Source organism: Symsagittifera roscoffensis, chromosome 7, assembly GCF_963678635.1.
Source record: "Symsagittifera roscoffensis chromosome 7, txSymRosc1.1, whole genome shotgun sequence".
Taxonomy (NCBI): domain Eukaryota; kingdom Metazoa; phylum Xenacoelomorpha; order Acoela; family Convolutidae; genus Symsagittifera; species Symsagittifera roscoffensis.
This window is the reverse complement of record NC_087068.1, coordinates 17,554,256-17,626,344: the sequence shown is the minus strand read 5'-3', so window position 1 is coordinate 17,626,344 and position 72,089 is coordinate 17,554,256. Positions and strand designations below refer to the sequence as shown.

The 72,089-nt window shown below is 39.2% G+C and overlaps 3 protein-coding genes across 3 annotated transcripts; 2 read left to right on the top strand and 1 right to left on the bottom strand.

The window, feature by feature from the left end:
• The first annotated feature begins 25,790 nt into the window (after positions 1-25,790).
• LOC134851536 (uncharacterized) lies at positions 25,791-30,786 on the top strand. The gene is made up of 2 exons (XM_063867666.1): positions 25,791-30,011; positions 30,244-30,786. Exons 1-2 carry the CDS (start codon positions 27,116-27,118, stop codon positions 30,765-30,767), a joined length of 3,420 nt encoding a protein of 1,139 aa, XP_063723736.1. The 5' UTR covers positions 25,791-27,115; the 3' UTR covers positions 30,768-30,786.
• Positions 30,787-41,170: 10,384 nt separating this feature from the next.
• On the top strand, positions 41,171-62,073 carry LOC134851024 (advillin-like). Its single transcript, XM_063866904.1, has 7 exons — positions 41,171-41,855; positions 49,116-49,259; positions 57,123-57,298; positions 57,687-57,864; positions 58,319-58,462; positions 59,502-59,667; positions 60,082-62,073. The coding sequence occupies exons 1-7, from the start codon at positions 41,769-41,771 to the stop codon at positions 61,680-61,682; spliced, it is 2,496 nt and encodes an 831-aa protein (XP_063722974.1). The 5' UTR covers positions 41,171-41,768; the 3' UTR covers positions 61,683-62,073.
• Positions 62,074-69,901: 7,828 nt separating this feature from the next.
• LOC134851597 (dol-P-Man:Man(7)GlcNAc(2)-PP-Dol alpha-1,6-mannosyltransferase-like) lies at positions 69,902-71,846 on the bottom strand. The gene has a single exon (XM_063867742.1). It carries the CDS (start codon positions 71,842-71,844, stop codon positions 70,363-70,365), a length of 1,482 nt encoding a protein of 493 aa, XP_063723812.1. The 5' UTR covers positions 71,845-71,846; the 3' UTR covers positions 69,902-70,362.
• Positions 71,847-72,089: the final 243 nt, after the last annotated feature.

Below are 72,089 nucleotides of genomic sequence, written 5' to 3'. Positions count from 1 at the left end.
TCAAGAGTCCTCAAGACTTTCCGCACCTCATATCCAGGGGGCTGCGAACCTCTACTCTTTTTCGCTTGCGTCGTCCACGAATTTACCTTCCTCTCGCTGATGTGGAAGTAGACTGCCGCCGTGTAGCCGATGAACAGGGGATCCCAGCCATCCGTGAAATGCCTCTGCGTTTCCTCCGTCATCATCTTCGCCATTATGGAGGGAACCACCAAGGGACTATTCATTCCCAAGGTCATCCTCCTGACTGTCGGGAACTCAGGCATGGTGGCTGGTAGGATTTCTTTCTCCATTATGGCCTCCAGCTCCCTCTTGACTAGTGCAAAGCACTCCTTCCAGGCGGGGATTCTCAAGACTTCTCGTCCGTTGGCCGTCAATGGGTTTAGGTTCCAAAACTTTGGATACATTTCAATGGGGCCCTCTCGCTTGCCTCCCATTCTACATTGCATTTGTCCCCTGAAGTTGCACACCATCATCTCGGCATCTTTCACTTTTCCGAAGAGTACCGTGTTGCTCATACGCGCCCTGAGCACCTCCTGCTGACACCAATTCAGCGCTGTACCATCCAGTACGCTGATGAGACTCAAGTGCGTCACCGAGTGACGATACGTTATCACCAGGGGATCTGGAAACGCGTACGTCACTGCTGGACCATAGATGCAGGTCACCACCTCTAGACCCCGGATTATCCCCATTGGGTCCGACCTCATTGCCAGGCACAGGTCCGTCAACAGAGGCATCCCTCTGTTCGCCTTCTCCCATTCTTCTCTCGAGGTTGGGTTCTCATCTTCACCCGTCATGTATCGATTCTGCATCATGAGGTATTGCACCAGCAGTGTCTTCAACCCTGCGGCACACTTGTAGGAGCTGGTTTCAGTGCTCGTGTGGACTCTCCCCATAGACAGAGGTTCTCCATATTCCATTAACCGATGAAACGACACCAATTCCCCATGGGTCAAGAGTATTAGTGCCAGATACCCATCAACTCGAAGTGTCTCCACTCCTCGACTAAACATGTATGCTGGGCCCATGTTGAACAAGTATCTGGGGTAAACCAAATACAGAGCCAAGAGCAGGCTGATGGACATGCCCAGTATCTCCTGTACGAAGGCTCCGAAGATAGTCGCCGTGGTGCCGAACACTCCTGCCAAGAATTCTCTCTCCCAGCAAGGACTCAAGAACTTGAGAATCTCGTAATCTCTCCTAGTCTTCAATTCGCCGTTGGCGTGCTCTCTCCAAAATCCTCCAATCGTCACTTCATTGGCGGCCGAGACAAATCTAACCACCGTCATGTCTCTCGTTTCCGCTAGCTCCAGTTGCTTCTCTAGAAAACTCCAGATTTGTTTCACGAGGAGTGGTGCTTCCTCCCTCGTTTTATTCGTGACGTTCTCCAGCCTTGGTGTCAGGAATGGCCACCAGCCATTCTCTTGAGTCAAGCGATATTTCATCGATTCTAACTGTTTCTCCGTCTCGACCACATTTCTTCTCTCGTTGCTGGGACCTCTAGTCCTGCTGGTGGAATTTGCGACTTTCACATCCATACTCCGGAACCACAGGCTGGCCGTCAACTGGTTTATCGCCGGGTGGTCGTCCCCGATGACTGGGCTGAACTTGAGTTGTCTAGCAAAGTTCGATATCTCTAGCAAGAGTACCTCATCCAATACAATCAGGACGTCGGCCAGTCCGTAAAAGCCCCTCAGTGCATGAGATATGTCAGCCCATGCCGCCGGCAATTCTGATTTGTAAAGCCTCAAGTTCAATGGCTCCAGCTCTCGATTGGGGGCTGCCATCAGAATCCGCCATTCACTCCCTTCTGCTATCAGGATCAAGACCGCGTACACGAATTGTAGGGCGGGTGGCATACTTGCGTATCCCGGGGATGTGGTAAACACCACCTTCGTCTTGGACCCAAATCTCGAGGCTACGTTCTCTTGTACCTCATTCATCGCCGCAAATAACGCCTGAATAGCCTCCCATATCTTCTTTGATGTCGGAATTTCATCCCCCTTTAGTTGCTCAAGAAGTCCCATCGCGTGCAGGTGATCATTCATCCCTGCAAACAATAGCAGTTCAGGTTCACAGGGCATCTCCGACTTTATTGCTACCACTAGAGTCAACATCTGATTCAATTCGGCTCCTGGCAAGGAGTATACCAGAGTCTCCGGCCAGAACAACTTGGGAGACGTTCCTTCGAAGTCCGATCCCGCCACAATGACTACTCTTGCCGCAGCTGGATCTGTTCTATCGTAAACTGCCAGAGTTTTGGCCAGTTGGGTGCCACCACAGGGCTTCCCGTACCTGGGATCTTCCGCCAATTTCGAGCCTTCGTAAGCGGCGTCTGGCAATCCCGTTCCTCCCGGATTGAGTAGCTTGTCTACCACCTTCAACTGTGCCGGGGTTGCCAACCTGATTCTGGCGATGCTGGTTCGGTGCTTGGGAGGTTCTGCTATAAGTCCCGGACTCCCCAGCAGCTTGAGAGGTCTGTAATTAATGGGTCCCATGATCGTTTTTGTGGGAATTCCCGTCAGGTCTGTGGTCTCCATCAACTTCGCCCTCGAGAAGTGCGCCTCATGAGCCTTCAACCAGTCTATGCAATGATGTCTATTCAAATCCTCGTGCGACACTCGTTCGATCCCCAGGGTTTCCGCCAACTCTCGTCTGCATTCCAAGGTCTCCAGATCCAGTTCCTTCACCTTCTCAGGATATCTCAAGCGGGTAGTCTCCCTAGACTTCTTTTCTCTCCTGCCATCTGCCACCACCACGGAGGACATCGCCGAGGCCGGAGGTGTTGATGACTCTACCTCCTCCGACTCCATTGGTGTGGCACTCTGCAATCGGGTCTGATTGCTCCTCGAGCTATCTCTAGTATCAACTCTCGCTCCCAAGCGACCAGCCAAGGCCCTCGAGGCAAGGAATGGTGGGTTGGGAGGTGGTCCTAAAGTGAATTGGGCTGTCTCCAGCAGGTCCGCCTCTAGCGTGTTAATGTGTTCCTGGAAGACGTCGTTCAGCCACTCCGCTCCCCTTGGCCTATCGAAATGGATTCCATCTTTTGAGGTGTCTTCAGGGAATCCCTTTTTCTCCATACGTTCTGCTATGTCCAACAGCCTGAGAGGAAGCACACTCTTCCGGTGTATGTCTCGGATCATCTTGTTCAGGCCCCGCACCTTCTGGTTCATCTCTAGGGCGTGCTGATCAAACATCATGTTGTAGGGGACCGTGCATACCGTCAGCAGGATGGGGTCCATCTGGATCCTCAGTTCCTCAAGAAGGCAGTTCATCTTGTCGCACAGCCTCGCTACTTTCCTCGCTTCTCCCCTTGACACGTCGTTGGTCCCAACCATCAGGGTCACTGTGTAAACTTTGGTCATCCCTAGCATGTCCAGGGTTGCCAACATCTGTGGCGTGGCAGCTCCAGCGAAACTCAAGACTCCTGTTTGCCAATGGGACCGTATCTGGGTCAACACCCGCACCAGGCTATCCCCTATAATTAGGTGAACCGCACCCTCTGGCACACGAGGTGGCGCTAGATACTCCACCCAGGCTGCGTCATGGAAGCAGTCCCTCCTGGTTCCCTGTTCCGCACTCCAGTCCAGCCGATTGTGCCTGTGGTAGTTCCCTTCTGTATTCTTCTTATAGCTCGCGATCACGACGTTTCTGACCGGCTGTTCCCTCCAAGTTGGGGGAAGCTCTGGCCTTGTCGATCTTTCACGACTCTGCTGCTGCAATTTCTCGCCCAGCTCCTTCAGGCGCGATGAGGCGCCACTCACCTGGCTGCCACTCGAGGTCGAGGTTGGGGTATATCCGGGTAATACCACATCCATCAGAGGGCGTACAGGTTGGGTCTCTAGGTTGCGCAAGGAAGGCGTCACGTCATTCGGTATCCAGACCTCCAAGCCTTCACTCATGTGTTCCCTGGCCTCGCGGTCAAGGTTGAACCGTCCTCTAGCCCTGGGAGCTTCATCCACCTCCATGCGCGACTCCGGCCTCGAGCTTGTCACCACTCGTTCGTTAGACCTGGCTCCCTTTTGTGCGTCAAGCTCGCGTTGTCGCTGTTCTATCCTTTCCAACTCCGACTTTAGTTGATCACGATTCACGACGTTCTCCCGCACCCTTAGCTCCTGCTGATGTTCAGCCTTCAGCATCTCAAGTAATTTCAACGTCTGATCTCGCTCGTCGACTGCCTGGTCTCTCTCCAGCTGAAGCTTCTCCCTATCCAACTTCGCCTGATCCCGATCGAGATTCGCCTTATTCCTTTCCTTCAGCGCCTTCTCAAGCTCTCTCTTTAGGACTCCCAGCTCCGGATATGCCTCGGTCGTCTGTTGCGCTCGCGACATCGATGGCACCTTACTCGAGCTCTGGCCCGTGGATCTTGCTGTTGGCCTCGTCGGTAGCGGGAACTCTCCTGCGCCGTGTTCGGTGTTGTTACTCAGGCCAGGATTTCTTGCCAAGTCAAAGCCCCTTACTCCTCCATCCGCATTCCAAGACAACCATCTGGTCTGTGCCCTATTTGATATGCCCTCGGTGGTGTAGCCGACTATCAAGACGGCCTCCGTCGCAGACTCCCTGCACTCACCCTGGTCCTCCAACTGGAGGATCGCATTCAGCATCACCGCCATTCTTTCGTCTATCTGGGTGTGGTCCAGGTCCCTCAAGCGTCTGTACAGCTCGTCAAGAGTGGGCTTCTGCAGAGCCGCGGGCACGGAGTTCCAGAATCGGTCTGCCATTCTTTATAACTTCGGGATGTGTGGAGATAGATGTTAACCAGCTCAAGAATTACCTTACCAACTTAAGAATTACCTTACCAACTCAAGAATTACCTTGCCAACTCAAGAATTACCTAGGAATTTTCTCTTGCAAGCACTTGCTGTAGATCCGGATTATCGCGTGTCTAATCACGATTCTCTTCTTCTGTTTCTCGCTTGAGTGTAGTTGGATATTCAACTTTGTTTTTCAAACTTGATCTGAAAACATAAAGCTCATTAAAACTTAGTATGTCACGTTCCTGACCTAGAGACCCCCCTTTTACCCATATGATTAAAATCCTATCATTCACATATCACTTAAAACAATTCAATTGGATTTCCCTTAAGAACATGCAGATTCATTTTATGTTTTAGCACCATCAATTCTTTCTTTTAAAATTCAATTGTCATGCCAATCACATCTTAAGATCCCCTTACCTGCGCCGCACCCCAGTACCTAACTCAAGACTCCTCCCTCACACCCGACTCGATACCTCCATGTACCCGACTCAGGCGATGCTCAAGTAGTACTTCTTGTGAAGATGCACCATTATCTCGGTTTCTGCAAAGACCACATGTAGGATAGCATACAATTCCCTCGAGCTCAGTTTGCCCCTGTTTGGGTCGTACACCGGCATCGAGACCTCCACTATTCCTCTTTCAATCATGAAGTCACGTAGTCTTGTCAGTGCCAATATCACGTGTTCGGGATCAATTGTGTTTCTGTCGTTGACTCTCGTTACTAGGAAGCAGAGGTATTTGCCCGGGACTTGTGCCACTGACGGTGGAAGCGCTGCTATGCCTCCCAGTCCTGGCCTCTGTCTGAACAGAAACTCTACGTTCTGGTACTCTCTTTTGAAGTCAGCCTCCAATCTTGATTTGAAACTCATGTCCGCCGTGATGCAGATCGTGCTGGTCCTGTTTGACAGGATGAAGTCGCTATCCGTTATCATGATGTTCTCTGAGTATTCATTGGGTATTTCGAATTTCGTTTTGAAATTCCTTCCTATGGTAGGCTCTGGTTCTTCTTCCTCCAGTTCCAATCCGCTTGTTTCCCTCACTTCCTTGAGCTTCTTTATCATCAAATTTTCGGTGTGGGTAAGTCCTACCCCCACTCCCCGGACAAAAATATTTATCGACGTCCCCGTCGATGTAGTCGGGTCTGAATTGTCCTTGGGGATGTCCAGTGGCCTGTCTGTTGCTGTCCATCCGAAAAGAGGGTCCTCTGTCTTCATGTAATTTGCTGCTGATACATCGATTTGCTGAATGCTTTGTCCTTCGCGGCTCTCGTCTTTGACATCACGCATCCACTCTAGAATCCTCAAGTTCGAGTTCTCCCTCCTTTCTATTTCACTCTGCTCGAGATCCGTCTCCAATTCTGGCGTCGAGTAATCATCCTGCGGATAATGTCCACCATCGTCAATCACTTGCCATTCCTCTTCGGCCTCCAGTTCGCCTGCGCTTAGTAGTTCATCGCCCAACTTGTCTGGCTGTATCTTATCGATCAAGAAGTCATCCCCGTACCTATTGTACCTCATACCTGTTCGTTTACGATTGCCCGTTCTGGTTTCCGGTGGTGTTGGTCGATCCGGTTCCATCCACTTCGGTACCTCGTTTTGCTCGGGATCGTTCCAGTCTTCTTCTACAAATGAACCTGCATCCGACTCCACTTCTATCTTTTCGTTGTCGTCCAAACTCAAGTTCTCATTACCATCATTTTTCTCTCTAGTGCCTTTCTCATTCACTTCGCACGCTGGTTCCACCACCAGGTACTCAAGACCTTCCATGTCTTTTGGCAGGCACCAGTCCTCCGGAGACGGAATGTGAGGCTTCAGATTTTCGTAATGTGCTGCTCGCCCTGTACTCAAGCGATAGAACCTTCCTTGTTGATGTACTTCCGTAATCATGAACGGTCCTCTCCATTTCTTGAGTAGTTTCTTTGTTCCCTTGGGCGGTATGACATTTTGGAAAACCCACACGTATTGTCCCACTTCGTATGGCTTTGCTCTTAGTATCTTTTCGTCATATTTCTTGCGTTGCCTCATTTGCGCTTGCGCCGTGTTTCTCCGACATAGCTCGTTTAGCTCTTGTTGTCTTTTGATCGCTTCCTTCACGTATGCTTGAGGTGACGTCCTCTTCCCCTCGTACTCCGGGTAGAAGAATGTTAGAGGCATTGCCCTTTCCCTGCCTGTCAACATCATGAAAGGACTGATACCCGTCGTTGAGTGCTGAGTACTATTATAGGCTCCTACTACTTGTGGCAGGTATTTGTCCCAGTCCGTCATGTATCTCGAGCAGTACACCCTGAGCATGTTGACCAGTGTCCTGTTCTGTCTCTCTACCAACCCATTGGTCTGTGGATGATAGGTCGTCGAGTGTGCTTGAGCAATGTGTGATCTCTTCATCAATTCTTTTGTCAAGTCCCCCACAAAAGCCTTGCCGTTGTCTGACTGGAAAGTCATTGGACAACCATATCGCGATATCCAATGCGTTATCAGGTGATCACATGTCTCCTCTGCTGAGGCTGTCTGGCACGGAACCGCTTCCGCCAACTTGGTGAAGTGATCTATTATAACTAGTATTTGGTTATAACCCGACTCCGTCATGCAGATTTTCTGATGGTCTATCTGCACCACTTCATTGAATTCCGAACTCTCGACAGACTTGAGGGGAAACTTCATCTTCCTTGGGTCTTTTACTTGAAGGCATGCTAGGCAGGCATTCACCCACCTCTCGCAAGCTTTTCTCATTCCCGGCCAGTCAAACCTGTGAAGTATCCTTTGTTGTACTTTATCTATCCCCTGATGGCCCATCTGGTCGTGCGATCTGAAAAGCACTTCCGTTTGGTACAGTTGTGGTAGTATGATGAGGTTGTGTTTGTGTAATATTTTTTCCTCATCTCTTCTCTTGCACGCTACCACCCCTTCAGCTGTGTGATAAAGTAAATCTCTCTTTTCTTTGTAGAACTGGCTCAAGATCTTGTAGCTGTCTTCCTCAAGTTCCCCCTTCTCCTTGACTCCCGAATGGATCCATTTGGAGAGGTTACTTGTCATTTTGTCATTCCTCTGGGCCCTTATTAGGTCAGACAGCCTGTATCTCGCCTTAACGTGCTCCTTTAGCGCCATGATCTGTCCATTCATCTCACCAGGGTTGTGGATGTCATCGCTCAGTTTCACACATATCATCCTTTTCACGATTTTCATGTCGTCTTCTGGTACCAGATTCGTTCTGACGTTTGAGTTGCACGATAGTTCCCTTAGTGGTTTTCTTGAAACTGCTATTTTCTCGAGCTCTTCACCACCTCGTACCTCTTGTGTTTCCAGATTGTACGTCCCTGAAGATGGATCCGTCTGTAATTCCCTGTCGTGCTGTCTTATCTTCTCTTCCGCCAGTATCATGCATAGACTGTCTTGGTCTTCGCTGCTCTCATCCGAGTCTTCATCCCATTCTTCACGCTCCCCGGACAATTTCCCTTCTCCGGTTTCGTCTTCTTCCATGAATCTGGACCACTCCCCGGACTCTTGATCTAGTCCCAGGTGTTCAACTTCTTCTCTGAATGTTACTTTCTTATCCCTGACTTTTGTCTGCTCCAGAATTTTGTCGGGGATTTTTTCAACTAGTGATCGCACAACTTCCTTGCTATCAGTGATGCTTCCTTTTGAGACGTCAGTATTGTTCACTGTTTCTTCTCTCCGAAGTATGGTTAGTTCCGGTGCCTCCTGACCTTTCCCTTGGATCACGGGCTTGTCATCTGATAGTTTCTCAAGCAACCTCATTAAGTCTTCATCTATTCGGACCGTTCCCTCCTCTACCTGGATGAGATCATAACCTTTTGCCTTGAGTGTTTCCCTCACGATCTTGGACTTGAGCATTATTCCTACCGGAATCCCTCTGCTTCTCTTCAAGATGGTCTTTTCAAGAGGCTCTTTCGGCAATTCGGGATGATCTTCAATCGGTTTGCCTGATTTGTCCAGCCATCTCGTGAGTGGAAGACTGTCGTACGTTTCTTTGTCCATAAAGGAGAAGCCGTCTTTGATCTCAGGTCTGTCCGCCTCTCTTTGTTCTTGCCTCTCGTAGAACTCCGTCTTCTTACTCAAGCTGTCAGCATTTTGATGTTTATCTCGTGTTCTGTGCTCAATTATCATGTTGTATCCATCCAAGCGAACTATCCACCTCCCAATATAGCTCTGGTCCATTGAGTACGTTTTCAGCCAGCTTAGTGCTCGGTTGTCGACTCGCAGCTTGAAGGGCTCACTGCCTAGGTATGCTCTGTATTTTTCGACAAAGGTGACCACCGCGAACATCTCTGCTTTCGGTGCTCCGTACTTCATTTCTGTGTCACTTAGGACCTTGCTCCCGTATGCTATTGGTCTCAAGACTGTCTTCCCATTCCATTCTTGTTCTTGATGGAGAATCCCAGAAATGGCGACTACTGACGCGTCCGTGTCTAGCACGTACATCCCCTTCTCTGTCGGCATACCCAGTACTGGTGCCTCACATAGCTCTTTCTTTATTCTCTGGAATGACTCTTCTGCCGCGTTGTTCCACGTGAACTTCTTGCCCTTATGTCTCATTAGTTGTTGCATCGGGTATACCTTGTCCGCATAGCCCTTGATGAATTCTCTATAATAGTTGGCGAAACCCAGGAAGCTCATCAGCTGGTGCTCCGTCTTCGGTGATTTCCAGGTTAGGACTGCTTCCACGGCGTCTGGATCAGGTCTGATGCCGTGCTTATCTACCATCCTTCCCAAGTATTTAATCGAGTCCTTGAGTATCTCGCACTTTGATGGTTTACACTTCAGCCCCGATCTTTTCATGCACGCGAACACCTCGTCAAGCCTCTCGATGTGGTCTTCTAGTGTCGGCGTTGCTATTACCACGTCGTCCACGTAGCACATTACCAGGTTGCCGTACTTCTTCGTCACGCCTATCAACGCGTGTGCCATCAGCCGCTGAAACGTGGCTGTTGCATTGCAGAGTCCAAACGGCATCCGTTTCCATTGAAACAGACCCAACTCGCAGGCGAACCCTGTTTTGTCCCTGTCTTGCTTCCTTAATGGTACCTGCCAAAAGGCCGAGCCTAAATCAAGAGTCGTAAAAAATTTCGCATCACCTAACTTCGAGAGGCTCTCATCAATTCTAGGTATGGGATAGGCATCCTTCACCGTGACGGAGTTCAGGTATCGAAAGTCACAACAAAACCTTAACTGGTCGCCTTTCTTTTTGGCCATCACTACTCCACACGCCCACGGTGACTTGGATGGTTCTATCATGTCATACTCTAGTAACGTTTCGATTTCTTTTCTACACGCGTCCGATTTGTGTGGGGTCATGCGCCTCGCCCCCTCCCTGTGTGGTACCGCGTTTTCCTCAAGTTCAATTTCATGTTCAACAAAATTACAACACCCGATATCCGCCTTATGCCTTGAAAAGACCTCCTCGTTTCGCTCTAGTACGTCCTTGATAGCTTCGAGCTGTTCATCTTTCAGTTTGCCCCTTAAATGTTCAATCTCCGGCAGAACCGGTTTATCAATTTGCATTTCATCTAGTGTGGGTCGCTCTGGAAAGTTCGAACAGCTCGAAAGCCCATCGTCCGTTTCTGACTTAAGTGATTTGATAAGACCTGAAGAATCTTTTATTCTCTGCAATCGTCTCAAGATACAAATTTTGTCCCTGTGGTTGGGACAATCAACAACTTCATTTTGTTTTGAGTTTTCAATTGTTTCATATCGAGTTTTAACCGGTAAAGCATATCCCAGCTTCCTCCCTCTCTGTATCGTGATCGGTATATCAAGGGTATTCAACAAGACACTGACGCAGAGGCCGCTCTTCGTTATCGAAAATGATCTTCCTAAAACAGCAGCGCTTTGACTATTGGGATTCGGAACTATACACACTTGCTTGTTGTCACTTAGTTCATTATAATTTTTCATCCTCAAGCTTACGATTGCCGCTTCATTAGCTTTTAACCTCACTCTCCTACTCAAGAATACCGGTGCTTTGTTTTCATTCGCCATTATTAAATTTACCGGTTTGATTGCGTACCTCCTATCCGGGTTCCGTATCCTGAACATTGCATTATTTAGATCAATCGTTACGTCGAAATTCCTGATGAAGTCTCTGCCCAAAATGAATTGGTCAGATTCATCTAGGTTTTCTACCACGATGAAGCTCATCCACAGGTTACGTTCCCCCAAATTGAGGGCTATTATCGGCGTCCTGCCCAGCACCCGTAGGGCCCCTTTGTTTGCAGCTGACAGCCGTATTCTCGAGTCTATCAAGTCACCTTTGTCAAAGCCCATCTTTTCCCATGTTTCGATTGGTATGACGCTCAAGACTGCTCCCGTGTCAAGTAATCCACGCAACTGAGTCTTTTTGCCATTTATGTCTAGCACGTGCCCTGTCACGTCTGCTTCCGTCCCGATGTGCATTGCATCTTCTTCAAGCATGGCACAGTGTCCGATCGATCTTACTTTCAATTCTTCTTTCCCTACATAGATTTGTCCAATTAGGTCTTCGTCGCATGTTATCATCGTCTTGGTATAGATGTTGATTCCATCTATATTTAGCATGACCTCGTGTGGACCATAAGCTTCAGTGTACCTATTATCAACACGTACCGATTTGCTGCCCCCTCTCGTGAGTAGTGCCCTGAGCGCTCTAGAAGTCGTTTGTGGACTTATTCCACTCAAGTAGTCTGCATACACGTCAATGTGCATTATCGTCTGGTCGCTCGGCTCGCTCAAGTTTCTGGTTACCTCGTGTCCGCCCACTGTGATTATCGACATTATTCTTGCTCCGATTTTCGATATTCCAAAAGGTTTACCTGTCACCATTTTCACGGTGTTACAATTCCCGGTCTTCATTGAGCCCGTTCTAGCCTCTGGTATTGAGTTCGATCCGGTTAATGCTCCGTTAAAATTCTGTCTTTCGATCTCCAACTTTAGTCGTTGCTCTATTTCTTTCGCAGCCAGATCTTGTTTCACTTTGGCAATTGCTTCCGTCGCCGCTCTCTCATAATTTATCTCTAGAGAGCTTCCGGCCGCGGACTCTAACGCACCGCTAACATGTGTCACAGCTTTCACTGTCTTCGTCGGCAATTCGGTGTTTGGTGCCCCCAAGTTCCTAGATTCAAACTCGTTTTGCCTGTTCCGCTGATTCTGCACCGCCGCTAATGCCAACTTATGTTTGGGGTGATTCTGGTCCTTGACCGCTTCCCAGAACAAGGGACAATCCATTCTGAAGTGCCCCTCCTGGTTACAGAAGAAGCATCTGGCGCCTATCTTGATGATTAAGCCGTTATAGTACTCGTGTTCCTCCATCTGGCTCATATCCTCTTCATCCGGTGCATAACCTAGGCTCTTCATGCCTTGTTTGTACGTTGTGCAGTCAGCCACATGATGATCCGCTGACCCGCAGTTCGCGCATGATCTGCGCTTGTCCATATCATCTCTAGGTTTGTACCATGATGACCTCTGGGGTTGGCTTCCCCCTTGCGTGTTCCTGTTTTCGGAATATGAGTACTTCTTAGGTTTCATCAGCATGTATTCTCTTGATTTCTGTCTCATTTCTTCTGGGGTGGGTGCGCTGTCCTTCGACAATGTGTAGTGTGTTGCTAACATTGTCCTTAAGTCATCACTTTTCACCCCATCGATGAACTTCGAGGCAATGCTAAAGTTCCGTCTATTTGTCGACTCCTCTGGGTCACTCCTCCTTCTCAAGCTCTCGAGGTCATCTAGGAACCGATCTATTGACTCGTCGTCCCTCTGCCTTCTCTTTTCAAATCGCATCATCGCTTGGTGACCCTTCATGCCTGACCCGAATCGATTCAGCAATATCTCGAAGATCTTGTCCGCGGTGTCGCGTTCTTCCTCCTTCTTTGCGACCACGCATTTTAATGCCGTTCCTTCCAAGTTGCTCAGTATGGCTGTACATGCTTGTCTTTCGTCACTCAAGTTGTCTTGTTCTAGATGTAATCTCATCACTTCCACCCAAGTGTCAATGCATCCATCGGAGTCGTCCTTGAATTCTTTTGGCTTCTTGAATGTCTTTCTTGATTTTCCCTCTCTCCTGTCGCTCGAGTCAGTGTTCCTCGTGGCGAAGGCCTCTAGAGTCCTGTTCATCATCTCCCAAGTGCTGGCCCATGTCATAGCATCCGGTCCTGTGTTGCTGTTAGCTGTTGAATCTCCCGGAGCAGTCGTTGTATTCGACGTTCCATTCTTCATTATTGTTTTCGCAGCTGTTGGTGCTATGCTTATCGCATCCCTGGTTAAGGGCAACGGTGTCGATTGCCGTTTGTTCCTTTGTGGTTCTACAAAGTCAACTCTGGTGCTTTGCGTACGATCCGCTGCCGGTCTTTCTTGTGGAGTAGAACCTCTCAAGATTGCATCCAACTTCGCCTGTATTGCACACGAACTCTCGGCTTGACTCTTGCTCATTGTGTCCATTCTCCTTTCCAGGCTCCCTAATTGGCTGTTGACATCATCATATCGGTTCTTCAACTGTTGCATGTCTGTTTTGATGTTCTTTTCTCGTTCTTCATTGGTGGCTTCTACCTTATCTGACATTTCCTTGAGTCTCTCCTCTGTTGCCTTAGCTAGGTTAAAATAACTGTCTAGATACTCGTGCTTGTTGTATCTTATCTCCTTTTTTATCACCTCTCTGTCTTCTTCACTGTTCTTAAGTCTTTTGTCGATCTGATTTAATTTCGCCAACAAGTCGCCCAGCTCAATGGTAGTCTCTTCATGGTCAGCCGTGAGTTTCTCTTCGGCCGTAGCCTCTGCTTTAGCTTGTTCCTCATTCTGGCCGGTTTCTGTCGTTTTCGTGCTCACTGTACCAAATGTTCGTGCTCTTTCTGCTTTTGGTTCTTCAGTCACGTTTTCTTTCGTTTTTATTCCGAACATTATTCCCAATTTTTCCGTAAAAGATGTCCTCTTTACTTGAGAGTCTTCTTTCACCGTTTCTTCGGTGTTGCCTATTGCATCTTCCGCGTCATCTATCGGTGAGAACTCTATGGGTTTCTGGTTCGGTTCCTCTGCATTGGGCATTGGAGTTGACTCTGTCGCCATCTTCCTTGTTTCATCCACACTTTGATCGGGTGTCTCTAGATCAATCTCGATGGTGGGTTCTACTCGCTCCCCTTCCGTGTCCTCTTTCGCCCTGTTCTCCGCTGTACTCCTTGTGCTGACCATGTTAACTGAAAAGTTCGTCTTCGTTATCTTTGGGCCCGTTGATGTCGTTCCGCGCAGCGATGAATTATATTTCGTGTTTGATCCACTTGACCTTTTTTCGAGCACCGGTACCCTACTCCGCCTCATTATTTCTATTTACAACTGCTTTTATTTACAATTTTATTATATACACGATTCTATTCTAAGGGTAAAAAAAAAAAAAATATTTTTTGTGGTAACAAATTCTGTACAACGTGTTAAAAACCTTATCCAATTCTCTTTCTAAAACCTCCGAAAAATTTTCCTTAATTTGGTCTTAACCCTGCCTATTTCGATTTGTCTTATTCTGTCTTAAAACGCACTTGTTGTAATTTGACTTCAATTTCTATACCGTCCCAAGACTATTCGTCACTATCACAGTACTCTCCGTTAGTGTCCTAAGACCCTTGTACCAAGACCACTGTTCCAAGACTAGTGTCCCAAGACTACTGTCCCAAGACCAGTGTCCCAAGGCTAGTGTCCCAAGACTAGTGTCCCAAGACTACTGTCCCAAGGCTAGTGTCCCAAGGCTAGTGTCCCAAGACTACTGTCCCAAGGGTAGTGTCCCAAGACCAGTGTCCCAAGACTACTGTCCCAAGACTAGTGTCCCAAGGCTAGTGTCCCAAGACTACTGTCCCAAGACTAGTGTCCCAAGGGTAGTGTCCCAAGACCAGTGTCCCAAGGCTGGTATCCCAAGACTAGTGTCCCAAGACTAGTGTCCCAAGGGTAGTGTCCCAAGACCAGTGTCCCAAGGCTGGTGTCCCAAGACTAGTGTCCCAAGACTAGTGTCCCAAGACCACTGTCCCAAGACTGTCCCAAGACCACTGTCCCAAGACCCTGTCCCAAGACCACTGTCCCAAGACCACTGTCCCAAGACCCTGTCCCAAGACCCTGTCCCAAGACCCTGTCCCAAGACCCTGTCCCAAGACCCTGTCCCAAGACCACTGTCCCAAGACCACTGTCCCAAGACCCTGTCCCAAGACCACCGTCCCAAGACCCTGTCCCAAGACCCTGTCCCAAGACCACTGTCCCAAGACCACTGTCCCAAGACCCTGTCCCAAGACCACTGTCCCAAGACCACTGTCCCAAGACCCTGTCCCAAGACCACTGTCCCAAGACCCTGTCCCAAGACCACTGTCCCAAGACCCTGTCCCAAGACCACTATCCCAAGACTGCTCTGTCCCAAGACTTCTTCGGTCTTGTCCCAATACTCGTCACGGAGTGTCTTCCTCGTTGTAGGGTCTTCTTGAACCACCGTACCTTGTACCACCACTCAAGCTCTAGTAAAATTTTCCCAAAAACCCTCTCTTAAAAGCCAAATGCTGACCCCCCTCTTCTTTTTGGTTGTTTCTATTTCAATGTAGGTGCGCAGGTATCTTGTGATCACCTGTTCGTATAAAACCAAACACAAATCCTCAATAAAATGCAACAAAAAATTTTAAGTAAGAAAAATAATAAAAACAGAAAAATGAGCCCACCTAAAATTTAAAGGTGACCAATGTCTACCTTTCGTCTAAAAAAAATTGTCTGGTACCTAATTGCCACGCGTTTTCCTCCCCCCACTAGTGATCTTATGGGGTATCACAAAAGCTGTCTATATCCGGTCCCCCCTACCAAACCAACCAGCGTACCAGCCTTAACTCGAGTTGGATTTTGGATCTCCACCTAATATTACCAACGCGTGTTAATTTCTAATGTAACTAAGTCAACGATGTCGACTAATTAGTTACTCTAATTTCCCCCTTTTTGCAATTTACAACCGCCAACCTCTAGCCTAACCAGTCCCCCTTCTAACCTCCCCCCTTTCTAGCCCCCCTTCTTAAGCCTAAAAATTACTTTAAGCGCCGGGTGCTAAACCTCTCAAGAGAAAACCGTAGACCTGTTTCCAGGCCTGCTCAAGTAAAAACGTTCCTCAAAACTGGGGGATTTCGCTTATCCAATTTTACACTTATCTCCTATAATGTAATGTGGATTCTAACGATACCCGTTCTGCCCAACTTGAGAACTCGAGAATTGCCAAATCCTTCTTGGCTGCTTTCCCACTCGACTGGTCACCTGTTCCAGTCCAGTCTCCTATTGGTTCAGCCAAGTGTCCCTGAACCACTTTCCCACTCGGCTGGTCACCTCTTCCAGTCAAGTCTCCTATTGGTTCAGCTCAAGTGTCCCTGAACCACTTTCCCACTCGGCTGGTCACCTCTTCCAGTCAAGTCTCCTATTGGTCCAGCTAAGTTCCAAGCTATCTGAAAACCCTTGACAACGCCCCACTTCGGGCACTTTATTCAGTTTACTGGTTTAAATTGCTAGGTTGATCGAAACGATCGAACTTGTAAAACAGTATGGGTATACTATTTAATTAATATGAAGGTTTGATCCAACTAATCTGGTGTCAAAGTCACTGTCTTTTTTCGTTTTATGGTTTTTGTTCCTTTTTCTATTCTTTTTTGGTTTTTGTTTTGCTTTTTGTCTTTTTGCTCGTGTTTTTGTCCCCCTAGTTGCCCCCCTTTACTCGGTTAGCTAAGCCTCGTTCGGAGAGCGTACCAGGAAATTTTCTCGAGTTTTCTTAAAAAGCTATCACGGTACAACCGGAAGGTTTGCACGTTCCTGTCGAACCGTACCGCCGGTACTCTAGAATGGGCATTCAGCCCGAAGCTGTCTCAAGTGGGTTCGACTCCGTAGTCTTGATGTCGTAAACACCCAGGAGCGCCATAAAAACACTATGTAACATTCGTCTACTACAGTCACACATGAGGCTTAAGAAAAATAGGCCCTATAACTATTGGCTCGGGAGTCAGGGACACTATCTCTTGTGTTTTTCCACCTCAAATCAGTCGGAGCCAATTCATTTCGCTTGTGACATGAGACTACGACCCGCTACTGCTTAAGGCTACTACCAAAATATCCCCCCACTCTAGAATTAAGAACGTCCCCATACTTAGGTCTCAAAATACCCAAAATACATGAACGCCGTTAAAAACCGGGTTGGAACAATCCGTTAAGTTGCTTTTTTATTAGACAGTGGAACTTTGATCCATTTCAGATGGATCAACCTAAAACTCGCCTTACCTCAACATAACAATCGTAAAACACACTCTAGAAATTTAAATTAAGGACTCACATGTTGATGCGCTCAAGCACAGGAAGTAATTAAATGGGTGAGCAACTCTAGAATTAACTAAGGTAACTAGATAAGTTCAATGTTTATCAGTTTGAATGGTAAGGGTAAGTTTGAACTCAAGAACGAAGTTTTATGTGGACCATTGGGACACTCAAGCTGTCCACCTTTCCGTCGAAGGTTCACTCTGGTCCAGTTCGAATAATTACTCTCTCGGGAATACTCTGTCTTCTATTTCAGATAGGACAGCTCTACTCTTGTTCACTATGATGGAAATTGCGAATAGCAATTTCCCACTCGTTTTTATCTGACGACTTTCCCGCAATTGCTCTAAAATTGTTCTCTCTCTTTTTTTGATTTTCAGTTCTCGCGAGAAAATCGTGCATGACATGTTCCATTCGAAATTTTAAAAATTTAAATTTCACTCCAAAATCAAGTGTTTTCTGCTCTTCTCAAGGTCAAACTTCCAAATATGACCGACTGGCACAAATTTAACTCTTGTCAAAAAGAAGTGTGATTTATCGGGGGCGGCCTTCAGATTTTCGTTCTGAAGTATTTGGTGATATTTTTCTAAAACATTGAACATCTCGTTTTTTGTTTGTGATTGCATAAAAACATCGTCTAAATAGGTGATTGCGTTTTTCTTGAGTATTAGTGGTCTAAAAATTTTGCTCATAAAAGCTGAAAATGCTGCTGGTCCTATGGATATTCCATAGAATAAGCGGTTGAATTCATATTGTTGGTTTCCGATAACAAATTGTGTTAAACGTCGTGATTGTTCATCTAGTGGCATTTGATTGTATGCACTATTCATATCGGCGGTTGTAAAGTATTTGCCGTTTATTTTTGTTAAAATAACTTGTATTGGTTCAATGGGCCAATTACATTTTGATTCATCTATAAGTGAATTGAGGTATCTAGCATCGAGAACGATTTTTAATGATTCTCCTTTAGCTAGAATGATAACGGGGTTGATGAATGTGTTCCCTTTTGGTTGTTCTTCTTTATTAACTGGTGATATAATGTTGTATTGTTCTAAAATATCGAGTAATCTGTTCACTTTATCATGTAAGTGAATTGGTACTTTACTTGCTCTCTGTTTTTTGAAAACTGCGTCTGGTTTTAACGGGAGATGTAGTGATGAACTGATTTTTCCAACATCGAATTTTGATGTTGCATAGACTGATGAATATTCAATTAGCTGTTTGGCTAATTTTTCGAATTCGTCTTGTGTTATTTGTGAATGTTGGAAATTAAACATTGTTAAAAATTTCTGTTGGTCCTCTGTGTAGTTACTTATGTTGAATGTAGGTTTGAAATATGGAGTTTTTGTGAAATAATCCGTATTTCTGTTTTCGTTACTTATTATATTATTTATAGATAATTCTTCATTAAGAATTGTAGATTGGCAAATATCTAGTAATTGGAGTATATTATTTACGCGATAGGCTTTTTCGTGTATTGGTGATATTGTAGCGTTGGTTTCACAACATCCTAAAAGTCCTAAAGGTAATGTTACTTGGTAAGGTGTGTTATTATAGACATGTAAGGAAATGATATCGGAATTCGAATTTTTCAAATATTTTATGGATGAGATTGTGATTTTGAAAAATTTGTGAATAGGTTTGAATTCAAATTCTGACATATAAAATTTTTGTTTGTTTTGTTCTTTATCATATTGGTGAACTTGTTTGATTGAAAAATTATAGATATTTCCTGATAGTGGTTTTAGGTGTTTTCTTTGTTGGTTAAATATCGGGTAGAATTTTGAAAAGAATGGTGGTTGTTTATTTAATCTTTGGAAAAATGTTAAGGATGTTTCTTTTGTTTTTGTATATTTATCTTTGATTAATATTTTACTATTTAGTATGTTAATTGTTGGTATATACTTCGAAATAAATGGTATTCCAATGATATTATATTTAATGTCAGTGATATGGAATATTTGTTTAAATGGCTTATTTAAAATTTTGCTTTGCTCCATTGTTCTGGTGGGGAGGAGAAATAATTGGATTTTTCCGTAGTTTATCAATGTTGATCCTTGTGCTGTTGCTAACTTACTGGAGGTTTCAAGAGGTGTTAGCTTTGGGTGTAAAGTTTTTATTTCATTCCATGTGGGGATGTTTATTATGTTTGATTCTGCTCCTGAATCAATTAAAAAATCTATTTCAAGGTCTGGTGGTTGAAATTCTTTATTTCTTGGGCTTTCTAAGAGAAATGGTATTGTCCAAATTTTTTCTTTGGGTTGTTCTTTTTGTATATTTTGATAAATGTGGTTTGTATTCAAGCATTTTGTTTTGATATTTTTATTGGTTCGATTTGTAGTGTTAATCTCATTTGTTTTTTGCGTCGTTGGTGTGGAATTTATGGGTGTAGTGTAATAATTTTGAAGAAATTCTGATTGATTTTCATATATGTGTGATGAAAAAGGTTGTTCATATATGACAGATTCATAGTCATTTTCGACTTTTATCATATTGATAGAAAGAGTGTTTTCAGTATCACTTTCTGAATCTGATGATGTACAGTTTATTTGATTGAGTTGTAACGTATCAGTTACTGTGTCATCAATACCTGGAGGGTCTGATGTTGTTTCTGGATTAGATTGTACTTGATTGATTTGTCTTTGATGTTTAGGTGTACTACTTCTGTGGCGATTATTAGAATTATTATAGTTATTATTATTCCGGTGTGGTGATTGGGAATAATTTCTATAACGATTATTATAACTTGAGTGTCGATTTTGTGAATTATTTCGCGATCTGTTTTGGTAATTATTGTTTGGTCTGTTATAGTTCGATCTATTATATGAGTTATTCCTTGATTGATTGTTCGGGTAATTCTGGTTTCGGTTGTTTGAATAACTTCTATTTCGATTATAGGAGTAGTTTCTATTCCTATCGTATGATGAATTTCGTGATTGGTTGTTTGGATAGTAGTTATTTCTTGATTGGGAATTAGATCTAGAAACAAATCGTTGTGTATTTGAATTTGATCTGAAGTAGTTATTTCGACTATTTGGTCTATTGTAGTGATTTTGTGATGAATTATGCGTGTTTCTTCGTTCTGGTGATCTTCCTCTATAACTTGAGTTATATGGTGATTGATTTCTTGTATAATTTGTATTGTTCGGAAGTGGTTTTCCTGAACTGTTGTTGCTGTAGACTGTTTTGTTCGGTAGATTTTGATCTTTTTTCATGTATTGATAGAATGATTTATTTGGTTCTTTATATTTTTGAGGTTTATTTTGATTGTCTTGCTGTTTTTGTCTACATTCGGAAATACTATGTCCGTATCGTCGGCAATAATTACACCATTTTTTGAAAGATGGTTTGCCTTTAAAGTTTGGGTTCTTTTCGTAAATATTGAGTATTTCAGTGATTTTTTCAACGAGGTCTGTCTCTGATTCCTGTATGTTATTAATATTAGTGGGAGTCGTTTCAATTCTGTTAACGTATTGTAATTTCAGATTTTCCGTTTCTTCTAGTTTCATCGTGATTTCTGCTTGTTCTAATTTGTCTACTAGTTTTCGAAAATCTAAATCGGGTTCTCGAATTGAAGAAGGATGGGATGCTCTCTTTTTTATTGCTATTTTCCTTAATTGTGGTGTTAAGGTCATCATTAAGATTTCTGTCATCTTTGTGTTTTTATAGTCGTGTGTATTTAATGAATATGCTTTTCGAACTAGTGTTTCGATTCGTACTGCTATTTGCTTGATGGTTTCGTTTGGTAATCTGCGAATTTCATTACATAAAACTCTTTGTTGTTGTTTGTTTCTTTCGGAGTCAAACATTTTTGAAAATTCCTGTGTAAACCTTTTCCAGTTTGATTTTATTTCTAGAGGTAGTACTGAAAACCATTTTTGGGCTGCGCCATCTAAGGTTGTTTGTATTAACGCTGTGCGTCGATGTATCCAATTTTGATGTAGTGGCGTATTAATTGGTTCAGGTCCAATATTTAAAATCAGGTTTGCTGTTACTGCATTTAAATAATCTTCTACAGAGTATTCAGGGTCTGTTCCTGTGAAAACCATTAAAGGTTTGTTTGATGTTATTGATGATCCACCCATAAGGTATGGATTCATTGTCATTTGTAATGATTCTGCTGCATTTGGCATTTGAGAAAAATTTGAAAGTTGGTTTCTTGTTATTTCATGTTGTTGGAGATAATATGGGAGTGGTATTTCATTTTGCATTTGTGATGGTTGATACGAGTGTGCAGTCATTGGATTTTGTTGTTGAATTGGTTGAAAAGATTGTGTATTAATTAGATTTTGTTGTTGAATTGGTTGTTGATGTTGTGCATCTATTGGTTGTGGAGAAAAATTTCTATGATTTGTACGTGTTTTCTGTATTCCTTGTCTACGATATTCTTGAGTATTTGGTGCAAATATATCTGGTTGTAAGAAATCATCATCTGAGGATAAATAATCCATTTGATAAGATGTCTGTTTTTTATTTTTATTTTGTTGAAAAAATGGGTAATTTTCACTGTGATCCTGTGGAGGATTTGTTTGGAAATTTATTGATTTAGGTTGGGTCATTGGGTTATCCCAATTTCGAGATCTTGTAGGTTAAAATTTCTTTGTGGTTGGTTATATGTTTTTGATGGATGTGTATAATTATAATTATGGTCTGCAAAGTTGTTTCTAGTGAATGTTTTGCGTGTTTTTGATGGTATTGTCATGGGTCTGTATGTTTGGTAATCCATATGTGAATATTTAGGAGCAACCGAAGGTTTAACGGTTGATTGTAAGGTTACCTGTGTTTGTGAAGGATTTGTATTTCTTGGTGTTGTTAAATTTGGGCGTATTGGTGAAATACTTTGTTGTGTAGTTGTTGTGTGTACAATTTCTTCATTTATGAAGTGTGATGGTGTCTGGATATCTTGTTGAGTAAGATTCCTAGTTCCATTGAGGTTTTCATTGTGTATAACTGTAGAGTTTAAACTGTTATTTTGTGTATCGGGCAAAAATGTATTATAGTTTAATGGTGTTGCATCAATGGTGAATGGTATTACTTTTACATAATCTCTTATGTAAGATATCGTACTTATTGCTTGACTTGAGATTGTTTGTGGGAAGCTTATAAATGCGGGATGAGACCATTCGGGGTCCCAAACATAATCTGATTGTTCTGTGATAGCGGTATCATCGTTCGAGTTTTGGGGTCTAAAATTTTTTCTTGCTTGTGCAATTAAATCAATATTGTGTGTGAAATAATCTATTATGAACCATGCCAAAATTTTTTGTAGATCGTGTTTTGTATGTTGTGAAACGTCGTCTTTCGTGAAATTTTCTTTAATGATGTTTAAATAACTAGAGAGTAGTGTGATTTCATGTCGTACTTTCAAATGTTTAGATGTTTCTGTCGGTGAGACATTTGTTATTGGGATTTCGTTTTCTAATATCGAAATATAACTATATATTATTGCGAAAACTTCATTGGTGAATATGGAGTTTGCTCTTTGTGAGTTATGATATTGGATGCTTTTTATATATTCTGAAAAAACTTTTGAAAATTCTAAATCAAGATCGTCTGTTTGAATTGTATATTTTCTATTATTATGGTTTGGTGAGGTGAATTCTATGGAGTAGATTCCATACTGTTGTGTTATGTTGCATATATCTTTTAAGTAGTGGTCTATGATTTGTCTTTTGATTTTTACATCTGGGAACTCTGTTTTACATGGACTGATTCCGGGTTCAAATAAATTTAATAGTAATTTTTTGCAAAATATATGCTGTCCTCTATCAGTGGTTGCATCTACTATAAAAGGAAAGATTTCATCATCATCTGGACTTTCTTCACCTGGGGTGTGCGTTGAGCTCATTTTTTCGTTCGATGACTGTTAATATGTAATTATTAATGTGTCGAATTGGTTGATTCCAATTGTATAAATGTACTGGTTTGTGTTTATACTGCTTTTTTATTCTTCTTTTTCCTCTTTTTGATGAATTTGAAGTTGTTTCTGAGTCAGAAAAATATAATTGATCGTGAAGTGGGCAATTTTTATCTATTGATTCTTTTAGTTTGTAAAGTTCGTCTAAACTGTTGGTTTCTGATTCTGAAAATGCGTTTCGATTTTTTGAAAATCTTTTTCGTGTTATTTGTCTTTGTTTCGTTATTATTTTTCTTTTTAGTGTTTGTCTTTTTGTTCGAATGTATCCAACTGTTTGTGTATGAGGTGTGATTACAAGGTCGTATTTTTTGTTATCTATTTCACAATTGTGTAAAACGATTGTTTGTTTATTTCCTAGGTTTTTAAATGACGTAAGGTTTAGGATGACGGATGCAAAAGGTTGTTAAATGGTTTCTATTTTCTTAAACTGTTAGTTCTTACGATTTTTTGGTTAGCTTAACCTGGGTCTATTTGTTCAGGGTTGGAGAGAAAAGTATATCGATTCCGAAGAATGATTTTTTACTTTCTCGTGGCTAGTATAAGTTAAGGTGTTAACTTACTTAATCTTACTTAGGGGTAGTGATTGTGTTCAAGGGTTGGAGAATAGTAAATCGATCCACAGGGTTCAGGTATAATTAGAACGCGAGTAGTTCGTTAGATACTATTTTAAACTTACTAAGTCTAAGATTTATCCTGGGTCTGGTAAGAGGGGGGGTCAAGTGAAGGATGAATAACCGAAGTTCTTCACTGTTTATCCTAATTTGAATGATTAGTTTTGTTTAAAAATTTCTATTAGTCTTAGGTCTTTAGAAAGGGTTGGGTAGTGAATCGACGTTTGAGGTCGTTAGACACTAATTAAGTGGGTGGGGGAGAACAAAGTTGTTCTGTTTGATCCAAGGATAAGCCTTGATGATCAAATTTGAAATTTAATTAAGTAGAAAATGATTTAAGATCCAAGGATAAGCCTTGATGATCTGGTTTTAAAATTAAGTGAATTTAAGTTTTAATAAAATTTTAAATGTGTGTAAAGGAAAGATTTAGTGTTTTGATGATATTAGTGGGTTTATGATTGCTGTTATGTTTTAGATGATGGAGCTGGAACAACAGGATGATTTATGATTACTAACCATTTATTGTCATGCTACTAATTTTTATTTTTTATTTTTCAATAAATATTTTTCAAACATGTTTTGTATATTACTGCAGAGTTTTAGGAAAACGATCTTAGATCTTTTTATCAATCGTTATTGTATATTAATAATTTTGTTTAGCGCCTGAAATGATTTTGAAGATTAACTTCAAGGTTTTATGTTTGCAAATGAAAATCTAAATTCATTGCCAGTAGTATTCTAAATATAAAAGTTTGTTCTGGTTTTTGCCTAACTATCATATAGCTATATGGCAAGTTTCTACTTTGTCGTATGTCGTCTCTGGTTCGAGGTCTTCTTCCAATTCCGGGTAGTTCTGTTATGGTTCGGAATATTGGCTCTGATCTATTGAGTCGTAGAGACATTTCGATTAAATTATTGTCGTATAACATTTTGTAAATGTTTTTGTCTAATTTCTAATCTATTTTGGTTAATTCTAAGCTATTAAGGTCTTGTTCGAGACTTATGGTCGCACCAGATGAGTTAGGACCGAGTTGGTTAACTCATAGAGTAATTTCGGATAGGGTACACCGTCTGCTCGTCACGCTATCTTATTTTCGGCCGGATAGATTCGTGCAACTTCTTAGTCTAATACCGATCCTAATCTTACTCTTATACTATCTAGTCTCAGGTTGTTTAACTAGTCTCTGCTAGGCTCAATAGATCTAGGGTATACTGGTTTATTGCGGCTGCTGAAGTGCTCGGGAGAGTCCAACTAATTTCTAAGTTAAATTCAAATCTCTCTGGTGCTGAAATTACAAGTAACTTCAGCACTTACAAATAAGTGGGTTGTTAGTTAGATGGATCATGATTGGTTAATATTAAATACTTTACATTGGTAAAATATCTAAATTATCCAATCATAAAATGTAGTCTAGATCAGGTTCCACTGAAGACTACATGGTCGGAAAATTCTGTGCTACTCGCAGACCAATTAGTAAAAAAAATTTTTATTTGTCTATCTAAACACTAATAAAACTTTGAATTTTTACGAAATAACCGTTGAAGAGGGCTTACAGCTGCAAATTTTCAATTAGAGAATTTATCATTGAAACTGTGTAAGGCACAACAATGTTAAAAATCTGTTCTTTTGAAGCGGTTATTTCGTCACTCGGAAATTGATTACTTTATGTTTAAGATAAAAAAAAGATATGAAAGCTGAAATATCTTAATTATCTCACTTCAAATGTACTTAGCAATTCAAAAAACAAACCAGACCGGTAAAAATGACTCGGTAACAAAGGTTACCCCGCCAGCGCATATAAAATTTATGTGATTTTTTTACTTTTAACCAATTGTTTCTTCCTCGGCAAACGCGACTTCTCGGAAATTGCACCTATAAAAATCTCAGCCGGAAAAATAATCGGGATCGTTTTTGCAGTGATGGGAAAATCACATTGAATTGCATTAAATCGTTTTCTAATTTTCATTTTTGGCTGTGCTCTCAGCAAAGAAAAGTTGTGAAATATTAATGGAACATTTCGAATATTTAATGAAAGCACTTAAAAGCAGTAAAAAACAGGGCAAGGCGAGAATTTGGGAGGGAGTTTAATTAATTTAAGCGACTGTATTTTTCATAGGCAGCTGTGAGAACGGACAAAACAGCCAGAAAGGTAAATGGAGTGTATTTAAGATCAATTATTAAAATATTCCCCCTTTTATGCTTTTCAAATCAGTCTTTTAAAAGTCACTTAGCAGCGTCAAAAAAGTAACTGAGTTAATAGTCAAGATTGAAAAATAAAATAAAGGAAGCGTTCTCTGCTTGACTGACAAAGGGTATGAAATTAAGTGAATTAATTTGAAATATTTCGAGTTATTACTTTAAGGTTCGTCAGTTAGATCGCAGACTAACCCTCGAATCAAGTGGGAACAACCCCCCAACCGTTTAATTTATTTCCATCACTAAATCGTAAAGGGAATCAGTTTATTTCTCAGTCCAATATTTTATTTCTGAAGAAAAAAAAACGAATTTTACTGCTTTCATATTTTACAATAGATAAAAACAATGATGATATAAAAACATCTTGAGAAATTAAACCATAAATGTCGTCACACCTGAAAAGGTGCATTCTATTTCGGGACAGGTTTTCAAATCAGTGAACATTTAACATCCTCTGATTCGCTTTCACTTGCGCAATTAACTATTATTGATATGAATGTTTTTCATTCTTGTTTGCCTTTCACTCAATTTTTTCTTTATTTCGCCAAAAATTGAAATTTTCCTGGAACCTGCTAACTCCTTACTTCTCATGAATCGCTAAACAGCTTGCAACTTTTTTAAAAAATCATAAAGCGCTTCATTTTTTCATCGAGTTACTTTCAAAATCTGAAGTTATTTCGGAAAAAGTGGTTTCCTGAGATTTATGTATAATTTTGATTGGAGTTTCTACTGCAACCTGTGCTTCTAATTGAAGTAAATGTCCTGAAGTGACGAGCGAAAGACTTCCGCTTGACAATTGCTTTGGGCTAAAACGAAATAGACAAGTCTCACCGGAATTATTAACAGTCAAATCGTCTTTTTCTTCGCTAAAGACTTAATGAGATCTGAAGAACTGCTTTTGTCAATTAAGAGACAGAACCGTAAATAACTTCCACGTGAATAAAGAAAAAATTCTTTTTTTTTGTACCCACCCGCTTTGTGAAATCTTACAAAGGAGAGAAAAATGGAAAAAATCTTGACTTTAAATTAGACTCCCCGCGCGCGTCTACTTTGGAAAAACAATGGAAAACAAAGGAAGAATAAATAATGAGGGGCACCATTATACGACAGGGAGATTATAATCCCGAGTCATTATTTCTTATTAATGAGTGATCCAAGAGTTACTAACTGTTAAATTAGTCCAATTCCGAACCCCCTGCCCTCGCTTTTTAAAGAATACCTTACGCTGCCTTTAATTCCGCTAATTTCCTCTCAGAAAATCATTCTTTTGAAATCATTTCAAATTTTACCAGCTTTTTCACCATAACTGCTGCTATGCTCTTTTATTTTCTTATTATTTTGAAATAATGAGTTTTTCTAATTCTCATAAATTCAAAAAAATGCTGAAATTTCTTATTATATTTTGTTTATTGTCGTTTAGTTTTTGCGACGTTATTTATACAGGCGATCTCTTAAACTTGAGCGCCGAAAGTATATCCCACATGACCGAAACTCAACTAGCCGAACTCGATTGGGAAACGTTATGTCAAATAGTTACATCTGAAATGGTCGGCCCAGCTATCATTGTTCACGCCGTTTCTTCAACTGTTGGGAAAACTTGGTCTACATACGATTTTGCATCATGTTTACAAGAGAAAGTCCAAGACACGTCTAAAATGTCAGTCAATTTACGAATTGCAGCTCCTGAGTTTTTAGAATCAATACCCATCAAGAAATTTTACAATTCCAATTTTTTCCACAAATACGCGGGAATTTTGACGGAAGGCTTGAACGGAAACATTGCCGAGGAAGGAAACTGGCGCGTCAAAAGTGGGCTAAGTCAGTTTTATCTTGACGTGGTACCTCACACAAAGCTAGTGCGGGACTCGAACCTATGTCATGTTGTCTTCGACGCTATTAAAAATGACTTCTCAGTGTCATTTTGGAGACTCAGTGGCAAAACTAGTTCATGGAAATTATTTGCTTGCATGTCAACAGAAACAATTGAGTCGAAGCATTTTGAAATGCTTCCAGTTTTGGATCATCGGGACCTTCAAACAAGCACATGGTCCAAATTTGGATTGGCCAAACGAGTTTTCTCCGACAACCGAATTGTGAAAGAACTCGACTTTTTTCGAAACTACAGCTACCTTTTGGATTCAACGTGGTCTAGTGACTTTCTGCTAAATGTGTTTTCTGCTAAAACTGATGTTTTGACTGTGCAACAGATTACTGCGAAGAGTGAAAACTTCATAATATTTCAAAACATAGAATCTGGTCTAGTAAAATATTCGCGAATACCAAATTTATTTCTGGCGCAGCCAAATTGGTCACTGAACTCTGAAATCAAAATAGCGCTGAGAAATACTTTCAACAAGCCTGAAGAATTTCAAAAAATGATTATCGAACTGAACCAAATTCGACTCATAAGGACAAAACAGCTTTTGATCGCTGACTTGATCTCGGAGAAGATTAAGTTTGATTCTCAGAAAGACTCTTTTTACGATTATTTAGAATTTCTAGGACCAAATGTCGACGCAATTCCATTCGAAAATATCCAAAAACTCAGCACACAAGATGCAAAGGTCATTTCATTCTTCATTCTACAAGCCCAGAATCTGAATCAAGTTCAAAAATTTATTCACGCTCAGAAAACCCAGACACTAATCGGCGATTCAAACCTGCTCAAAAATCTGTTCAATTTCGGGCCTGAATATGTCGATGTTTTCGGACTTTTCAAATTCCGTGTTTTGGATTTGATGAGCGCGTTGGCCCAGCAATACTCGCCAGAAAAAGGGTTCCAAAAAGTAGACTTTTTCTCGAAAGAACTAGCCGCTATCAATTTGACTCCAACTTCTAAACGGTTCATTCTAGATTACACGAAAAACTTTGTCATAAATACAAATACTTCCAAAACTATCAGCGGTTTCGAGAATATCATTTCAGTAAATGATATTGAAAATATAAAGCCGAATGAACTATTAAATGTTCTGGCTGTGCTGGATAAATCTAAATTACCTCCGAAAGTGGTCGAACAGTTCGCGAAAATGATAATTAATTTACAAGGAATGTCGGGAATTCAAGACATTGATCAAAAACCAAACTTGGAAAAGTTTTCAAAATCCGAATTGCGATTAATTGGTGGAGAAATTTTGAGTCAAGTTGATGTTGAAAAATGGAGCTCTGTTGAAAAGGGCAGGTGTTTATACATAGTTCAACTAATCGGCCAAAATGACAATGTTTGCAGAACCACTGACGAAAAACAAAGAAGAGCTATCGTTACCCAATTGATAAATAAATGCAATCTTTCAGAAGATGAAAAGAAACCGCACTATCTTATGAGGCTTTTGGGGAACTTGATTGCTGACTACATAGGAGCTACAGATTTTGTGGATCATAAATACATCACTGATAATATCAATTTCTTGGAAAAGTCTTGTTGGACTTATGAAAATGGAAAAATTCTGCGAAATCGAATTTTTACTGAAAATATATTCAGCAAAATAGAATGGCCGAAAGTCATTTTGAGCTTGAACACCCAATTTTATAATTTACTTGAGCAAGAGTCAGAAATAAGGAGTTTAACCGATCTTGCTAAAACTGATCCTAGACTGAGAGAATCATTAATTTATCTTTCTAGGCAAACCCCCACAAATTTACGCGAGGAAAAATTCCATAAGATCCTGGTAAGCTCATTAATTTCCGAATTATTACCATCATACGAAAGTCGTTCGACGTGCTGGAGAATTGAACAACGAAACGAACTAACGTGTCACAAACTAAGAGCATTAGGCGACTCGATCAAGTTCGTCAACCAATCAGACTTGAGAAACATGAACGAGTGCGAGCTTCGAAGGTGTCTCGAGTTTATAACGAACAACAAATTCTCGACTGAACCCCAACTTAAAGTCCTTTTAGAAAAATTCAAAAGTTTTGAATACTGGAAAAATGAATTTATCAGCAAACGACAGCAAGTTGCGCTGTTAGGAAGAAGCTTAACTTATATGGACTCCGAGGACTTTCAACGTCTGAATCTTGACTTTTCCGACCGGAACATTCTGTTCCAATTAGGTCGAATCGACAATTGGAACAAAAACAGATTAGCAGAGATTACAACCCGAGTCAAAATTGAAACTGGATTACAAGTGAATGCATTGACAGCATTGGATGTGAAAACTTTAGGAAATATCATTTGTGGCTTCAACGTCGAAGAGCTTCTCAGTTTCCGACCGGACATTATCAAGCAAACAATTCAAGATCTCGGTTAGTTTTGAGAAGGTGTTTTTGTTTCAAATCAGTTTAAATTTTTCAAAATTGTAGCTGTCTATGCTTTGAGCTTAATATGCTGATCAAAAAACCCTTGTGTTTTCAAAGAAATGGTTGCTATTCGTTAAACGGGTTCAAAACAGACCGGCAAAACAGACCTTTTCTGAGAAACTTTTTATTGAGCAAATCATCAGCAATTATGCCTTATGAAAGTTTATACTTGTTTCAGGTAAACTGAACTCCTGCTCTCAAGATCAATTCAAATCCCTGACATACCCAGCAACCCTGGAATTCGGCCCCGTCCAGTCCTGGAAACCCAGCCTCATCCTAGAATCGGGAAACTTAGCCACAGGAGGGAGCTACAAAGTCCTAAAAGATTTGAGCGCCGCCCAACTTCAATTTATTGACGTTGACATACTGAAAAAAGTGACTGAAAAGGAGGAAAATCTGGACGAGGAATTCCTCAAAAAATTAGACCACTGCAAAATGTCGAAATTGGCCGTGAAAACAGATAGCAGTGAAAATGGAAACAGTTTCAACCAACAAAGTTACGTTACTTATAATATATTTTCCCCAAATGGTACCAAAATGAGCAACGGGAATGAAAAAGATGTCTGGAAACATGATAAAAACGAAATTACAAGTCTAATGCAAACTCAGATCATTTATATCGATAGCTATGCGTCGAAACGTTCGCTTCAGTTGATTGTATTAATTGTTGTATTTGTTAGCAGGGTTTTGTACTTTATTTGACCTCCAATTTGTAAATTTTCGCAAAATAATTTGAATATTTGAATTTTATTTGTTGTAAACTTAAAAGATCGTCAACGTGAGCCCATTACAAAATCTTCTCGGTTTATATACAGCGCGATTTGAAACCCTCGTTCTCAGCAGTTCGCGTTTTGAGAAGGCAGCGCTTGTCAAAAAAGCGCAATTCTCTGATCAAAACCGTTGCATACAGCCAGAAAGTGACATTATTGACATCTACAAAACTTGAATGCCAGGAAAAAATGTAAGGCTTTGGCGCTTTTGGAGAGATTGGAAAAAGTAGTTGGTCAATTTGAACAAAGTTCGACCAAATAATGAAAGAAATGATTAAAAAATCAAATACTCAACATATCTGGAAAACCTATAAAACTCTAGGTGCGGTTTAATGCCTGTATATTTCAGGCATTAAACCGTACCTAGAGTTTTATAGGTTTTCCAGATATGCGAAAAGAGACAAAAATGGATATCTCAAAATAGTACAAAAGAAAAACCGCAACCATCCCCCCTCCTCCCTAAATTCACTACTGCCTGTATGGCTGTATATACTATCACTTTAAGTACCAGTAGAAAGTCTCGGTAAATTCTCCGCACTCAGTAAAAAGAGAAAATAATCGATTAAAATATAATTTTAATCGTATATTTAGCAAAATTGTAATTAATTATAAGCGCCAATTTTAGATGTTTAAGCGATTTATAATCCATTATAATGATAACATTTTTAGTAACATTTTAATAAATCATAAACAATTATAATTTTTCCGAAAATCTCTTATAATCTCTTATAATCCATTATAATCTATTATAATAGATTATAATCCCTTTTTCTATCGAAATATTATTTCACAGGAAAAGTCAATTATAATGGATTCTAATTTAGCTATTCTGAATGAAATTACAGTAAAATTCAGTAAGAAGTAAAAATCAAAAATCAGCAAACTAGCGGCGGATCTACGATTTTTGCGAGGGAGGCCTCCTCAACCCTATAAAGGTTGACTAGATTTTGAAAAAAAACGGGCAAAAAAAGGCATTTTGAGGCACTTTTTGCAAAAATTTGACCAAAAAATTGCTTTTTTTTTCTAGCGCGCACCCCTAAAAGTTAATATATATTAAGCGCCATTAAAAAGTTTCAGGGTCAGTAAGCCACAAATGTATTTCTCAAACTAGTGGGGGGACCTCAAATAACTGGGGGGGGGGGATGGGGAGACCTTTTGGGTCGGCAGGGGGTCGAATCCCTGAGGCGCAGGGGGGGGGGGGGGGGGTTGGTTTCCCGACGCCCCCTTCCTAACTTCCCTGGTGGCTATGAGTACAAAATTACTGTTTCTTTTAGTTCTGTACCAACTGAAAGGCACACAAAACAAAACAACACTAAAACGAAATGAAGCGATGACGTTTGCTCAATAATAAGGGATTATAATCCATTATAATGGATTATAGTTAAATAAAATTTAAGGAATAAACTTTCATACAAAAATCGATTATAATCGATCACAATGAGTTTTATTGTTTCGAAAAATAGTAACATTATATTAGATTTTTAATCAATTATAATCAGTTCTTTCTGAAATTTATGGAGACGGACAATAAAAATCCATTATAATCTATTATTTTCTCTTTTTACTGAGTGCCGGTCCTTTATTCAGCTTACTAACTGCCCACTAATTCTCACTAATTTTTTTAACCAATTTTTGCTATTCGATCAATTTTCATCTACATATCACCGATCTGACCACCAGAGGATTTAGGGGGGGGGGCGGCGGTCGCCCCTTCCTTTGGGGATTCGCCCCTGCCTACCAAAGGGTCCCCCTTTGTACTATTTTGAGATATCGATTTTTGGCTGAAACTTTTCTAAAGGCGCCAAAGTTTTTTTGGTAAAATTTTTCCAAAAAGTCCCTAAAAACACTTTTTCTTTTTTTGGCCTGTTTTTTCAAAAATTTGCCTGCCGCGCAGAAAGTTTTGTCGAGCTGGAGTTTTTAGAAAGCTCATCAAATCAATATTTGTTTGAAATTTTTTTTAAAATCTGCCCCCCTCGAGAAAATCTTAGATCCGTCCCTGGTTCTGACTAATCCGATAATGTCATGCATCGCTTTGTAACACATGCAGGGAAGGATTTAGGGAAGGGGCGGCGGGACGCCTCCCCCTCAGGGATTAGACACCTTGCCGACCCAAAGGGTCCGCCTTTGTACTATTTTGAGATATTCATTTTTTGGTGAGGGACCTTAATTTTTTCTAGGGTCGCCTTGGCGCCAAGCCAGTAACGCCGACAAAATTAAAAAAAAAAATAAAAAACGCCGACAAAATTTTCTAATTTTTTTAAAAATCCGCCCCATCCTTGAGAAGATCCTAGATCCGCCCCTGGAAACCTACTTTCAATTTTATTGAAGATGTCTATGAAATCTTGGTAGTTCTGATGGACCGATGAACTATAATCTACCGAAATAATAAGAATGAAAAAGCTCCTTATTTCTAGTTCCAACATTCAAATTATACCAAGGTGTTGGAAACCAGATTGGAGAGTATGAGCAACTTTTGCAAAAAGAGACCGCGTTAATAATAGTCTGAAAAACTATAGTCAAATATCTAGATGATAGACCGATGAACTATAATCTACCGAAATAATGTGAATGAAAAAGCTTCTTATAACTAGTTCCAACATTCAATTTATACCAATGTGTTGGAAACCAGATTAGAGAGTATGAGCAGTTTTTGCAAAAAGAGAGACTTCGTTGAGAGACTTCGTTGAGAGATTTTTACAGCGATGACAACTATATCTTAGCCGGGGTTACTTATGGTCCCGCAAAAATGGTTGTCTTTTACCAGCGTGACAGTGGCGCCTGACTTTTTATTTATATCACGCTCTTCTGAAGCTGATTTTTCTGCAATTCAAAGAATTTGTTCTTTTGCATAAAATGATGAAAGAGTTTAGAGTGATATTTAATTCAACAGTAAATATCAAAATTGTGCAGTTTGAGAATTGCCATTTCGGAATTAAAGTAGCCAGCGTGTACTAATTGTGTAATTAGCTAAGTGTGTAATTTTTCAGCTTGTCTTGTAAGCATATACTTTTTGAGTTTTTGAATTGTTGTTCTGAATGTTTTCGTAAATCTTTTCGTAAATCTTTTGACAATTCAAAATAAACAGTTCTTCGAATTTTGTAAAAAGAAACATTTCTGTAAGATTATCATCTCCCATTGAGTCTGTTGGTCTGTAGTCGAAGACAGTGATGAAAAAAGTCGCATGAAGACAATGAGCAATTTAAAAAATTTAAGTGCCCTCAATTTTGTTTTGCTCGTAAAAGTAGCCTGTTGTTGAGCGTCTGATATCTGTTTGGTAGCTCTATTCAGCGTCTGCTTCTATAAGTAGTTCAGGATCATGATCAGTGGGATAGGCAACTCAGTGTTTAATAGCATGCAAGTGCATGAAGTGCAGTAGTATATCGGGCCAAATTTGCGTTGCTAGGAATAACCTGCTAAACTTCTTAAGTGCATGGCATCCGCAATCTGAGAGTTTTATGCTTAATTAACTTCCTCAGATTTACTATTGCTGGTGTTTTGAACGGCTTACAATCTTGCTTAAATTTTGCTAGCATGCTTTTTGGATGAAACTGCTGAGCTCAAATGACAGGGTTTTTAGCTTTTTCAATTCGCATTCCTAGAAGCCACTCAGATTTTCATCGATCGTCCAATCGAAACTTGCTTTTGTATTTAGCTTTTACATTCGCCATATCTGGTTAATGAGAACCAGTAAATATAACATCATCCAACCATTAGAAACTTAAAAAGTCCTGTCTGCCTCAATCCTATAGATTGAGCAATAGTTTTTTTTGCTTCTGCCAACGTTTTGCTTAATGAAAGAAATTCAGATTTCTTGATACAATTATTTGGCTACTTAATTTAGTTTCTATAGTGAAGTGTGTAATTTAAAAACTAGCGGTTTCCCAAATTGAGAGCGTTTTTCAAAACCTTTAAGCTGCTCCAATTTTTAAGTTGGCATGAAGGCATGCCGACAAGATATCTAATGGTTTAAGCTTGAAATGTTTGTTGGCTCCTGAAGCTAGTTTTTCCAGACGGTGAGAAGCTTCAGATGAGGAAATGCAATTTTAAACTCTTGATCTGTAATTGAAACTCCTGAAAGAGTTTTTTGCTCATTTTGTATTAGTACTGGAATGTTTAAAGAGCGAGTGTTTAACTGCAATAAGTGGTACAAAAATAACTAAACTTTTTTGTTCGTGAATCCTTATAACCAGTTACAAATTGTTTTTCTACTTCACTGGTTTCTTCATTTGATGATTCTATATCTGTCTTTGTGTAGGTTTTTTTAATTTATCTGGTTTGTCCGCTTTTAAAATCGGTTCGTTAAGTGCACTTAACTCATTGCTTGAACTTGAGTCGACCTTGAAAAATTCGTCTGTTTGGCTTTGTACTAAGGCAATTTCACGTTGAGCAGGAAATAATGTGTTCATTTAGCATTCCTCATTCTCTATATGCGTCTGTTGTCTAAATAAATTGCACAATTGGCGTCGTTGGTAAGGAAAATGTATTTTTTTTGACCTTGGGTCATCTTTTGATTTCAGTTTATCGTTTGATTTTACGTATGCAGAACATGCAAAAGCTTTTAAGTATTTTGATTTGATCTTTTTTTCTAAAATTTTGAAACGTTGAAGTTATATCAATAATTTTTTTTTACTGAGTTACAACTGAGCCTGCTATCAAAATAGATCAAAACAGATTTCGAATTCCAAACAAAAATTTCAAGTTGCTCAGAATGTATTAACAGTTCGTTTTGCTGCTTTTAGAACTAAATATTTCACAACATTTTTTAGATTTCCGATAAGAAACTCATCAGTCTTTAAAATAAAGAAAAAAGATGAAAAATTAAAGCAGAAACAAAACAATTTCAGATGTTTACTTTGCGAGATTGCGACAAAATGCAGCTCAGCAAAGTTCGTTTCGATAAATACTTGAAAAAAAATCGAATGCAGTTTCTTTTTTATGACTGAGAAAACTTTTTTTTTCAGTTGTTTTTTCATTGTAAAATTTGAATCGGAAATAAGGCATCAACGCAAGTTTGTACGTATTTTTTTGAAACAAGACAGGAAAAGGTTTTTAAAGCAACAAACTAATCAACCAGTTAAATCTCGCATGAGATATGTGGTTTACGATTTTGTTTTCAAAATGATTTAATATGTTTTTAAACTAATGAGATGAAAAAAATTTGAATGCATCTTTCTTTAGTGTTCTAGTAAAACCTTTTAGTTTCAAAGTCATAAGTTATGTTATGTTATAATATGTTAGATAGTTATTTAGTAAGGCAAATATTGATATACTTCATTTTAAGCAATTATATGAAAATCTTTACAATGAACGCCACACAAAGACATTACGGCGAGCCAATTTGTTCTTGAGATAATGTCCTGGGGAAAACCTATAGTATATAGAAGGAAAAAGACTGCAAACAGAACGTGCAATTTTTAGAAGAAAAGTTGCATTAAGTTTTCGTTGTCATTCAAGAAATCCTTTTTGAAACTTTTTCAAATAAACCTGAAAAAGTTTTAATTTGAAAGATATCTACTTAGTGCAATAACGGACAATTTTTTGGATTAAAAATTTTTTGAGTTTTTTGTTTCTCATATAACATTAAACATAGCTCGCTTTATAAAAAAACAGCCTATCGATTTAACAAGTCTACTGAGTGAAAAAGGTAATTAGTTTTTATCGTATTTAACTAACGATAGAAAAGTTAGAGGTTTATTACAAAAATTTGAAGTAGGTGCGTGCCTTTAGTTTCTCCGTCCCGGTAAAAAAAACTCATGTGAAAAAATAAACCAAATTCGACAAAACCACAGCTGGAAAAAAGATTTCAAGAACATAATGTTTTATTCAATTTTTCCACTCAATTATTCCAACCATAGCAATGATTATGCTTGGAATGGTCATAAATTATGTCAACAGTCGGAGAAACCAAATAGTTGATTTCTTTCAATTATTATCCGTAGTAAAAAAAGTCTCAAAAATGGAATAATTTTGTCCCGTTGTCCTTGATAAGGGAAAAAATTTTCCACAATAGGTTTTACGAAACTAAATTCATTTTTATGGGGTGTAAAAGTGCCATAATTGACCTCGTATGTTGTAGTGGGAACAAAAATGGTTTAAAAACACAGATTTGAACAAATTAGGGGTAGGGCAACAATATGTAACAGGCGAAAATTCACAACAAGACATTGGCAAGTAGAATGCTCCGTAGATTGCTCCGTTGTACTTACATCCGGCACTAAAAGAATACTGCTCGAGAATCAGTGTTCCTCGCTTAACCTATTTTTACGAATTGTCGCTTGTTAAAAATTTTTGCCTGTAACAAATTGTTACTTGTTACGAATTGTCGCCTCAAGTAAATTAGGTAACAAAACAGCATGAAAGTTGAGTAAAAAACTTTTGAAATGTGCAGAAAATTGTTTATATATTTGATTCAATTAACAACCCCAAAATTGCCTTTTTTTTAAACTAATTTTCCTACTATTTTTATAATAAAAAGTAATTTTATTGATTATGTTGATTTTTCTAAATTTTGCAACTAGAAAATATGTGAAAACTGCGTCATGAAAATAAGTAATGTGACAACTGCAGTTTTGTTATTCACGTTGATAAGTTATCCATAAATTGATTTTCGCAGAACTCAAAAAATCCTGCAAAAAATCAATATAAACTGATATGAGTTGATTTTGATTGATTTTAAACTGATTGAAATTAACTTATTTCTTGGTATAAAAATATTGATTATTTTTCAAATACAAACGAATTGGATTTGGTTTGAAGTAAATTTAACTAGTTTCTTGGTGATATAATACAAGCAAACATATTGCCAATTGAAAATAGTTTCGATCGACGTTTCTTAAAACATCTCTCTATTATCAAATCAAAACCGATTACAAACCACTTTTTGACAGTACGAAATATGTTTTTTAACGTACATAACGTATTCTTTTTCGTTCCAGGCTCAAAGCCGCGAGATCCTTCTGTTGAGCTGAAAAGTAGAGCGGGCTTTTCGCTCGAATTTTATGTACCTCAAAAAACACTTGTAAATATTCAAGCATGGTATCATTTTACACAAAGACGAAGCGGAACTTTGCATCAATTGCAATACAACATAATCTTAAAAAAAGCTCAAGCCAAAACAAAATGAAAAATAATGAAAAAAAACTAAGTGAACCAAAAGTTTTGGATGTCTCGATGAATGGCACATAGGGCTCAGCTAAAGCTGGCTTTACCTATTTTATATATTTTGAATTTGTTCTAAGGATGCGGGACGAAATGCGTATTTTCAAAAATTGGACTTTGCTCCGCAACCTTAGTTGTTTCTCTACTAAAATAGGTGAGAAGAGTGAATTTGTTTTCAAAGACCTAACTATTCTCTTACAAAAAATGAAGGAGCAGCCGCCTCTGCATGAAAAATTAGTGCAACCGCTTTTTTTGATTGAAATTTTTATCTCAGATATGATAGGGTAGTTGACTTTCCGAAATTGGTAACTTTTATTCTGCTAATATCAAGTCGTGACCGGTTGAGTAGAGAAAATTCCCAAAATCGGGTTTCTTGATTGAACACTCAACCTGAGAATTGGCACGGTAATTTTCGAGTAGAATAAAAAAAAGTCCAGAAAAACGGTCCAATTTTCAAAACTTTCACTTGTTTGAAAGCCATAATTGTTTTCTCAAAGAGACCGGCCGGGTGTAGCAAATTTTAAATGTAAGCTTCGAACAGCCTGTTGGGTCAATTAAACACAAGATATCAGATTTGGCAAGATAGATATTGAAAAAAGTCCTAAAAACGGTCAACAAATCAGAAAATTAACATTTCTGAAATCCATAGCTATGGCAGCTTTGGCAGATAGCTATTGAGAAAAGTCCAAAAAACGGTCAACAAATCAGAAAGTTAACATTTCTGAGATCCATAGCTAATGGCAGCTTTCGCAGATTAGTTATTGAGAAAAGTCCGAAAAACGGTCAACAAATCAGAAAGTTAACATTTCTGAGATCCATAAATATGGCAGCTTTGGCAGGATAGCTATTGAGAAAAGTCCAAAAAACAGTCAATAAATTAGAAAGTTAACATTTCTGAGATCCGTAGCTTGGCAGCTTTGGCAGGATAGTTATTGAAAAGTCCAAAAACGATCAACAAATCAGAAAGTTGACATTTCTGAGATCCATAGTTAAAATAAAGTGAGCGTAGCCATTTAACCAGAAGAGATTCTTCCAATCTTTTATTTCGATTAAAACCAAAAACCTTTGTTTGGTAGGGTAGTTCTCGAGAAATGTCAAAAAAATTTAAAAAGCGTTTAAATTTAAAGACTTTTCCGAGCTTATAATTTTAAACAAAGTTTAGATTTCCGAGGACGATAGCATACTTGTATTTAAAAATTGTGAAAAGCCGCTAATGCAGGGGAGCTTCTTACTACCCGATAATTCAATGGAACCCATCAACTAAGGTTTTGGAGGTTAGTTTTTGAGAAAAAATCAAAAAGAATCAAGCAACGTTTAAAAAAAATTTAAAACTTGAATATTTCGAGGGCCTTAATTTTAAATGTTAAACACTTGGGTCATAACCGCTTAAGTAGGGGAGCTTTTTAAATCCAATCTGTTTGCTGCAATCAAAATTTGAGATTTAGTAGGTTAGTTTTTTGAGAAAACGAAAAAATCAAACATGTCGGTCAAAAATTCCGCCCATACACCTTTTCGAAGGCTGTAGACAAATTAGAAAACAAAAAGAGACCAGGAGACTATGCAGGTACACAAGAATTTAATCGGTCTTTTTAATGGATGACCCTTTTTTGAAATTCGGTTGAAGAGTTTTTGAGAAAAAAGTAAAATTTTCGCAAAAGTATTTTCTGAAGCGTCTAAAAATAAAATAAAAAGGCCAAATCCCATACACTTTCAAAATACCTGTTTTAATGAAACAAGATTTCTAGGCAAACATGCCAAGCAAGACATTTGAAATTTAAATTAGCAACTGAACAAACTTTATGAAGCGGAAACAAATCCTTGAGCAGATACCAGTTGAGCCGAAAAAAAAACTTTTGTATGAAACTTTCCAGTCACCCCTGAAACTACCCTGTTGTAACTAGTACACAGCCAGTAGTTAAATTTGAGTTTTCTCGAAATTGAGGAAGTCAGCTGAAGAGTAGGTCAGGCGAACAGCATGGTCAAGTGATTCAACTGATGTTGTTAAACTATAGTTGTTAACTCGAAAAAAATGTCTACATTCCCATTTGATAACGCTCGCTAATCGCAAGCGTAAGATTCTTTTTAATAAGACTTTTTCTAAAATTACTTTACAGTTAAGTGCTGCAGACTTTTGGTTTTCATGCTAGCTTACAGCAGATTAATCCTACGAATTAACTCATCTCGGATCACACAATCTGATTTCACTATCATTTAACATTACTTCATTCACACTGGAGTGGCTGCACTCTGTGCTACTTGCATGACAACTGGCCATACTTGTCAGAACCTGAAAATCACAGCTGTTCTAGAGGAAAATTTCCTTTTCTATCAAAAACTTAGCTAAAAGGGTCTAATTTTTTCGCAGTCCAGCTAAATGTACTCAGTTATCAAAAATACATCGCTTAGATTTCCTTCCATCAAAAAGACTTTTCCTTCTTCGAGGAAGATTTTTGAGCAAATACAGAACCAATACTTACAAATAGTAAAACCACATCGACCTTCAGATCTCACTAATTGCTTTCCGCTTTTCTCATATTTTCGATTTTATGAATCCACTAAACCGAAATTGCAGAGCCTTGTTATTTTGTTCTGAATGCCAAAAAATTTAATGACGACACATTTAATTTTTCTACTGATGTTATTTTAGCACCATCTTGTTTATGGAGCAAGGAAAATGTTAAAATAGGACTATTTTCTTACGAGGACTTAAATCACGTGATTCCAAATGGTATACGGCACGCCTTTAATCGGAATTCAAGATATTGATTCAAAACCTACCGAATGTTTTTTGCATGTTTCTTTGGTCAGAAAAATCAAATCCTTTAAAAAATCAAAATTCCTCAGTTTTCTGCAATCATATGTTCCACACTATGCTGGCAAATTCAATTAAGCATCCTTCCGCATTTTTCATCCGTTTGAAAATTTCAGGCTTTTTGCTCATCCAATGAAGTTATCTTTATCATTCAACAAATACCGCTTTCTCTTGTTGTTTTTTGGCAGAGTAAACGTTTTAGTTATCGGCTGATTTCCTTTTTAATAAGCTGTAATTTTTGACGTTAACTTTAGTTACTATTTCGACTCTTTCGCAGCATCTTTTTAAATGAGGTGAAACACTACCCCTACAAATGTATGTTTACGACTTGTACATTTTAAAAAAATGAAACTAGACTCGAAAACGCATAAAAACAAGGAAAACAGCACGCATATTGCAGTACGGCGCTATGCGTTGAAATTTTAAAATTCGTACTCATATCCGTTTTCAAAATAAGACAGTCGCTGAAATTTCTAACTAAATTTCGTCAATTTTCACCCAAGGGGTCCCGGGAAGACATTTACTGATGACTTTCACCATTTTTGATTACTAAAAATACTTGCTTACTCAAACTTTTTTCACCGCTCAAGACGAAGATTTGTTGATAGTTTTATTAACTCTGTTACCAAGGCTGTACATTGCCATTCAAATCTGTCCAATTTGTTTTTTTATGTTGGTAGTTTCTTTATCTGATTCCAAAGAAGTTCCGCTGAAAAATTTCCTCGTATGCAGTTTGATTTCAAATTCCAAACCCAAAATATCTTCGATGGATTGTTGTAATAAGATAGTTATTCTTAAGGGTTACATGAAAAAAACTTAAGTGTTGCTACTCATTCAAGTAACAAGTTATAAATTAGCACTAACTTATTCCCACGTTATACACGCATTTGACATATATTGTTTGTACTCAATTGTATTATAATTTTGTTGGTTAATAAGTTATTGAGCGAGAAGGGAGTGGCGATGGCACCTGCAGGCGGAAAACCTAAAGATGACCCCATGCTGATGTCACTAGTGAAACAACCAGGCGTTACATGCTGGAGAATTGAGGTGAGGTAAACAGACCCTCAAGGCCGCCTACTCGACTTTAATTAACGTCAGTTGGGCTATTTTTCCTGCTATGAATATAATAATAATAATAATAATAATAATAATAATAAATTGGTTTTCAAGAAGGGAAGAGACTCGATTATTATTTAGATAACTCAAAATAATTTTAAAAAATCCCATCTTGGAGGAAAACGAAACAAGCCATATAGCTGCTTGTCGAGTGGTGTCTTCATGAGCAAACAGCAGAGAATACAGTTAATTTTTACTACCAAAAAACATTAATCTAAAACTCGTTATCACAAATGTAAAGATCCCGTCTAAGATGCAAAACTGAACTTAGCTAGCTCTTTTGACAATTCAATAAGTCCTCAATTAACGTTTTGTCTAAGGCATAGAAATGATTAAGTAGTTAAAGAATGAACGAACCCTATTTTTAAGTTTTCTCTTGTTGTGGACGCATTTCGAGATGTTCTTTTTAAATTTGTTTTAAAATTTTCAGCATGAAACTCAGCTTATCATCCAAATAGAAGCCAAGATACTTTGGGGACGTTTCTACATTTGGATTGACCATTTGGGTTGATTTTGATCTATATTTTTTTGTTTTATCTTGGTTAAGAGTTAATTTGATTTCGCTTTAACACTTTCGCTTTAACACTTTCTAAATTTTTTGCTTTTGCATCTTTTTCCATATTTTGTAGAAATTAGGCTACAATCATCGGCATGAAGGGTTAATTTTGAGTTCACACAAGACTTCGCCTGATCATACATATATATTAGAGAAAAAAAGGGCCCCTAAAACTGACCCGTGGAACTCCATAGGCGACAGTTTTTGAACTAGATACCGTGTTCTCTACTACTACACATTGAAACCGATCTTTCAGATACGTTGATATCATATTTTCCGTGTTCCCCCTTAATCCATACGCTCTACTTTTTTTCATCAAAATTCAATGGTCAACAGTGTCACAAGCTTTTGAAAGGTTAAGCATTGGACAAGTCTTTGCATTTTGTTGCTTAAAAAGTTCCTTATACATTCAGTAAATTCAGTCATTGCTTCAACTGTGCCTCGTTTGCTACGAAAACCAAACTTCTGCAAAAATCAATTGTCCCTTTAAACATAACTTTTTCAAAAAAATTTGCCAGAGTTGGAATTAAAGTTATTGGTCTATAGTTGCTTAACTCTGTTTGTGGCCCAATTTTTTTCTGAACTGGATGAATTTTTCCAACTTTCAAGCAACTAGGGAAATTGCATTCAGACAGTGATTTTCTATTTAGGATTGTTATTCATTCGCAAATAACAGGATTCGTTTTTTAAAAGGAAAATTGTTTTGCTCGTGGATGCCTTGACTATCCTTGACTATTAGTCCCTTGATTATTTTGCAAATTTCTGTCACATTAATTTCTTCCAAATACATATTATTTTTATTTTCATTTTGGTGTGCTAAATTTGCAGATGGCTTTGTGCTGTTTGGATAACTTTTCTCTAAATGATGCAAAATGGAAACTAAATTCCACAGATGACGGATACTTCGTTTTAGCTTAATGTTGTTGCTTTTTATTTCCTTAATTACAATGTAAACTTTTTTCATGTTGGTTTTTGACTTTAACTGTATTCGATTTTGATCGTGTGTGGCCTTGGTTTGCAACAAACTAAATTAACATGCTAATTTAATTTTACAAGAGCTATTTTGTTTTCTGTGTATGGATTTTCTTTATAGTGGCAGTATAAACTCTAGTTTTGCTGCAAGCGTTTTTACCAGACTTCTGACACAGCTTTTTCAATTGCAACATTTTGTTTCTGAGTTTTTGGAATATATTTGTCGGAATATTCTGCTGTGCTTTCGATAAAAAGATTCCAGTTGTCATCCATGTTCAATGGCTCCAGTAATTCAGTCTCGTTAAAAAGAACCAATAATTTGCTTTCTATAAAAAAATGATCGTTTTCTGAACATTTTAAGGGTCGTTTCGATATTTAAATTGGTTCTTTATTGCTCTGATTGAAGGTATTTGTAAGAAAAGTCATTTGAATTGAGTGATTTTCCAATACATTAAGAGCATCTACAGTCGTTTCAGCATGAATAGTTGCAAAAAAAACTAAGGAAAGTCGAACTTGTTTCCGTATCTTGGGTGGTTTTAAGATCATTGACAAGTTCTAGATCAAACGTTCTGAGAGTGTTTTTCAGACTGGACACTACTTTGTTGTTTTTATTCAAGTCAATTTTAAAATCGCCGCGCAGAGTTTCGTGTTTTTGGTTACAATTTGATTGATGCTAAGAAGTACTCAGGAAGCAAATCAAGGAATTCTTCTGTATTTATTTGTGGTGCTTTGTATAGTGTTGTAAGTACGGAGGAGTTGTTTTTATCGATTTTGATTTCAATCATTTGTATTTGCAAATTATCATTTTCCAGTTCGTTAAGGAACTCCATTTCTCAACTTGTAGAAGCGAGTGTGGCCACTCCTTCTCCTATCTGCAATCTGTTAGTCATCCTCATAGGATGATATCTTTCCAACAAAAACAGACATGTTTCGACGTCGTCATTAAGCCACGTCTCTGTAAGTTCAATTACTAATGGTGACGTGTTCGTATTCAACGTACTTAGGAACTCATCAGAATTTTGATTCATTGATCTTATGTTCTGCAATAAGAGCTGTTAGATCCCTTTTTTGACAGTGGTTCTAAGTGATGTTGCTTCAAACTTTTGATTTTGCCATTTTAATGATTTTTTGAACAATTTTAATTTTTTTAATACTAAATTGTGATGTTTATTTAGATCAAAAGTCATCACAAAAATGCATTGACTGGAATAAGAACCAATAAAGGGTCGTTGAATAATAAATAAGCAGGGTCGTTGAGCAATAAAGCTTAAATTAAGAAATAAACATATGTTAAGTTTGATATTCCGGTTATTTAACTGTCAAACAGAGACATCAACGCGTTTGGCGAAGCAAAAAACTGCAACACCAACTTCTGGTACAGTAGAAACAAAATTATTTAAAATTTTCATTTGTTTTTGCATTCAGAACTTGAACAAAATATGCTACAGAAAAGAAGCATGAAACCGCTTCTCTTCACTATGATTTTTCTTAAGAAGCAAGGCATCTGAGAACAAGGCTAGGCAGAAAATCGCAAAGTGCTATTCCTAAAAATCACTTATTAACTTTTTTATGAGTCAACTTTGGAAACTCTTTTCGGTATTGCATCAGTATTTCCTGATAATCTAGATAATCTTTTCAGATATTACCAGATAATCTGTTATATTGCACTTTTTTCGAAGTGAATTAAAATTGGAGTAGCAGAAAATTGCAAGCCAGTATTCAACTCTAGTTCAATGTACTTAAAATCCTGCTCTACATCTGTAAGAATAGTCGAAGCAGAAAATTGCAACATCTTCCGGCGGCAGTTTTCATATAACCGATAAAAAAAACAAGCGACCAAATTTTACCGGACGACTTTAGCTTTCGCATGATAATTTCTAACATGAATAGCTATGAGATGCTTGAAATAGCATCCCCCAGCTCAGCTGTGTATTTTCATTATCCAAGTGTTCTGCTTAAACAGAGTAGAAACGATTTGAGGCCAGAAAAGCTCGACAAAATTTTCGATTTGTTTTTGAAAATCCGCCCCCTTGTGCAAAAAAGAATACTGTGACTCTGATTTAGCTAACATTGAAAAGAATGTTGTGAAACTGGTTTTAGCTGTAACATTAACTTGACACTGTTTGCATCAAAGGCATTTTTTTTTGCTATTGGGAATCGAAGTTAGCCAACAGCAGATGATGAAAACTATTAAACATATAGAAAAAAAGTATGCTGTAAAAGGTTATTATAACCTGTGAATTCATCAATTGCAGGTTTACTCAGTTTGAAGAAAAAACGGAAAATCTTCAAAACTTAGGAATAAAGCATGGAAGCATGAACTTTTTGAGCTAGGGTCTATTTATATTTCCGACCACTTGACAACCAGTTACTTCTACTATAGCCCTTATTATAGACACAATTCTAAGAATTTCTCAGCATTTTTTGCAAAAAAATTAAAATAAACAATTTGACATATATTTATGTGGCACATTTCATACACGTGCTAAAACATTGAATGGTTTTTAAAACCACTGTTTTGTAATTCTACAAACCGTTGGGATTTTATTTCATTATATTAGAAAAATTAATAATTTTATCCCACATTTTTATTTGCAGTCACCTGAATTTTCTTCCCAGATATGTTCCAAAGATATCAATCGAAAGCTCTACGCCATAGTCAAAAGTAACTCTGTAAATGCGTCTCAAAACAAAAAATACCTACCACTAAAATAATTTACTGTTCCAATCTCGGAAGGCATGATATTTTTTCACGAAACACTAGAAAAAAAACACAAATAAACGACAATATAGAGCTGAGCTATACATCTTATTCGAACCATTTATGTCATGATTTGGCATGCCATAAAAAATTCTGAAAAAAATTTTGTGTAGAAAAAAAGAACGATTTGAAGTCGTTGAATTTTGATTGGTTTGTTATATTGGCAAAAAATGCACATCATTGTGCTACAAATAAAACTAGAGCAACACCATACCTTAAAATTTTTGATTAGTTTTTGAAAGCTAGGTTTGCTGTTGTTTAATAAATCAATTTTTATTTTTACTTGAAACCTTTTCTGCTATTAGCGCAGCAAAGTCAAATTGTTCCCCGTTATTGATCCGACCATTAGTATTTTTTTTCTCTTTTTTTTTCCACGCAAAATCAGATGCTAAAAATAATGATCGGAATTGGTCAAAAAAGTTAAAGTTTATTTTTTTTCAGCCATTATTTGAAAGACATTAGAATTTTTTTCAAAAATATTACTCAGTATCGAGAAAACTGGTTTCAAATTTTTGATTTCAATTTCAATTTCAATCGAATTAGGCGAGCCAGCAGGCTTACAACAGCTTATTTATGCTTAATTTAAGCCATGAAAACTTAAATTCAGGCAAGCAAAATTAGTTTTTGGAAGTTTTAGAGCCCTTGTCGAGACCAAAAACTTTTGGTCTAACTTGCCTATTTTACTATGACTGTCGATATTGCCTAAATTAGAGTTTTACGCCAGATCCTTCTGTCACAAGAAAAAACTACGCTAATTTAAAAAATAAATATTTTGTAGTTTTTGTAAAAATTATGATCGGAACATTCTGTGATACATGCACAGAAACCAGCTGTCCTTATTCTTGTTTAAAAATACTTGAAATTTCGTTGACGAAATTTGGTTGAAGATTACACGACAAAAATATTAATACAGCATTCGTATTTTTCATCATTATCCCACCCAACAGCTTAGGAACTAAACTCTGACTACTGAAATCCCTTTATTGATGCCATTTTACGATATCCAAAACGGCGTCCATGATACAAAAATTTAGATGGAAGCGCGCCAAATTATTGTTATTTTTTGGCCAAAATATTTCAAAAATTGAAAATGGTAGTTTTTCATTTACTCGCTTGCGGCTCAGAAAACGTTCTCGAAATAGGGTTTTACAGTAATTTTGAAGAGACTAAGAAAATCAATTTGGTCAATTTAGAAGAAATCAACAAAAATTTCGAAATTGTTTCAATAATCCACCCCTCGAAAGAATCTCACATCCGTACTTGATTGAAAATCAGCAATGTTTTCAATCTTTATCAACGTGTTTGTTTTTTCCGTTAGAGTTGCAAGTTTTCGACATATTTAAGGCGGCTACATCTCGTGCCGAGGTCCGCAACTCATGTTGCGACCAAAGGGGCCGCCGAAATGGACTTTCTGCGACCAAAATTCCATACTTCCGCAAGAGGCTTGAGTCGCGAAAAATTGCACCATGGCTCGCGCAAAGTTGGAATATAGATGAAAATGGATCGCGCAAAGTCGCAACATGAGTAGCACAAAGTCGAAATATGGGTCACGCAAAGTCGCAACATGAGTCGCGCCAAGTCACAACATGAGTCGCGCAAAGTTGCAACATGGGTCGCGCAAAGTCAAGGCTTCCCATCAAGATGCCATAAATCAAGAAAATAACTTACACCGAGCAAAACAAATCCTGCAATTAACAATGAAAATAACGGATTTGATTTAACAAAACTCATTCAAGAACGACATGTTTAAGCGGCATTTTTACGGCCCAATTATTTGCCGCCTTTTTTAATATTTTCTAGAAAAATATGGACGTTTTTGTTACAAGGTACAGAATTGCAAATAATTAAGCGTTGAATTATTTCATTATAGGCAGGTTCGGATCTAGGGATTTGACGAGTGGGGGTAGATTTTCAAAAAACGTTTGAAAATTTTGTCGACCTTTTTTAAGTTGACTATATCAATTCCCCGAGAACTCCCAAAGCAATAAAAAGACCGCTTTGGCAAAATTTTCTGCGCCGCAGGCAATATTTTGAAAAAAAAAACAGTTCTAAAAATGCATTCTTAGACACTTTTCGGAAAATTTTGCCCAAAAATCGCGTTCTTTCGGCGCACAATTCCCACTAACATTAAGTAAAAATTGGCGCCAAAAGGCGCCAAAAATTGGAGCTTTAGAAAATATTCAGGGTGAAAATGGATATTAGAAAATATTCAGCCGAAAATGGATATTTCAAATTAGTACAAAGGGGGACCCTTTGGGTCTGCAGGGGGGCGTCCACACCCGCCACCCTAAATCCGCTGGTGATTATAGGAGTGGCAATTCGTTACTAAGTACCAAAGGGGAGGGGGCTATGAACAGCTCGTTCGCAATCCTCCCTTGAAAGTTGATATTTTTCACATCTATTTCTGGTCTCATCTCATTTTATACTAAGAGATCTTGAACCCAACGATGGTCAACCTCATGTGAGTGAAATACTTTCATCTTATCTCACCTTCAGTAAAAAAAAAAATAGGCAGAAACTGTTCCGCCTTTTCCCAGATCTGCCTAAAGAGGCTGACTATTCTAGCATTATTGCACCTCAATTTATTGTTCCTGATACGCAAAGTAATGGAAACACAACACTGAGTTATAAAAAGTTTCCAAAATTGTGTGAAACCAGAGCGTAGTGCATATGCGTATCTCAAATTGATGGGAAATGAAGCAAATTAATTAAAACAATAATTTAATAGAACTATACATTTCCATCAAATTTTCAAATTTCCTCGAAAACTTTTTTGAAATGTTTGCGACAAGAAATCTATTTTTTTAAAATGTTTTCGACAAAAAATCTAAGGATAGTACTAAAAATCAAGTGAGCCAATTTTTCAAGATATTTGTTTGAAAACCTTGAAAATCTTTTTCAGAAGATGGCGTTGGTGAGAGTGGGGGAGAAGGAGTGGGGAGTGTTCTACGAGGGGGACTCCTACATAGTGATATGCATTAAGGAGAGCAGGGGCAGACAACTCAGCTTCAACATACACTTCTGGCTGGGCAAGAACACTTCTGTGGTGAGACAGAGTAGAGCTGCCAATACTATAATTGATAAATAACGAGGCCCAAAACAAACAAGACTGCTCGTATCAGGGCGAAGCCCTGAATGTTCCGACTGCCTTTTAAGGTTTATGGAGCAGTAATAACATTAAAAAATTCACTGAAATAAAACAAAATGAAAAAAAAAACTTTCTAAAATTTGAAATTTTTTATGAAAATCATCCCCCCACACGCCATATAAAGTAGAAAAGGATAAATTTCGCTCCTTGCAACAAACCAATTATGGCAAATAAGCTTCTTTTAACCAATTTGGAACGATTTCTAAGACGTATTAACTCTCCGCTTACGCGTTAATAGCGCGAAATATATCGCGCGTTAATTGTACCAAATTGGCCAAAATGGCAATCTTTAAACCCCCGTAACTTTACGAAAAATAAAAATAAATTCCGTCAAAAATGGCTAGTTAAAAAGTCGAAATTTGTCTGAAGAAAAAAAAACCTACCCCGAGCACAAATATTCCGTTACTTTCGTATCGAAAGTCGGAACAACAAGCATGGCGCGAAAGAGCCCGAAAAACATTTTTTTAAAGATGCAAAACCTATTTCAACATGATTTTCAATTTTATATTTTAACAAGGCACTTTTCTCAACGCAAGTGCATGAATAATTTTTGAACAAAAAAATTGGCGAATGATCACTCAAACGACAAAGGTAACTTAAAAGCCGTGAATCGAATTTATCAAGGAAACTTCCAATTTATGCTTCTTAATTTTGTATTAAAGTGAAAGAACCAGAGTTTTGCAAAAAAAAAGAAATTTTCCAGAAATAGATCTGAATTTTCGAGAAAAACAGGAACTTCAAAAAACGTCAAACTTTGCATGTGGTTTTTTAAGTTGGTGTTGTAAATTATCTTAAACTGATAATCAGATCGTTTGCACTGCAACCGGCAACAATAGTTTTTATTTTTTTTGCGACCAACTCGAGTGAAAGGAAATAGAAAAAAGGATAGCCGTTTACTGCGCAAGTAGCACAGAATGTATAAGAAATTACGAAAAAAAAGTTTTTTTTTTCTAGAAATTCAGGATATTCGACAATTATTACAAAATAGGCGAATCGAAAAACAGTGTTTGAACAAAAATGAATAGAAAAAAGAAAAAAGAATAGTAAAAAATTAACAAATAATTTTTAATTTGTTTCAAATTTTTTTAGCAGAAAATTTTTGAATTTTGAAAACTATTTTTGAAAGATTTTGATTTCTAAAAGAGTGTAATCAAACTACAAAAACTAATTTTATTTCTCTCGTAATTAGACTAAATCTCAGAAATTCCGTGACGGTTTTTCGCGACACTGGGATAATTTTTTGAATTTTTTTAATGTTCGAATCCTGACTCAAGAGGCTTTAATACGATATATCACTCGACAAACTTTGATTAGTTGTGGTGCCGGATTTTCGTAGTGTGAAAAATGCAGATTCTATATCGTAAATTCACTGAATAAATACTGACTGAATTCCAGACTCAAAGGTTAAGCAACAAACTCAAATCACCAACAGACGTAACTAACATTGGCAGGTACTAATTAATTATTAGCCGCACCGAACACATGGCCAGTACCAATGGCGCTAATCAACATAATATATATAGTTAAAGGTTAGAGAGAGATAATAAATATATGACTTTCCCTCAACGATCATTTTTTAAACAGAAGTTTTTAAAAATTATCCAAGGGATAAATGTTTGAGTTTTAGACCCACAGGGGTCCACCCTCTCCCTGGGCATAAGTTTAGGTTTTAATAGCTTACTCTTTCATTTTCCTTCAATCCATCTTCCTAGTTCCATCTTCCTAATTAGGTCGTGTCCCGCTCTCTGTCTTCCTCTCCTTTGTTCTTTCGCGTTTTGAATATGCTGTCTCTCATAACCCCGCCGAATTTGGATACCGCCGTCCGCTTTCTGGTACTTTTTCTTGATCCTGCTCCATCTGAATCTTGTGATTCTTGACTAGAATATGAGACGAGACGTTGTCGACGAACTCGCTCCCCTTTCTTTTTTAGCTTGTTTTCCCGGCTGTGTTTCATTGCTCAAATGCGGGGCACTTCCCCCTTTCCGGTATTCATGGTTTGGTCTTCGGTGTCCACTCCAGTGGATGCTGGTACGCCGCTTTCGTTGGATGTTTTTGATTTTTCCGCAACGACTTCTGTATCGTTAGACGCCGCTGGTGCATTCAAACCCATGCCCCGGTCAGGTTCAACTGTTGTTGTTGTATCCTTGTTTTGCCCGGCGTATCGTGGAATCGTTAGTGGCTCGTACTCTGAATCCGAGTCTGCCTCCTCCTCATAGTCCCGATTTTGTGACATTGCTCGCGTACTAGCTTCGGTTGTACTCCGTGTACTTGTCCCCGCAGCCTGCTCTTCTTGCGCTCGTTTTAACTCTGCCCGACGTTTCAGCGCACTCATAGTTGGGGGTGGTAGTATTACTTTTTCCGAAATTTTCGGCTCATTGGGCTTGAGGACTTTCCCAGCAACTCCGCTTTTCCTAAGTACAGAGCCATTTGATAAGGTTAGAGTATGCTTAGATTCGCTAACTACTTTCTGGTTTACGGGTCTATACCTCTTATTATTGTCCTTAAGGCGTTGAAAAAAGAGCTCTGTCAGTTTGCTCGGCTGTTTTGACTCCCCCCCCACGGCTCGTTTGACACCAACCATCGACGTTCCATCCGCCGCCGAAACTAATTGCTCCTGTGCCAGTCGTCTAGGGTGGTTCATGTGTTCTACGTCATACTCAATGTCCGATCGTTCCTCCCAATCAGTCGCCATAGGTTGGGGAATCTTGTTAGCTCATGGGTCAGTAGAATCTAAATAGGCAGAGTTTTGTTTCAACACTCTGTCCCAATTAAGAATTCGCAAAGTTAGCTTCTTCGTAAGATTTTGAATGACAGTATTTGCTTCCCTGCCGTGATGAGCTTCAAACAGCGATGTTTTGAGAGTAGCATTCGGAGCAAATCTAAGAGCACTTAAAGCTCGTTCTACCATTGATTTCAAATTTTCGCTATCTTTTTCTTTGGCGTAAGTTAAAACAAAATTTTTCAGACTGCCAATGGTACGTTCGACACATCCGGTAGCACGGTGATCATTCACGGGTGAATATATTATTTCTATTCCTTCGGAATTACAAAACGATTTAACCGCTTTCGATGTGAAACTTGATCCTTGATCCATGAAAATTTTCCTAGGGACACCGTGATGAGATATGTATTGTTTAATAAACTTAAGGACCTTATCGCTTTTATTATTCCCACAGATCATTGCAGAGGGCCAGCGTGAGAATCGATCAACCGCTACCAAAACATATTTACTTGATTCATTTAGATATCTAATTGGACCCCAAAAATCTAGTTGTAGACTTTCTTTCGGCTCACGTGGTTCACAAACTTTCCCAATATCACCTTTAGCGCATAATGGTTTAAGGCTTTTACCTGCATCAGTGCATTCCTTGCACCCATCCGCAGCTGCAACCAAAATCCGGTGGAGATAGGGGAACCACACAGTCCTTGCTGCATCGAACATATTGGAGCGCCCGTGTTGAAAACAATGAATTCGGTTAACCACGGCTTTCCTGAGTGGAATGGGGATGACGTGTCGTTCGAACATCCACAGGCATTTCTCACGCACATGGAAATCATGTGTGTGCTGTCCGAGGTAGGCACCCATTGCTCTGACCTTCTTCTCCAACTCCGGGTCCTTGCTTTCCACCAGTTCTTTTATCGCACGCATCTGAGGGTCCCCTTTATAATTGGCCTCGACTAGCTTGAGGTTGAATAGTTCAGGTAGTGCACTGCTTTTCCGGACGTTTTTTAGTCTCGGGGGATCACTGACATAATTACATTACCTCCCGCTGGATATGCCGCCGGAAATAGTTCGCCTCCGAATGCCGAAGGAATGGAGATTACCGTGTTGCATCTGACGTCCCTAGTATGCATTGTCTCTGCCTCCAGCCGTGCATCTACCACCTCCACCTCGTTGCTACTGCCTTTCGTGATTTCTGGATGTTTTAATAATAATTTGTTTAGCTTCTTCAAGTTTATCGATGTCATTATTGAAGTATTTCTTTTGACAAAAGGAAGGCTGCTGTTTACAATGGAATTAATATCAGACTCACGTAATTTACACTCAGTAATAGATTTGTAGATTTTCGCGCCTTCACGGTCATTGCACTCAGCTATACGTTTCACTGGCTTCTGATTGGTTAACCGAAGGTCACGCGTTTTGACGCCCTCTTCCGACGGAGAGTTAACTCTATCATTTCCAACTTGTATATCATTAGCTGAAACAACTGATTTCCTTGATGCTTTGATAATCCCTTTATTGGTATTAATATAACCGAGTGAATTGGTAATTGACTGCAATTTAGTAACCGTGAAAGTGTTATCATAAAGACTAACTCTTGTTGCCTCCCCCACCGGATGCCTTGATAGATAGTCCGCCAGGCCAATTTTAGCCCCAGGCATATGTTCAATTACAAAATCAAAGGGAATAATTCGATCAATCCAACGAGTCAATCGACTAAACATAGTCTTATTTTTCTTATTGTTTCCATTCAATAATGATACTAAAGCCTTGTGATCTGTCACCACAGTAAATTTCCGCCCGAAAATGTAATTTCTGAAATACTCGGAACCCCAAACTACGGCCAGCATCTCTAACTCATTTGTCGAATATTTCTTTTCGGCCGCATTTAGAAACCGAGATGCAAATGATATGGGACGCCAACCCTCGGCGCCTAGTTGTTCAAGTACAGCCCCCAAACCATTATGGCTCGCGTCGCACACGATTCGTTCATCTTTATGCACATCAAAATGCTTAAGTTCGACGATATTCGCAACTTGCTTTTTGAGCGATTCGAAAGCTATTTGGCAGTCATTTGTCCATACGAACTCGTTTTTCTTACTAAGCAGTGGACGTAATGGCGCCGAAGTTTCTGCCAGCGAAGGTAAATTTTTCTGAAGGCTATATATTGACCCCATAAACGACTTCAATTGTGAGAGCGTTCTCGGGGCGGCTAATTTATCAATCGGATCTGTTTTTCGCACCATTGGTGCAATCCCTGATTTTGTAATCCGATGGCCTAACCATTTGCAAGTATTTTTCGCAAATTGACATTTTTTCAGTTTCAAAGCCATATTATCCTTATCCAATTTCAATAAAATCTTCTCTACAAGGGCAATATGTTCAATTTTGGTACCTTTTGATATTATTAAGATATCACCTATAAAAGCATGCGCACAAAGAAATTCGGACAAAATAGCATCCATGACTCGTTGAAATTCCGCCGGCATCGTTGTCAATCCATAGAATCCAGTCTTGAAACGATACGTACCGGTGGAGCGACCTCCCACCAAAAAAAAATACAATGCTTGCTAGTATTTTCATTTAAGGGAAGTTTTCCGTATGCGTACGTGAGATCCATTGTTGTAAAAAAACATCCCCCTGCTTACGTTCGCTGATTGTTTGCCCTACAATGACCATTAGTTCTTCAATATTGGGCATTTGGTATTTATTTTTGTGTACCTGCTTGTTCAGTTCTCTTGATTCCAATGCAAGTTTGACCGAACCATTCTTTTTCACTGTGATGACAATAGGTGAAACAAAATATTTATCCGAACATTCTTCCAATTTTTGAATGTGACCTTGTTCCAAAAGTTTTTCAATCTCCTTATTGACTTTTTCTTGTAATGTTATGGGCACTCGCCTACCCTTTTGTTGGATTGGAATTAAATTCTTGAAGAATTCTGCCTGCACTTTATAATTACGGATACGCCCTACCCTGCGAAAAAGATGATGAAACTGCTTACTGAAGTGTTTCTGCCAATCATCCAAGTCATCGTCCGTCTCCACAGTTCCTTCATGTGAATGTATGCTATGCACCCACTTCGCCGGCGGCGCTTGTACCAACATCAATCCCAGTGCTGGCATCAAATCCCTGCCGATAATAGACGGTCTACACCCTCCGATGACATTGATATCCGCCGAGCTGGTCCATCCATTGGAATAAAGAGTAACTTGCATTTTCCACAGAAATTTCAACGGATTATTGCCGTTGTCGCAAAATTGGTCATCTTTCGGATCCAGCGGTTTCAAATGTACATTACATGCTCCCAGTGTACGTTTCAATTCCCCAATAGTAAAGATAGATACTGGCGAACCGCTATCAATCCAGGCTTGAGTCGCCTTACCATTGATCTTTAAGGCCAGCTTTGCCCCGCTACTCTCAGTTCTTCCTCTTCCTTCCGCCGAATTGACATAACAACGTACTCCGTTGAACTATCCGAGTCCCATCCGTGTGCCGGCACCTTTGAATCAGTTACCCATCCAACGGAACTTCCGTAGTTGGACGCACTCTCCTCCGGATAATCTTGCACAAGCCCCCCATCGGTGCCGTCCTCATTTATCATGCCCACACGACCCCTATTCGCCGATCGACGTCCTCTACACGTTCGCTCGTATTGCCCGGTTTTCCGGCAAAAATTGCAGGTTGCATTTCTTGCTGGACACTTTGGAATATGATCCGGGGTAAAACCACTCTGATCACAATTATAACACTTGCGATCCGCTCCTCTGCGGCCCCTCGTGCCTCCTCTGCCGAATCCACGTCCACCTCGTTGAAACGGTCGACGATAACCTCCTCTGATTGCACTTATCGGCTCCGCTTTGATTTGTAGCGACCCCGCTGGCGCTGCTGTAAGTCCCCCACCGGATACCTTATACGATTTGGCGTATTTATCACCCCGCTCGTATGACAACGCGGTTCGGTAGACCTCATCCGGTGTCTTAGTGGAACGACATAATTCCGTTTGAGCCTCCTTATTAGACATAATAACTATAAATACATCACGCAACACGCGTCGTTCCAGCGCTCCTAACGAACATCTAGCGGCTAGTCCACTCAATACGGAGTGAAACTCTTCCAACGTTTCCCCGTCACGTTGTTTTCGAGATAGCTGGTACGTCTCGAACGTTTCGTTTCTTTCCTTCTTGGAGACACTCTCAAATTCATCCAAAACCCGAGGATATCGGGTAGTCGCCAGGTCCAAATGGGGTTTCCGGTTATGTAGTTCGTCCTGTCCGCGTTCCCCCAAACACAAATAAAGGTTAGAAATTAGTGTCTGCTCCGCTTGCAGACGACGCTTTCCATTCACCTCCTCTGGCAGATCTGCAATTTGCGCCGCGGTTAGCGTCCGATTAAAATAGAATGCCGTCGGATTGAATGAGTGTTTTGCTATTACGCCCCATGAAAAACGTGTAATCCAATTCTCCCACAGCATCGGTGCTTCCGAGCATAATGCCGTCATTCCAAGTGGATTTTTTCCTGTTCCCGCGCTTTGTCCTGCTTGCTGCGCCATGTACAAAATGCAGATTCTATATCGTAAATTCACTGAATAAATACTGACTGAATTCCAGACTCAAAGGTTAAGCAACAAACTCAAATCACCAACAGACGTAACTAACATTGGCAGGTACTAATTAATTGTTAGCCGCACCAAACACATAGCCAGTACCAATGGCGCCAATCAACATAATATATAGTTAAAGGTTAGAGAGAGATAATATATATATGACAGTAGAAAAAAAGAAAGGGTTAGAAAAAACTAAAATACCGGAATACAAAGTTGCTATCTACTTTAAGTGGTTGTAACCACAAAGCGTTCTGCGTTTTCGCCCGGCAAAAATTTTGATAGAGAGAACTTTTCATAGTATGTTCACCGTATATCATTATTATGTTTATAGTATTATGTTATTATTATATCGTTATGTTCATAGTATTATGTTATTATTATGTCATATTACGTTCATAGTAAGTACTCTTTCCCTATTTGTGACGTGTACAGGATGAGTCGACAGTGGCTGCGTACAAGACGGTGGAGATAGACGACACTCTGTTAAGTGGGGCGGCAGTGCAGTACAGAGAAGTGCAGCAGAGTGAGAGTGACATGTTCCTGTCCTACTTCTCCACCACTGGTGGCATATTCTACAGACAGGGCGGAGTGGACACTGCACTCAACAAGTCAGTATTCATAACTCAACAAGTCAGTACTCACGACTGAATCGAGTCGATAAGCATCTATGCTACACTACAGCTACAGCTAGAGAATATAGGGTTTAAGTGGGAAAAAAACAGAAAAGGCGATCAAACCTTTCCAAAAGCTGCTTTTTGGCGTAGAGGACGGACTTATAATTCGATGCTAAGTAGGAATTTTCAGCCCATAAGAACCAAGAAGTTTCAATAGCCGCCTGCTGTGCATGTAGCACAGAATGATCCGATCAAACTGATAAAAATCTTAAGCACTCATTTGGAAAAAAACGTAAAATTGAAAAAAAAAATTTTTTTAGCAAATAGAATTAACCTTTTTGCAATTTTTGTTGTCTAAAAATATTGTTATTTATCACTATAGGGTGAGTGATGAGAGCAGGGCGCGTCTTCTGCATGTGAAGGGGAAGAGGAGAGTGCGAGTGAGTGAGGTGCCCCTGAAGTGGGAGTCATTCAACTCGGGTGACTCATTCATTGCCGACATCGACAAGGACTTCTTCGTGTGGAATGGCAGGGCTTGCAACAAGATGGAACGCATCCAGGTGATATATTCACTACATGCGACATGACATGAGTTATTATTACATTATAATATATAGTTATCATAATATAAAATTATAATATAAGTAAAACTAACACCACTTGAGCATGAGGTTGTCGACTCTTTGCACTCTTACTACTCGTGCATGATTAAAATACATACACCGTTTCGGTTATTTTGATAATTTCACAACAGAAGAAAATCGAGATTCAAAAAATTAAGGTTTAATTGCCCCCACAAACCAAGCTCGTTATAAAAGAGGGAAACAACAATTGCCAGCTCAATATTTAGCAAAAAACACTAAAGGCAGGTCAAAACAGTTAATTCTTTTTTTTTGAAGACAAGTAGCGGACTTCGTTAAACAGCCGAACAGCTCGCAAGTTGTCCTTTAACCCGTGAAAAAATGTCGCAACTGATGAGCTAAGCGTTGATTTTAAATTTTATTTTTCTGCTAGGCAATGAAGACGGCGGTGATGATGCGTGACAATGAGAAGGCGGGAAGTGGGAAGATACACGTGGTGGAGGAGACGGACTACTGCCCCAAGGAGATGGAGAGAGTACTCGGAATCAGACCAGCGCAGCTCAATCCACCCATACAAGTAGAATGCTAATGTTTTCTTTTGATCAGAATTGTTGTATTAACATAACTTACTTAATACCTGATTGTTACTTATTTTTAACATTGAATCGATATCCTAGCTCACTCATGTTAGCCTTTCACGTTGGACACAGTGTGTCATTATTTATGGTACGAAGAAGTGCGCTTATGAACTGCTGCCGGGCGTCACTGTGTTAACAGGGCTTTATAGCTTTTGACCGGCCAACGAATTTCATGACCGAAATAAAAGCAATTTATTCAGTTTATTTTTCATCTGGTTTCACTCAGCTTAAGTGCAGATACGAATGCTAAAACATTTAGTGTTCCGACTATTGAAAATGAGGCTGATCTTTGTATTCGGGTGTTTTAGTTTTTTTTTTGTTTTCACGCAAAATCAACTACCACAAATAATCATCGGACAGGGTTGAGTGATATATCATATTAAAGCCTTTCAGTCGTGATTCGAATATCACAAAATTTCAAAAAAGTTTTCCCGGTGTCGATTTTTTGTCTAATTTCGAGCGAGTGAGCAGGCTTACATTAGCTTGTTTATGCTTAATTTAAGCCTTGAAAATTTAGTTTTACTCTAAAAAATTATATTTTGGAGGTTTTAGCTTCATTTTAGGAATAAAAAATTCAAATATTTGGGAAAAACTTTGAAAAATTATTTTAAAAAATTTTAATTTTTTTTTATTTTTTATTTTGTTTTTCTGGTTATTTGTCTCCAATTTGAATATTTTACATGACTGACGAAAAAGCCTAAGCTCTACTTTTTCTCTCAGATTCCAACTCCGGCTCCACCAAGCCGAAAAATCGACACTAATTGGAAAACTAATTTTGTTGTAATTTTTCAAGACTGGTCGGAACGCCGGTTATCCTTGTAAGCTTTAATAATGCTTTAGAGGCAGATAATACATAAGTTCCCTAAAAATAACCAGTCCGTTTTCTTGTGTCTGATGTTTTCAGTAATTAATTTGTCATTCTTATAATTACTTTTTAACTAATATCAATAATGACTCATTTTTGCGTTCACCCTCCAGGTGACAGCGGATGACTCATACGAAGAAGAGGAAGACAGGAAGAAGATGAAGTTGTTCCTGGTGTCCGACAACTCCGGCTCCCTCCTCCTCACTGAAGTGGGCTGCTCGCCCCTCAAACAGAAGCTGCTCAGCTCCAAAGACTGCTTCATCCTCGACACTTGTGCAGGTTAGTTCTAGGGAGATATGGCGACCAGGCTTTAGGAGGACCAGTGCATTATTCTAATGATTTGCAGACTATTTTAATGTCTGACACGTAGGTAGAATTGGAAGACGCGGCCTAAATTTCTGCTGAAAAATTATCATCCCCCTTATAATTTCAAAAACTTGTCTGGCAGGTAGGCACAAAAAATAATTGGTTCAAGGGGTTGTTGTCTAAAATTCCACCAAGAAGGTGACACCATATTATCGAACAAAGCATTTTTAATTGACTGCTTTGCTCAAATTTTCAGCGCAAATGACTTCGATTTCACCATAGCGATTGGAAAATTTATCAAAAAATGGTGCTCAATATTTGCAAAACGCTTACAACTACTGCATTAAAAAAACGTGTTCTTGAATTTGATAGTGTTTTCTTCTCCAGGTGTAATTTATGTCTGGAAGGGAAAATTTTCAAGTCAACAAGAGAAAAAAGGTGCCATGAAGAACGCCATGGCGTTCATCAAGACGAAAAAGTACCCGACCGAAACTAGAATTGTGGCCGTGGTGGACGGAGCCGAATGTACCGAGTTCAAATTCCACTTCCAAGACTGGCGTGACAAATACGGGCAAGTTGGAATGGGCAACACGTACACACGTGGATCAGTCGCGAAGATTAATAATCAGACGAAGTTCGACGCCGATAGTTTACTCGCGAAGCCCGAAGTCGCGGTCGAAACCCGAATGGTCGACGATGGTTCCGGAGAAGTCAAAGTTTGGGAAGTTCAGAGAAAAGAAATAGTCGAGGTCGAGCCTGAATTACACGGTCAAATGTTCGCAGACGATTGTTACATAGTTCAGTATACTTACAGGGCTCAAGGATCTCAAAAGTATATTTTGTACTTTTGGCTGGGTTCGCGAAGTTCTCAAGATGCCAGAGGAACTTGTGCTCTGAAAACTATCGAGCTCGACGACAAACTCAATGGCGCAGCAGTGCAAGTTAGAGTGGTCGAAGGTAAAGAACCGAACCACTTTTTGTGTTTGTTTAAGGGTAAACTGATAATCTACAGAGGCACTAAAAAAGGCGGCGGTTTGAAACAAATTGACTCAACTAAGACAGCAAATCTAACTAGAAATCATCTGTTTCGAGTCACAGGCGATAACGCAATGAATACGAAAGCAGTTGAGGTCGAATGCACTGCTAGTAATTTGAACTCAAATGACGCTTTTATTATCAAAACAAAGAAAGCACTTTACATCTGGTTCGGGAAACTTTGCAACGGCGACGAACGAGAAATGACCCGAGTGGCGAGTCGGATTCTGTCGGGAAGAGACTACGAGTTGATTGTCGAAGGTAAAGAGCCACATGAGTTTTGGATCAATTTAGGCGGGAAAGCAAACTATACAAAAGTCCGAGAAGACCAACCATTCGCGGTCGAGCCTCGACTGTTCCAATGTAGTAATGCAAGTGGAACGTTCAGAGCCGAAGAAATTGTCGGATTCATTCAAGAAGATCTCTGCGAAACTGATGTTATGATTCTAGACGCTTGGTTCGACATATATGTTTGGATTGGTAATGGGGCAAACAACGAGGAAAAGAAAAAAGCTCCTCAATTAGCCTTAGAGTACCTCAAAAAGGATGCCGCTCGACGCGACCCAGATACTGCGGTGTACAGTTTCAAGCAGGGATTCGAACCCTTGACGTTTACTGGATTCTTTGTAGGTTGGGACCCCTCGCGGTTCCTGACATCTGAGAAATATGTCCAGATGAAGGGTCAAATGAAAGGACTCAGCAGTGATCAAATTGAATCCGAAATTAAGGTTTTGAATTCAAGCAAGGCTGAGAACAATTTATCGGATGTGATCTATACGTACCAAGAGTTGATTTCTGGACGTCCTTTACCCTTTGATGTTGACCCTGGAAACAAAGAATTGCTTCTGTGTGATGAAGAATTCGTTCAGATATTTGGCATGAACAAAGGCGAGTTCGGCAAGAAACCAAAATGGAAACAGACTGAATTGAAGAAAAGGGCAAAGCTGTTTTAAGTGAATTATAATAGAGCAATCTCTTCAGTAAAGTCAAACAGCAAGAAGCCAAAACGAAAGAAAAATGATATCTTCGGTACTTGAACAAAATCTATATGCGGTAACAGTTTTCACGCTGTAGAGTCGTATCATGAAATAAACTCAATCTGTTGTCGATATTTAAATCAAGAACCACAACTTTGCATAGCTAAAATTGAATCCCCGTTTTCCAATATGATTATTTAATAGTGCCGCAAGCTGCGTCATTTAAATGTATTATTCCGGTATTTGCGAAATGATATTTCCCAAAATTTGTACTGTTTAAGTGACATTTTATAATGAAATATTTCCTGCGATCAACTAATTTTACCTACATTTTCATTGAATGACCTTGCTTAACCTTATTTTTAATCCATGCCAAAATTGTAATTTGAAATCAAAAATTATCATGTCAAACTTTTTACATTTAAATTTAGACCAGTCTGTACAAGCTGGTAACCATAGTCAACAGAAAAGAGAAAAAAGGGATTTAATGTTTTGTAATATTTTGAACTTTTGATTTTGATTGCAGAAAAATGCATCCATCACCTTTAAGCTCTTTGATTTTTTTAAGAAACTAATTTTTTACAATTTTTTAATGAAACTAATCCAATAAAAGATAACTGGGCCAATAGGCCATTCTTTATTTCGCTGGGACTCCAACTGACTAAAATCAATTTCCGAACTTATAGGTAATTGTTGCGACCATTTAAAATGGGGAGGAACTTTGCTTTCGGGTGTGTTTTAGTTTTTTGTTTTCCACGCAAAAACAGGTCAAATATCATGCGACAGGGTCAAGTGATATATCATATTAAAGCCCATAGTGTGCCAAACGACATTTTAAAGTTTCCAAAAACTTTTCCTTGTGTCGAGAAAAACCGGTTTGAAATTTTTGATGTTTTGTCTATTTTCGAGCGAGTAAAGCAATCGAGTAACGCTTGTTATATAAGAAAATTAGCAACTTATGCTAAAAAAAATTGATGTAACTAAAACGTAAAATTATCTGAAGCTTTATTGAGCTAATCTCTGGCAAAAAAATTTCAAAAGAAAAATAAAATTTTTAGAGTAAAAAGTTTAAAACTTCCGAAAAATGTTTTTTTTATTTCTCAATTTTTTTGAAGAAAACGAGCCGTTTATGCCTTGTTCACTAAAACTTTACGCGTTCGTATAGTTGCATCATAACACGACAAACGAAACAAAACTTCATCACGCGTTCGTATACGTATAGTTCATCACGCTTTCGTAAAATTTTACGCGTTCGTATAGTTCCATTATCACACGACGCACGAACAAACTTGAAAAAAAAAAACGTTTTTTTTTTTCTGAGAATGTGGCCAAAACATTCTGTGCTACCACAGCAACCTGCTATCTTTGTTCAGATTTTGCCCACTTTTTGCACTTTCGTAGTTTGAGAGCGTAATTTGCTTTCATTTCAGCAAACGGAAGTGAATTGAAAATGGAAATGAATTCGAAAATCATACCGCAATATATGAAGTTTAATGACCTTATGTCAGTCACTCATCATATCGTATCTGGTTTTACAAAATTTCAATCCAGCTTTAACTTGCTGGAAACCAGGCTTCAGACACTGTTGATATCGTTATATAGTGGAGAAGCGGAAGTAGACTAGAATTTCGAGATTTCATTAGCTGCAGCGAGTTTCCTTATTTGTCTTCCAAAGAATTATGAAATTATTTGTCCTTAAAATATTTGTCAGTAGGAAAGCGGTTATATTTCAAACCCAATCAACAAAACCATTATCTCAAAAAGAAATCTCAAATTTTCGCAAAAAATCTTTTTTTTCAATCCGTGCAGTATAATTTATACCGCACGCTGCAAAAACTTCGAAAATGAAAATAAAACTTTTGAAATAACGACTTATTTTTGGCTCGGAAATAATGGCTTTCTTAATGACACCTATAGGCAATCTTTTCAAATGAAAAATAACAAAAACACTGCAGCTAAGGAAATCGTTAAATTGTGGCCTTCGCCCGCTGACCCACTTTAACAAAATTAGCTTTGCCAGAACCGTGGTTTAAGTTTATTAAATCTAAATAGAAAAATTGCAAAACGATCGACTAGGCTACAATGATCAGGCTTATTAAATGTGCATGCAAAAGAAGAACAAAAAATAATCTTTCAAGTGCTCCAGTTGACATACTGAGCGAATTTAAGTGCTCCAGTTGACATAATCAAGACTAAAATCAGCTTTCTTAACTTCTTAGTTGCAAGATTTTTGACAAAATTAGGGTGAAATAAATTGCGAGCATTCTTCACTTGTCAAAACGATTTGTCGCGTGTGCTATAGCTTTCTTACGTCAGTCTTAACAGAACTACAAAAAAGCACGAATAGAAAATCGATACCGGTATTTTTTTTCAAAAATTACTTACAGAGATGACTTCGCAAGCCCAGTCAACGGAATAAACTCTTAAAATTCAATAATTGAAAGATGCCTGCATAAAAATCCTCGCAAATAATTTTGCAGACTTAGAGATCTCTACCTAACATATCATTAGTAGTAACTCGCCTTGACGCCTGCGGTACGGCAGCTGCTTGTTTCATATATTCAAGCTGCAATGAATGCCTTTTAATTCAGCGTATATCAGCGAGGATTTGTTGGTGCAATTACTAACGTATAAGTTACTGCGCCAAAAAGTCATATGAAATCCTGGCCAATAAAGCAAAGCCTATATCGAGAACAAAAACATGCCAAAAAACATCAAATTGTTGAGAACGAAACTTATTATTCCGAGCATCAAAGGTGTAGAGTAACTTTCAAGTCTAGTTTTTTTTTCAATGCAAACAGTTAAGACAAACAAACTTACAGAAACGATATATCATATTAAAGCCCGTTTAGTCTTGTTTCGAGCTGCAATCAAATCTTTTCAAAATTTTCGAATGCGAGAAAATTTTCGAGCAGCCGATTTTTCATTGCTGTTTTCTCTTCGTTGTCTTTATGCGCGTTTTGAAAGGTTAAAACATAATTGTCAGCCATTATCTTATCTTAAGTACTTGTATTTTATGCCCCACCTTGAGAAGGCTGATTGACACTAGAACCTCTCCAACCGTGACATTCAAAAAAAAGTATGATTCAAACCAGGGGCGGATTTAGGATTTTCTCCAGGCGGATTTTCAAAAAAAAAATTGAAAATTTTTTCGACCTTTTTCAAAAAATAGCGTTTTTTCGGCAAGCGCAACCCCCTCAAAATTAAAATTCATTGGTGCCAAAGGCACCTTTAGAAAAATTTTAGGGTCCGTCACAAAATATGAATATCTCAAAATAGTACGAAGGGGGCGTCCGAACCCCCCATCCCCTAAATCCGCCCCTTACTGTTGTTGTTGTTGTTGTTAGCCCACGCGGGTCGGGTTGGGCTCTTCTGTCTCCAGGTCAAGGAACTTAGCAACCTCTACCGGCCGAAGTCACAGGTCTGCTGGGGTGAGTGGGGAGGGGTTTTGGGAGCAGTTGAAAAGGTGACATGTTGTGTGGGGGGCAAGGGAACAGGTTGGGCAAAGGTGGGAGATGGAGCTGTCGAGGCGGGATAGGTAAGTGTTAAGGAGCCGGCTGTAGCCAGACCGGAGTTGGGAGAGCTTACAGCGCGTGGGACGTGGGAGAGATTTTTCAGAGGGGTCAATCTTTGGGGGAGGGATACAAATAACTTTAGACGGAGGGGTTTCGGCTAGGAACTTGGTTACAAGGGAGGTATGGTTGTCTTTTAAAATTGGTTTGTAGTAGTTAAAAATAAAAGTGGAGACTTCGTCTCGGTCGTCCAGAACTAGAGGGTGGTTTGCGTAGACTGAAAAGTCGGTTAAAATTTTCTGGGTGTCTTCTTTGAAGCAGCTTATAATTGAGGGGCGAAGTAGACGGGGAGGAGGGGGATGTGAATGTATAAAATTAATGGGATGGTGGGAACGATAGGTAGAGATAAAAAATTGAGATGACAGAAGGGTATGGTGGTCTTTGACCGTTAGGATTTCAGATTCACTGTGCAGGTGGGCAGTGGAACTCATTAGATTTGATCCAGTAACAACGCGAAGGGATTGGTTTTGGGCAACCTGCAGGCAATTTATGGAGGTGTTACTTGATGCGTGGGACCATGCGGGGGCTGCATAGTCAAGTATGGGGCGAATTAAAGCTTTAAAAGTTAGGAGGAGGGTTTCTTTGGAGTGACCCCAGGTTGATCCTGCTAATGCCTTCAGGATTCCGATCCTGCGTCTGGCCTTTTCAGCGGATTGTTTGCAGTGAGTGGCAAAACAAAGTGTTGGATCAAATGTCACCCCTAAGATTGTTGGATTTTTGTTTAGGGGTAGCGCCTCGTTATTTAAAAGAACACTAGGTGTTTTATTAAATTCTTTGTTATAAGAGGAGAAAAGTGTAACTGATCCTTTAGAGGACGCGAAACTTAGTTTGCGTGAGGTGAAAAAATCGTAGAGCCTTTTTAGGTAGCTATTGATGGAGTTTGAGGCGATATCAATATTGGAACTGCTTGCGAAGGGGTGGAAATCGTCTGCATACGAAACAAGGTTTACATTATCAGGAGGTGGCGGTGCATCATGGACATAAAAATTGAAGAGTGTGGGTGATAAAACAGAACCTTGGGGTACACCACAGTGGATTATTCGATGGGGGGATGTGTGTTCACGGAATGAGGTGGCAGCCTGTCGACCATTAAGGTAATTACTTAGCCAGCGGACTAGACTTCTTGGGAGGGGAGTGTCATGAACGAGTTCCACAAGTGAGCGATGACACACCATGTCGAAAGCCTTAGATAAGTCAAGTGTGGCCAGTACCGTACGTTCAGGGGGGCGATTTTGGTTAAAACCGTCTGAAATGTAAAATTCGAGAGTGGAGAGAGCTGTGGTGGTGGAGTGAAAAGGGCGGAAGCCGTGTTGGTGTTTGGCGTTGGGGAGATGTTTGGTAAAGATGGGGTGAACGAGCCTCTCCAGAATTTTAACTGCTGGGCAGAGTAAGGATATAGGTCTGTAAGATGTTGATTGTTTAAGATCCTTATTGGGCTTTGGAAGCGGTGCAATTTTTGAATTTTTCCAAATTTGGGAGATAATGTTTTCGGACAAAGAGATATTAAAAAGGTATGTTAAGTATTGAGTAGAAGTGGGCCGAGATGTTTAAGATGTATATTACAAAGGCCGTCGGGACCTAGCGCTCGCGATGGTTTGCTGTCTGCAATGGCTTGTTTAGTATTTTCAGGGGTAAAAATTGGGCTGTCTGACAGCGGTAGTTTGGCAATTTTTCTTCTCGTTATACGAAGGAGTTTGTCAGAGGCGTGGGGTCTGGCATTGGTGAATTGTTTGTTAAAAGAGCTGGTAATATCACGAGGTGAGTGTATGGGTTTAGAACCAAAAGTAATGGGGTGTCTTCCTGCCACGGGCTTAGATCCATTTAAGGAGCGTACCACTTTCCAGAACTTTCTGGCACCAGTGCGGTAGTCGCAAGTCCGGAGGAATTCTCGCCATTTATTTTCTTTGTCCTTTGCTGTCTGTTTCATGAGTCTACAGTTCAGTTGGGATATGACTTCTGGGGGGAGATTTTGTTGTCGGCTTAAATCTCTTTCGGCGGCAAGGGCAGTGGACTCGGGGGAAAGAGAGGGAGTGAAGTGGCGAATACGGCCAGCGGGGATGTGGTGGCGTGCTGCCCTGAGCACCAGGTCCCTCAAGAATTTCTCTCCGGCGGCAACTCCGGAAGGTGGAACCGCTGAAAAGAAACCCTCCTCAATTTCCTCTGTGAATTTGATCCAATCAGCTTTTAAAAAATTTATAAAAGTCCTTTTAGGTGAAAAATTTATAAAATCATCCAAGGGTAGTTCTAGAAGAATGGGTAGGTGATCTGATCCTAGAGATTTAATTGGGGTCCATGATGTGGAGAGTAAGAGCGATTGGGATGCGAGGGAAATATCTGGTGACGAGAGTTGGTTTTCTGAGTTAAAAGGGACTCTGGTTTGTGTGTCATCATTTAATGGTGCAAAGGTGGATTCGGTTATTTCATTGCTAAGTACAGAGCCGCGTTGATCTTCCTCGATGTTGGAGTTCCATAGTTGTGAATGTGCGTTGGCATCCCCGAGTACTAAGGCGTCCCCAGGTTCAAGTAGTTCGGCAAGGGACGCAGAGTAACCAGGGGGACAGCTCAAGCGAGGGGGGATGTAGAAATTATAAATACAAAGCTTGGATGAACTGGCTACCACTGATATGCCCATAGCCTCTAGTGTTCCATCGTTGTTAATATTTATTTCTTCGTATTGTATCGACTCATGTATGGCTATGAGAAGACCGCCCCCTTCTTTTTCTCGATCTTTTCTAATTAAAGTGTAGTGTGAGCCAAGTGAGGGGTTTCGAGATTTCTTTCTTAATTTAGTTTCTTGGAAGACAGCAATATGAATTTGATTTTGAGATAAGAAAGCAGCAATTTCGGGTGCTTTTCCGGAGATACCGTTGCAATTAAATTGAAGGATTTTTAAAAGGCCTTTGGCGGGGTGTGGTGAACTATTTACATTATTAACAGCAGTATGATTAAAATGGTTGTTTGAACTTGAGTTATTTACACTATTTACACGATTACGATTTGCGCGATTTTGGGAGGAGGAATTATTATTCGAGGAGGTGGGAAGGGTGGGAGGGGGAGGGGGGTTAGGGAGGTGGGGTTGGGGGGCGGTTAGGGAAGTTGAACAAGTTTGGGAGTTGGGGGTGGTCAAGTTAGAGGACCTGGTGCCTGGGGAGGTAAAATGTAGGTAGAGGTACAGGTAGGGCAATAGTAGTCAGGGTGGTGTTGGTTAAGGTGGGTAAGACCACTACATTTAAGGTGAATGTAACCACAGATGTGGCACCAGACACTGGGCTGGGTGCGTTTGATGCGGAAAGAGCAAGGGGAGCAAAAGTAAGGCCCTGGACCAGGTTTTGGATTAATGCCGGAGCGGAGTAGTAGTATAAGGATGAGCAGACGGAGCAGCCTGGCCGGCTTCAGACGCTCCGTAACCGAAAACCCGGAGACTTCTGAGCTTCTCCCGACCCAATGGGAGGGGGGGCTTGACGCCATTTGCATCTTGGTGGGGCCCAAGATGTCGGATCCACCACTGGAAGGCGGCGTCGTCTGGATCCCCGCCCCTTACTCAAATCCACGGCCATCGCGTTTATGTCAGCGCGTCTTATTCACTCGGGCACGGCCATTCTCTTCATTTAAAGATCAATTTGACTCAAATTTTGCCTTAACCATGATAGATAAATTTTCTTAAAGCAATATCAACACAGGCGAAGTTGCAGTTCGCATACACAAGCAAAAATATGACCGATAATGCTACTAGGATGTTTGAGTAAAACTTTGAGTCTACAAAATGTCTCAAGTGACACATGCCAATTATGAGTCTACATAATTGCTAGGTGACGCATTAGCAGTACCAGTCAATTTGAAAAAAAAAGAAATTTACCAACTATCATGCCTCAATTTGTAGAGCAGACGCATTTAAACTAGTACACGAAAAAGTACATTTAAAACATCCGACCCTGCCCAGGTTCGAACCCTCTTATTTTGTTGCAGGTATCCTTCCCTACCTCTACGCTACAGAACCATGATAACTTGAAGCTTAAGTGCTATTTGTAATATAATAGTCTGTGTTAATATCCTTAGCATTGGCTGTACTTAATAGCTGGTTATTGATCAAAATGAACACTTTCAAAATGAACACATTTTGTCGCATCAATATTTTCGACTCAGGTTGAAAAAAAAGAGTTCATAATATCATACAAGCTTTCCTTGTGTAAAAATGAGCAAGTAGAAATCAAATCTATGTTCCATTTATCTGAAGAGACAAAATTTAATTGAAAAGAAAGCCGAAAAACTTACTTTTCAAATAATATACGGTTTCTCGCTAAGATTCCTTCTCGCTAGAACCGAAAAAAAGACTGTTAAACTGACTTCAATTTTTGTCTTCCTAAGTAAACAATACACTACACAAATACAGAATTGACGAATGGAAATGAGTTTACAAGTTCACCGACGTCATTTGTCATTTATCATATTAGAAGCAAATGAACAACGATAGAAGTAGAAATTCGGTGATGTATTACAATAAGTGGTAATTTTAATTATAGTGCATGTATCAAAAAATCAAATTTTGCACTTCTTTTGCCAAAAAATTTGGCTTTTGAAATAAATTATAAATACTGTGCGCAGTATATTAAAAAGAGATCCAGCTATTTAACTTTAAATTACCACCTATTGTAATATATCACCAGAAATTCTTGTCATCTGCTATTGAATTTTTACTTCGAAACGAGTTTTCTATTCATGGCTATTCCACTTCCGAGAAAGAAACCATAATTTCAGCCTTTTTTTCTTGTTGCACTCTTTCCATCCTTGGCAAATAATTTTTGTTTGTCTTCAAATAAATACAGATCCCTTGCAATCATTCTACTGCTGAGTATGATAAATTCGCGATTCACTCCCGATTTCTTTTCATTAAATGTGAATATTAAGAGATTCATCTACTGGTGAAGCTGCGGTCATTCTTCCTAGGTATCCGAAATTTGGAGCAACATTATTTCTACCGTGCGTGTTTGGCTGTAAGACAACTTCTGCACATGGAAATATGACTCTATTTACAAACTCTTTCGATGAGATTAATAATCGTCCAAAACTGTTCGCATCTTTCGTCTTTAATCCTCGTCGACTGATTTGAACCTGCCTTTTCTCGCTTCATATCTCTTATGTTGCAAGGCCACTATCTTCGGAGAAGTGACCACTTCCACAAAAGGCCATGATAAACCCAAATTCAAACCGGAGTAACCTCTGACCGTGAACAAAACTGTATGGGTACTTTTATACACCTGGTAATCAGTGGACATGTCAACCAGCAGGTGTGAAAAACTAAGAGTGTCTTGCCACCCTGGTTTCAACTTCTCCGTCTTGTTATAAACCCAATTTGGGTTCAGTTGGCCGAATCTAATTGCTCCTGTTTGACATGCAAGGTTATCCATATGAAGATTGATCTCTGAGCTCGGTGAAACGTATTTGTGGAATTTATCTAAGGCCACGCCTCCTGGATAATTTTCCATAGAGCACATAAACATAACAGTCGACGCCGCAAAACACGCGATAAGAATACATCCATTGATAAAATGTACAAATCTGAATGTGAATCTTTTGCTGGCATTGATCGAGAAAAACGCCCAGCCTCTCGCAGCGATAACGTTAAACACTGGTACTGTATAAATCACAAACCTCAGCTCTTTATGAGGTAAAAATGAGTACAAGAAAACAAATCCGACACAAGGTAAGGCCAGTTTTCGAAACCTGGTATCAATTTTGAGCGCTAACAGCATCAAAATTGGGACTAGCGGGCCTAAGGCTTTTGGCAAGAGTTTTGTAAAGTAGTAATGAAAAGGCGAAACGCCCCAAGCAGAGCTCTTGTTTAGAACCACGTTGAAATAAAACACCATTCCTTCGGGCCAAATTGTTTCTTGCCAAAAAAAAGAATCAATACCTGTGCTTAACGATATCCAGGTAATAAGCGCCAAAAAACCCTGTATAAATACTTTTGCTATTGGTTTTGACCCCTCAAAAATTTCGGCTAAGAGGAAGAGACCCAAAAATACAGCCAGTTCTGATCTAAAGATAAGTATCGCAAAGGCAGAAGTCCATATAAACCGACTAATTTCGTTTCGCATAAGAAAATATAATGCCATTAAAACGGGTCCCATTGCAAACGTATTAGGCAGCGGTCTTGATATGTAATACAAAAAATGGAATTGACACACAGTAATGAAACATGTAGCTTTCGCAACTTGAGGTCCGAAATTAGTTTTAACTTGTTTTATGTATAGATACAGCGCAGCTATGTTTACAGCAGATAAAACACCTCGAACTAAATAAAGAGAATAAATTAAAGGCTGGTCGCATCGTCGCATGAAAAAATGAACAGGAGCGGAAAGAATCGCGACAACTAGAGGTCCGATGAAGGTCCGCGGAACCACTCCAGGAAACTCGTTGTGATCGTAGGAAGAAATATTCAATCGGAATTGAAGAATGTCGTGAATAGCTTGAATGTTGAAGCTTTCTTCTACTTTTGTGTAAGGCGCCAGATAGATTTGAATCAGGACTAACAGAGGAATTGGCACGAAGTACCACATTGTTTTCATGTACCTCTGAAAATGGCAAACAATCTACGCTTCAATTCAGCTACCTATGCTATCTATGAAACATTTAGTTACTTGATTGAGGCAGCATTTATCTGCCTACAGATAGACAGAGCGTGCAGTGAGGTTATTATCAAATTAAGCAAACTGAAGAAAAGAACAAATCAAATGCTCCGTCCAGTAAGCTAAAAAAATTTATTCTTAACCTACTGATTATTTAGATCAATATTATGGCAACTGATAAAAGC

Excerpts from the sequence above, each read along its gene's own strand:
- LOC134851536 (XM_063867666.1), top strand. The coding sequence starts at position 27,116 with ATGAGTTTTTCTAATTCTCATAAATTCAAAAAAATGCTGAAATTTCTT. Across the intron at positions 30,012-30,243 it reads GCAAACAATTCAAGATCTCG|GTAAACTGAACTCCTGCTCT; the intron begins GTTAGTTTTGAG and ends TACTTGTTTCAG.
- LOC134851597 (XM_063867742.1), bottom strand. The coding sequence starts at position 71,844 with ATGAAAACAATGTGGTACTTCGTGCCAATTCCTCTGTTAGTCCTGATT.
- LOC134851024 (XM_063866904.1), top strand. The coding sequence starts at position 41,769 with ATGGCACCTGCAGGCGGAAAACCTAAAGATGACCCCATGCTGATGTCA. Across the intron at positions 57,299-57,686 it reads GTGGACACTGCACTCAACAA|GGTGAGTGATGAGAGCAGGG; the intron begins GTCAGTATTCAT and ends TTATCACTATAG. Across the intron at positions 59,668-60,081 it reads CATCCTCGACACTTGTGCAG|GTGTAATTTATGTCTGGAAG; the intron begins GTTAGTTCTAGG and ends TTTCTTCTCCAG.